This window comes from Myripristis murdjan, chromosome 16 (assembly GCF_902150065.1).
Source record: "Myripristis murdjan chromosome 16, fMyrMur1.1, whole genome shotgun sequence".
Taxonomy (NCBI): Eukaryota; Metazoa; Chordata; class Actinopteri; order Holocentriformes; family Holocentridae; genus Myripristis; species Myripristis murdjan.
The window spans coordinates 23,999,568-24,064,789 of NC_043995.1; the positions used below are offsets into that span (position 1 = coordinate 23,999,568).

General features: G+C 42.4%; 1 protein-coding gene across 6 annotated transcripts; it reads right to left on the reverse strand.

Annotated features, from left to right (window-relative positions):
* Positions 1–10,106: 10,106 nt before the first annotated feature.
* On the reverse strand, positions 10,107–53,715 carry map7d1a (MAP7 domain containing 1a). 6 transcript variants are annotated; one of them, XM_030072496.1, is made up of 19 exons: positions 53,352–53,715; positions 37,585–37,785; positions 33,321–33,389; positions 32,415–32,435; positions 29,229–29,392; positions 28,609–28,720; positions 25,783–25,887; positions 24,040–24,162; positions 23,771–23,916; positions 23,192–23,322; positions 21,502–21,746; positions 19,816–20,098; positions 18,395–18,575; positions 17,149–17,253; positions 15,239–15,289; positions 15,090–15,150; positions 13,707–13,788; positions 13,085–13,320; positions 10,107–11,243 (listed from the first exon to the last, which is right to left on the reverse strand). In XM_030072496.1, exons 1-19 carry the CDS (start codon positions 53,416–53,418, stop codon positions 11,233–11,235), a joined length of 2,394 nt encoding a protein of 797 aa, XP_029928356.1. In that variant the 5' UTR covers positions 53,419–53,715; the 3' UTR covers positions 10,107–11,232. The 6 variants fall into 6 exon arrangements, with proteins under 6 accessions (XP_029928356.1, XP_029928357.1, XP_029928358.1 ...); XM_030072497.1 differs by lacking the exon at positions 32,415–32,435; XM_030072498.1 differs by lacking the exon at positions 25,783–25,887.
* Positions 53,716–65,222: the final 11,507 nt, after the last annotated feature.

Consider the following 65,222-nt stretch of genomic DNA (forward strand, 5'->3'; position numbering starts at 1 on the left):
AGCTGCTGTTTTGGAAGGCGGAAAAATAATTTCTTTTCCATTTTCCTTGGATTTTTTTGATGTTTTCTGTCAATGTAAAAAGGGTGATCTCATTTTATACCCGTTCAGAGCGGTGCCAGGGAAAATGGCTTGGTTTGAATAGAACCACTGTTCTGCTCTGTTCTGTCCTGCTCGACGTCTCAACAGGACTCAGGGATGCTGGATCCAGAGCTACTTTTGTGGTTTTTGGGTCCGGTCCAGGGTTCAGTTAAGCAGTATTCCCCACATTCCCCCGCCCCCTCCTCTTCTGATCTTTGCTTCAGACACATACGCTATTCTTACACACACGATGCAAAGAGCAGCCACATCGTCACTAGATAACATAACACAGGGAAGTGTTTTCGCACTCTCACTCACGCTGACACACACGCTACCAGTTCGCAATTTTTTGACACATTCGAGCCAATAGAGGCATTCACAGTTTCCTCCCTGCCTGTGCTGAGAGCAGCGACTGTTGAGGGGCAGCCGGAGAGGGCAAGCTGTCTGTCAACATCACATCCAAGACTGTGGGGCTCAGAGAGCGTTTGGCTTTCAGGAATAGCATTGGCGACATGCAACACCACTGTAAACTCGCAGGGCACTCTGAAATTGTTCCTCTCATAAACAACCTAAAGCTCTGAATGATGAAATCATATCAGGTTCAATCGAGGGGCACATGCCTTACCTTGGCCTAAAAATTCTCACCCCTGCACGTATTTCTTCCTCTCTTTTTTTTTTTTTAGGACCTCAAAGCAATACCTACAAATGCCAAAATATTTCTCTGTTTTCAGGCTATCCTTATTAAGTGATTCATTGGACCCCATGGAGGCGGAGGTGGTGTAATATGGTCAATATCAAAAGTCAGACAATGTTATTAGTGTTTTTTTTTGGTTTTTTTTATTACATTACTCAACAGTGTTTGGAAATCCCATCCTCTCCTGAAATGACCCTGAAATGCAATGGACATCTGCTTTGTGCATCTTGATCATACTGCTAATACATCGATCTTGAGTATATCTGAGCGATCTGGCTTTATTAAAATGCAAATCCACGTGAGTCAAGCCTTCTTCTGGTTCACAAATGTTTACTCCTATCCCCTGGTCCCAATGAAATACAATATATTGCACAAGTTGGATATCTCCTCTGTGGCCTAACAAACATCTCTTTATTCAGCACCAGTCCTTATGCAGGGGAAACAGGGTTTTATGGTTATTGTGTGCAAAGATGCTTGGCTTAGTGGAGGAAATGCTACAATAAAGAAGTACGCTAGCATTAGGAGTGCAGATTCTCATCCTTATTCCACTGTTCTCATGGTGTTTTTTTTTTTTTTTTTATCATCCCTCAAGAGTCAAAGTCCACAGAGACTGTCCTTTCTTCAGAATGATGATTTAGGGCCTTTTTCACACCAGATGAAGAACACATGTAGAAGACATTCAATTCCGGTTTTCCTCTTTCCATGTCTTTTTTTTTTTTTTTTTTTTTTTTTTTTTTGGTGAATGGAAAGACACAAACAGAACAATTCTCTTTTGTGTAGAGGGTGCACTACCTAGCTCATGGTAATTTTTAACGAGAATAAATAAACATCATTTAGGTTGTTTGGACAGCCTCCTAAGAAATTTAACAGGCTGCCAGACAGAAGACTGGCCTCATGAACTTGAACTTGACCAAGCACTGTTTGGTTTGACGTGCCATGCGAGTTTTCCTCTCAGTAATGGCTGACTTAGCTTGCTTCTTTTGGAAGGAATAACGTCGTTCCTATCTCCTGGACGGAGCTGTTGCTCTTTGCTGACCTTAAGGTGCAATGAACTCTGTAACTGCAAAGTCATTTTCACCAGAGTGCTTTGCCAGTTGTCCTACATAGACATTTATCTGTGTTTTCCAGCAATGCAAAGTGCCCTAATGAAGAAAACGCTACTTGCTCACATAACCTATAATCATCCTCCTCCTGTTGCGCAAGTCATTTCGCATTTGTTGGGTAAGTAGAATCAGATACACATGGGAACACACTGTGCTCCTCCTTGTGAAGTGCTGCTATGCACCTCCTCAACACAAAGCCTGGTATACTGACAAGACGCTTGAATTGATAGATACCCATACCAGCCTGCCCAGTGTTGTGTGTGTGGCTGTGTGTGTGTGAGAGAACATCTTTCTGCATGTGTCCTGGCACTAGCTCTAGGCTGGCTCTTGGCTGCACCATTGTTTTTGGATGTGAGTTATACAAGTTCATGAATTAAATCAAGTCCATGGCTTTTGCAAGTAACCAGGACCAGCTTACCCTCCTCCATGCCAACCACATGGCTTTAATGATGCCAACCGTCGGCTGCTTTTTCCTAGTTTGGCAATATCAGTGGTACGACAAAAGTGTGTGCACAACTCAGCGTTCTACCCCGGAGTCACTTGCAGTAATTATGCAGCCCGACACCGTTTTACCACCGAAAATGGAATCTGAAGCCTCCAATGTGGTTGTGCAGGAGAAGTTACTGTTGGCTCTGGCTCAGCTGCCATGACAGACACCTCCAAAAGAGAATTTGAGAACAAAGTGGGGAAGGGTGCTGACAGAGGCAGAGAGCAAATAGATGCCCCAGGGCTGGATCCCTGCAGCGGGACTTCTTGTGACATTTCTATGAAAACATCGGCTTTTACCAGTATATACTTGCAAATGCAAAGCCAGGCTGCAGGCATTTTGACTCCATGAGGATAGAAACTGATCTTTTGACCCCAGGAGTCACCGGCCCAGTGGTTGTCCTGCAGGCAGCTGCTGTTTATTTTTAATTAACTCTGGCCTGCCAGGATTCAGGAGAAAATTTGCCTAAAATATCGCTCCGAGGGAGTTAGGTGGAGTTAGGGCTGTTCAGTGGACAGCTGATAAATAGCATGGCAAAACGTTTATGTAATGACATGTTTCAGCTGAAATACTGAAAGATTGATGGGAAGCGCCACAGGCACCATGTGTCTTTGTGTTTGCAGGTATGCCATTCCAGTCTGCACCATGTGATTATATCCACATTATATATTCTTTCCATCTCTACTGAATGTTTATGATGTGCAGAAAACTGAGGGACTTTGTTAATGCTGTTTCCTTGTTCAAAGATTTAGGTTTGGCCTCAGAAGCATATCTCATTACATCCCCTCCCCACTTCTGCACTAACTCCTGAAGCAAACCCATGCTGAGACAGTGTGGGGCGCACAGGGCAGGCTGATTACATGCATCTGTTTTGAATTCAAATTTCTTTAATCCCACTTGCAGTCACTGTGTGGGCATAGAGACACACATAAGAGATACAATCATATAACAAACTTCTTCCATTTTTTTTTATCCTTGTAAGAAAGACCTTTGACTGCTAAATGGCAATATGGCAGCCAGTTGTGGACACCTCCAGAAGCCATCAGTCATCTTCAGTCGTGTGGAGAGAGACAAACGCAAACGGCCCAGCCACGTCACACCCAGCAGCCCCAGCACCATACCAAAAGACCCAGACAGCCGACTCCACTGGCGAGCTGGTTTCCTCTCACATGTGAAGAGAAAAGAGCAAGAAACTGAGAAAAGGGATGAGCACAATGATGCAGAGGGGACTTTCCACTTCGCAGAGTGAAAACCATCTGTGCCTGACTCCCCCTTTGGGAAAATGGAGAGAAAATGTAAATCAGGAGAAGGAACGATAATGAGAGACTTCTTCACAGATTGGTGGAGCAAAAGTACAGGCTTAGGGAAGGGTGTAGCCTCACTTTACACCTTCTTTTCTTAACTGTCTTACTGCACTATTGAAAAAGTGTTTTGCCCTATACACTATATGCTTTCATCGTTTTTAATTCCACCCTTTCATAAATTGTAGATTAACAAAATTTAGTTTTGGTACCTTTTATTTATCAGGTTTTGAAATTGGGAGTAGAAGGGAAGAAATGAACAGATTCTTTTAAAAAAGCGAGCTTGTGTTTTCTAGTATTAGAAAACACCATGTTAAATCTCTTGTCTGTGTTTTTTTTTATTATTCAGTGGCTGCAGTAAGGTCATGCACATGCATGCACGCATGCACGCACGCACACACACACACACACACACACACACAAACCTTTTCTTACTTTCATAGCAGCCTCTGGGCAATAAGCTGCAATTGGGAATAATGAAAAATGAGATGAAGTATCTGTAACCTCACCCGTACCTACAAAGCCCCTTAAGCTCCTCAACCTTTACCCCCAACTGAGGCCATGAAACAAATCTCAGAATGATTTAGCAAGTCACTTCAACTGGAGAGCGAAGAGCCATAAAGATCAATAACATAAGAGTGCGGGTCACTGGGTCAATTGCAGGCGTTTAGAAAACATAAAAGCAGAGAAGGAAAAAAAAAAGTAGCACAAGTCTTTCTCTCAAGCTCTTAAAAAGCATACACCTTTTCTTCTATTTGAGTATTTTGTTCATTTAGCATTAACCTCTGGTGAGTTAAACTTCAGCCTCATGGCTGTGCTGTGAGTTAAAATGGAACTATCTTCTGTTCTCGGGCAAATAAACCAGAAACTATTTGCAGGGAGCATGCCAGAACAATTTTGGTCAATCTTGGAAGAGGACGCTTTTGGAACAAGATGCTATCTTAACGTTTTTCTTTTTTCTTTCTTTTTTTAAGTAACAAAATATCTGAGCATTCTTGATGAGCTGCTTTTTTACTCTTACATGAGCGTTTTATGTCGCAGTACTTCCACTTAAAATATTTTAGTTTTCCTGACAAGAAGGGAAACGTCAGGCACACTGTCAGACTCTTCACGACATTCACAGTGCCTCCGCAAAAAAGGCTACAGGCCATTTCACTCTTTTTCTATCCCTGTGTGAACAGACAGAGAACATAAACGAATGCAAAAGCCAACAATCACAGCATGTAGACAGAACACCACAGGGCAAGAAGAATGTTTGGAAAGAATTTTGATGCCGGTTCATTACGCAGCACTTTGTTCAGCAGCCTTCAAGCCTCACTTGCAGGTGCTCCAGTTTGAAGGTTTTTTTTTTTTTTCTTTCTTTCAAGATCAGTCAAAGCTCACCTGGGGTTTTATGGCAACCCATGCAAATGCAATTTGATTTTCAACTTCTTTTTCACTAACACCCCCATCTTTTCCGTTAATAAGGTCAGTTGTTACCGTGGTCTGATGTGAAACTAAAAAAAACATGTTGCACCTTTTTCCCTTTCTCAGTACTCGAATACTTTCATTCTGACGGTATTCAGTGGCCCTGGTAATTCAGGGCCACTGTCTCCGGGTGGACAGTGGTTTCGGCCCCCCTCTTCCACGCTCTCATGCTCTCCAAGGTCTCATGACGGCTGTTCTCATGTGTCATGCAAACACACTTGCATGCTTAGTCTCTCTCGCTTTCTATCTCTCTCACACTCACACATACACACATTCTCCCACTTCAGCAAACACATCCATACACGCACGCATTTATTAATTCGCACACAAACGCGCAAGTGTGAGAATGCACACATAAATGCACTAATGCAAACACACACACGCACACTCTCACAGCACTCCCACCTTATTAACCCCTTGGGACTAAATGAATGCAATCTTAAAATGGTAATCCTTCTATGGAGTTCTTCCTGGTAAGATAAATAAAGAACAACAGGATTTAGTGCCTTAGCAACATGAATTAAACCAACAAAACCTTGGTTAGAGTCGAGCAATCATTGTTAGACTCATTTGCATGCTCTTGTAATTGGGTCATAACTTTTGCAGAGATGAGAACTATAAAAGAAGGGACATTTTAACTCAAAAGAAGGTTTTAAATTTGAGAATATCTCACTGCTATTACATGAGACTGGCAGCAACTCCAAATAAGAGAAGATTTGATTTAGCTGCAGTGACCAAGACACAACATATTAGTGGAGGATTTGCTTTACAGAGAGAGTAGACACTGCATGTGCTGTCCATAAAACAGTGAGCGAAGTCTGTTACTACAACCTACATGAATTACAGCTTCTGTAGCCAAAAATAATAAAACAGGTCTATACCACGGAAGATCCCCTTTCTGCTGTGCATGTATCTTGCAGTTGCCAGGGTCTTTTCTTTTTTAGTATTTCCTTTCCAAATGGAACAAAAAGAAAACTGAGAGCTTCAAAAGCCTCTACTATAGCAGGCAACTGGTGTGCACCAGGGATTAATTATCAGCTATCCCTTGAACTGAAAATAACCAAGGCTGCAAGCTGGCAAAATTGAAGCCGCGGTCCTCTGTGCTGTGACTGGTGGTGATGCTGTAAATTAAACATGTCGACTGTCAGCTCCAGAAACTACAAATCCAGATGAATGAGCCTGTATCACTGTGTGAATGTGACACCTCTGAATCCGAGGTATTATATCGGTTTTCTGAGGACATACTTGGGCGCCTGAACTGCACACAAATCTCCGCTTTGTTTTCATAAATTACTGGACATTCTCACTCCCTGCATATCTCCATAACAGCTTTCAGAAAATTATGTTTTTGTTTTCTTGCTCATTTTTCCCATCACTCTGGCTGGGATTTCAGCAAGCCAAGGCTGTGTTTTTAAGAAATTTATAAGAGGTGATCAACAATTAGCTGAGAATAATAAGCACTCCATTCGTGTTAATAATTAAAACCGATTTTTATGACACTGCTTTCAAATAATTCTACTTTTAAAACAACATTTTTGTTCCATCATATATCTTTCATATGTCCTATACTTGTTTTATACATTTTATACATGTTTTATGATTTTATATCTTAGGACTTTATTACTAATATTATCCTACTTTTTCTTTCTTTCTAATCTTTTTAGATTTTCATTGTCTCATTTTTTATTTTCCTTTATACATTTTGCTCTTTGTGTCTTCTGTTTTTTTTTTTTTTTTTTTTTTTCCAGACCTGTGTCATTATTTCTCTTGTAAAGCATTTGGAGCTGCATTTCATGACATGAAATTATTATCATTAATAATAATTAAATATCATTGTCACTGTCCTGGTGCAAGACCAAAATAATAAAAGCTAGGTTTGTCAGCAACTCGGTTATTGACAAAGGGAAGCCAATAAAGAATCTCAGCACCAGTCAACTGCCAAGCAGATGAACCCATAAAGTAAATGCCCACTTGCCTAATAAATCTGTTCCCACTTTCCCTCAGCATACTTTTATTCACTTGTATGCAAAAGAAACATTGCATGTCCTCAGCGCGCAACAATGTGAATGCAACGGGCCAACTGATGTCAGACTCCTTAAATACTTGTTTTCATGGAACATCGTAGACTCAGGGAGGAGCCCATCAAAGAGCGACCACAATGGTGTCTACATGGAAAGGTTGTGACAATAGTCCAGCAGCTGCCTGTTTAGACTCAGCTGCTCCTTGTCCCTGGCGACCACCCCTGATGGGATGTGAGGCCCTCAGTTCTCTCTACCACTTCACATGGCAGCTCCATGATATAGAGGTCCTGCAGGGGTCCTGTTTGGTGACCGGAGGGCGGCTCTTAAATCTTGCGTCTCGTGTCAGAATATTTGAGAGGTTGGCCCACTCCGACAGCTTCGACAGGGATCAAGAAACAGCCTTACTCTGAGTGCCTGCCATTCTGTGGCCTCTCATTACTGTATTGCCAGCACAGAGCAGCTGTGTTAGGAGACCCTGTTGCTGAGCAGATAGACAGTTCAATAGGGGGGAGGGTCTGTGGCCCAAGCCGAAACACTAAACAGAGGCTGTTCTCACAGGCTTTGATCATTGTGATGTACGCGTAACTGTTGCAGCGGTGTCCCTCTGAAGTCGGACCCCATGCTGTCACCTGTGTCTTGTTAAAAATGGCGGCTGAGGTGGCACACTTGCTATTCCATAACACTTGCCAGATCCCACAGTATCTCCAAACCTGGGGCCTTTGCACGATGTAAGACAAAAGTCACTGTAATGCACAGGTACAGCTACGTGCCCATAAAGTTCTCACACATGGCAGGAGGTGGCAAGTTCTTTTTTAAATATGAACCTCAATAAGAAGAACTTATCTGTCCTCACCCAGGGAGGAAGAGAGTAAGCCAAGAATAGAGTGGGGATGGCAACACTTCCAACACACCTATCAGCACGCTTGCAGGCTGTCCCTGAGGAGATAATACACCCATCAGTCAAAGTGACGCAGGCAGGAGGGCATGCCAGTTACACTGGCCATTCCAATATCTCAGTGCTGTCTGATTGACAGCATGCAACTTTGACTGGCATTACAGTTATTCTCATCCCGGCCTTCTGTTTGTCCTAAAACCTTATCCCAAAACCTAATTATATATCCACTTCTTTGCTTTTTCATGTGAATTAATTCAGAAACTTGGCATTGCTCAGCCTGCCATTGCGCACTGCCCCACTGACACCTTCCTAAAAATAGTGTCCACTAATCCTCAAGTCCCCTCTGGGAAGCACTACACATGACACGGCTTTGACAACAGCAGATCAACTCGGTCAAAAACTACAGATAGATAGTGAATTTAAAACTTCGATGTAGTGAGGGCATGTAGATGTATCTGAAAATTCTGTTTGACAGTCCGTCTCCACCAGGCTTGAGAGCCGGCAAGAGCCCAAGGAAATCTGATATGTGCGGTTGAGCACCTTAATACTGCAGTGCTGCACCCTCTGGTGGGGTACATGAATACAGCTTTTAACAGAAGGTTATTCTAATGTGAGCAACTGATGTAGCCACACACTAAACCTATGAGATCATTACATTTCCATTTTAGGCATCCTGCAGACCATCGTACCTAAAGCAATATACACTTATTGAGGAGAGGTTGGCTTGGCATCTCACTTACAGAGACTTGCAGTGGCAGCTGGTTGTTGACGAGATAGAACCTGTGGGATATGGGCTAAGGGATTGTGTTTGAAACCACAAAGTCATATAGCTACCCCATTATTTCACATGTCAAATATAAACTTTTTAAACGTTGACGGTTGGTTACCCACAAAAGCAAGTGGTATGCAGACTGATGCTGTGCCCACGGGTTAAATTTACCATCATTTGGTTGGTGGTTGGGGGATAATTTCCCACCCTCCATACAGTATAATCACCTAACATCCTAGAGGCAGAGCTGTAGCGCTGATGTAGTTGCCAGTGAAAACTGCCACGCTACAATATATCAGTACTCCAAGGGCTACAATTCTCACTAAGGTCTTGAAGTCACATACATGTTGCAGCTCTCCAATGAAATTAGTCCTAATGGTTTAAGAGATTAAGGATTGAAAATAAGCATTGTGTCTGTTGATTTTCGTCTCAGAGCTCAGTCACACTTTGGAGAAATGGTTTCTGCATCTCTAGTTTTGTTAGTTGAAATTGGCCGCCATAGCATTGTTCAGATGTTTCAACTGCATGGCGATGCGGCGAAATGAAAGCAGTCTATTAAGAGGAAGAGGACATACGTGCATCGTAGGTAATAACTCAATTCAGTCCCTCGTTCAACTATAACTCATATTAGTCACAGTACATATGCAGCAAGAAGTCATCTAAATCAAATGAGTTACACGCGATGATCAGTGCAGCATGCTCTTGCGTTTAAGAGAAGGGGGACATAAATCGTTTGTAATGAAGTACAGCTGCCTAGAGGGATGAATGGCAAGAAACACTTCATACAAGTGCCAGCCACCCCCTTGGCCACCAGAATGTAGTAACAGTAGGGCAGCAGATTGAGTGGTATGCACCCCCTGGAGGGTTTTTGGAAAAGGAGACCCAAACTGAGAAGGGCAGCTGAGCCAGGTTGCATTCCTGCTACATTCAGAAAGTGGGGCCCTCGGGAACCATCTGTAAATCAGTTTTCTTGCGGTTAGCTTCCACTCTGTCCCTCACGACTGTCAGTGGAAGAGTCTAAACACCCCTGAGCTGGGTCTAAACCTGAGAGTAAACATGAAGTTGGTGTTCAAAATGTAGTGCAAAACATTCCCAAACTGTCCCACTTCATTGAATGAGTCACACTTGATGCTCCATGAGTTTGACAAACTGTCTGTTTCAGATAAACGACTGGATCCAGAGGATAAGACAATGGTTCCAACATTAAGATCCCATTCCTAACAGCTGTATCCTCTTCTCCCCTCCCACACCTTATCCCCCAAGTCCATACTTATTCAGAACAAAGACATGATGATGCTGCAGACTGGACAGCTTGTCTTTAATAAGACTTTGACACTCCCACTGACCTTTAAACACACATCAAAATATATTTATAGCATATACACGCACCAGCAATTCAAATATGAGTCTGTGGAATCACAATGCAAATTAGAGAAAACTGAGTCATGCTTGCACGTTTAGAAAAACAAAAAAACAACTGCATGAATCATTAAGTGTGGGGGGTAAACCCCTAGTTTACATTCTATTTCCAACTTGGACGCATGACTTGTTTTTCTATTTTGAACTTGGATTTATGAATACTGGTTCTAAATTTCCTCTGTGATTTCCTGTCAAACTTACACACTTATTATTACATCCAGTACATCCAGTTGCATACAATCAGTCATAATGTAGGAGAGTTAAGTTTAAACTGAAAATGAGTTTACATATCATGTAATAACAATCCATTTGAGATTTTCACAGACCAGGATGTAATCAATGTATATAATACCTGGGTTTGACTGAGAAGGCCTACTAAGAGCAGAGTTGCATAAAAGTCGACTCCCTTACATAAACCCTTTGTTCCACAGACCCCTCCCTCCTTTATCCAACACACAAAATTTCATTTACATTATTCACATAAACTTGTACCCAGTCGTTACATTTCTCTTCAAGTTAAATAACTAAACATAAGACCAAAAAAGCAAACTCACTTCTTTTTTCCAGCTTGTCATAATAACAATTACTCAGCTGTACTGTATTGTACAATGGATGATACAGTCAAGTATTAAGGTGCATGGAATTGGTGCCATGAAGATCATTGGAAATGTTAACACTAATGCACCTGATAGGGTGGCATGTGGCAACATCTTTCATCCTGTTCTGTGTTTTGCTTGTGTCTTGATGCAGACTGCAGAGTTGCTTCTTCTTCATCTTCTTCTCTGGCCCCTTTATCTTGAGAGAGGAGTTTATTTTATTTCTATTTTTATTTTTTTTTTTTGAGAGAGAGAGGGAGCTATAAAGCAGTCAGTGATTGTTTGGCACAGGTCACAGGGCTGTGCTCTGTCAAAGAGGGTTTCTGTCTCCCCATGCGAGTGGTGGCTGGGCTGGAGGAGGTCAGTGGCCTAAGGCGATGAGCACTTCAACACTGGCACATCTCACAGGACCTCTGGGAAGGAGACAGACAGCAGAAGGTTGAGGATCAGAAGTGTCAGCCCCCTGCTGACACCTAAGATTAATAACAAGCGCTGAATAACGTACAAATTGGTCTCCGATGCTTTCGTGCTATAATAATGACCACCCTAGTTAACGTGAGTAATGACAAGGTCTGTAAACGTCTGACTTGGTGACAATACTGGGTGCAAAAGTTGTTGGAACATGGTGTAGGGGCACGAACCCATAAACCTTTTATTGACTTGTTTACGTAGACAAATGTAAAGGCCATAGGATTAAATACCCTGGGTGTAACCCTGATGTCTTAGAGACGTATAGCTGCAGTGAGAAAACGCAGTCAACATGGTGAATCAGTGGGTGATTGATGTAACAGCGATCATTTGACTGACAGCGCCACATGTGAGGCCGAGGAGGGCCACGCTCACGCCTATGAACATTCAAATTAGACCTGGTGGTATGCTTTAAAATAAATTGACCCCATCTATGGAATTACATCGTAACATTTGATCAGTCTCACAAACATTAATCTTCGCAATCATAGCCTTTGTCATAAATACTCTGTCACGTCCAAAGAGTCTGTATCCAGTATCCAAATGTATATGACTGAATGTGAGCAGCTGGAATGTACATGTTTTGAGTGACTGAGACAACAACTACATGTGTTGGAGGTGAGATAAAGGACATGAAATGTTCATTAAAACTGGTCATTTTAGTGAAAATTGTCAAGGAACGGCAAAGCTAATCCTTCTCTGTTTGCTTTGGATATAATTTATGATTAGAGGCCTGTCTTCAGGCTAGCAGGTGAAGGCTAAGGTCTGCTGGCATCAAGTGGGGGAGTCGGGTAGGACCAATAATGCTGACGTTGCCACTGGGAGGGGGGCAAGCGAGAGGCAATTGGATGCATAACTTTAAAAGAGTCTGGTTTCTAATCCCTGGCAGTGCAGCACTTGTGGATAGGGTCTCCTCACCACCTCTGCCACTCAAAGAATTCGACACTGGACACGGGCCCAAGTCAGTGGGGCTGATGAATAAAAGCTGTCATCAGTATAAAGATACCCCACTTCTCTTCACCCTTCTCTGCACTATTTCTTCCATATCCCACATACAGCCCCTTGGGAGTGTTTGGGGATTCTCCTCGCCACACCGTTCCTCTCCCCAGAGGGGAACCTGCTCACACCAGGGTGATGACCTGCGCATTACAAGAGCCAAGAGTCCTACTTAACTGTTCCTTCATGCCAGGGACAGCAGCAATAACCAGTGGCGCCTTGTACTGCAATCTTTATGGTGTGCTGTGAACTCTGACGTTGATATTAAAAGTCAAATGCAATACCAAGTCATTGCTTTCCACAAAGCATGGCTCTATCTGCTCCTAAGGACCGTGGAGCAAATGAGGACATAAGTAAGGTCAAGGGGGTAATGAACTCACAAAGACAACCTGGTCAAGATTGGATTTTTAGGGCAGATACCAATATCAACATCTCAGGATGGGAAAAAAAAAAAGATAATGAAATATTGACTTATATTTTTTAAAGATATCAACACACATTTGTAGTATGGAATCATTAGGTTTGGTAAACAAATAGCTGTAATAAAGATATATACTGCAACTCACTCCTATACAAGTTATGGTACACAATGAAGTCTGGTGGACAAATTAATAATAACATATATTCATACCAACATATCTGCAATGAGCCAATATCGGCCAGTAATATTGGCTTGCCAATATATCAGTCAGGGTGGTACTTGCAAATGATTGGATTAATTTTATTGGGATGTGGATTTAGACATGACGATATTCTTACATTCCTCCTCTCTGACTTAAACTCTACTCACCTGCAACATGCTGAGGCTTTATGGGGCCTGCTTTTTTCATGAACGGCTCCTCGCTTTCAAAAGCAAGGATCGGCTCGATGGGGATGCTGGTCTCAGACTTTTCCCGCCCTTCGTTGGTGCCGTTGCCATGATTGGCCAGCTGGATGATCTCTTCAAAGTGGGCAGCGTCTCCCTTAGTGGACAGACCATTCTCATGTCTGGAGGACTGGACCCCGTTGACAACTTGAACTGAGGGACTAAAGCGGGGAGATGCACAGCAGAATATGGTTATGGTTAAAATGGGTTTGGAAATGACTCAAAACTATGAGTCATCATACCAAGGTCCAATTAGGGGAGACATTTCAAAATCTACCCCAGAAGCATGTTCAATACAGTGGGTAAACATTTCATGGAAACAAAACATTCTCAGAGTATCCCAAGTGTTTATTGTGGCCCTGAATTATGTGGCTTCCTCTGTTCTCCTTTGAGGTTTGAAAGCTTGCAGATCTCCTGCAGCCTTGATTAGCAGTCAACCCCTGGCTTGGGTTTTCTGGCATATAGGTTTTATACTGTTCACGGTGGTCTTGCATCAACTGGGGAACAGGGAAATGTTGAAAACAATAAAGGGGAGCTGTAGTTTTACCTTTCTCTCACATCGGTCTGTCCGTTTTCTGTTTTGTTATTGGACAGGTTGACTTCTGGCCTTGGCTGGTAGTCGGCAGATGCTGCAGGAAACAAAGCAAAACATCCATTAATCCAATGTGAACTATACTCAGGAGCATGCACGTGCATGCACATCCTTCTATCCTACCCTGAACAATCATCCAATATGTGGGATTTAACACCACTGCCTGCGGGGAGACTTTGATGACCGCCCTGAAGCTGAGTCAGCATGACTTCAGTATGAAAGAAAGGCATTCCTAACTCTAAACCTCCCCAGGGTCATCCATACTCTGTGGCTCACATTCTCCTCCTAGACCTTAACAACTGGTGGAGACAGGGCTGTGGTGGAGACGGTTGTCCACACCCTTGACTAGAATCGCAGTAGACCTGCCAGCTGCTCCTGGACCACTGACCACATCAGTGGTTGACTAACATCTTCCTGTGCTGGGGAACTTGGCCACAAACAGCAGCATATCCCCCAACTCTACTTTGGTCCACGTGGAGCCTCCTCATCATTCTCATCTACATGATGTGAAAGCTCAAACAAGGAGGGTGTACATGCCATATGCTTCCGAATCCATTTGGATGAAGAATATAATTTGTCTATAATCAGATAGTCTGGAGAGAGTATGGGTGGAGGGGAGTAGCCCTGATTATATTACTAGTGACACATACTCGCATGGTTTGTAATTGCTTCAGGCTACTGTATTGGTATTGGCATGAGCCTGTTCTTCCTCTCCAGTCCCTAAAGTCCCAGGACTTGGACAACAAGCGAGCACACATGGGTCCTATTGTAATGAAAATAAGAACTAAAACTGCAGCTGTACAGGATATGAGGAAGAGATAAAATCTAATAACCCTTTTTAAAATAAAATGCTCCGATGTGGATCTGACTCAGATGGGAAGTGAAAACAAAAGCACAACAAATATATGTGGTTCCATTTATTGTAACACAGGAAAGATGCAAAGGGGAGAGAGGTGCAGTATTTGTCATGCAGCAGTAAATAATGGTGGAGAGGAGAGTTAAAATAAAGAGATGTTGGTCTAACAACAACATGTGCCTCAACTGATATTGGAACAATTAAGTTAGACATTGTCCAAAATCAATCAGATCCTGTGGATTCGCTATCTGAAACAGCCTGAGAGTTAGAAACTCACTCTTAAGTGGAAAACAACTGATTACAAAGCAGATTCTTTGTTTTAGACTCTTCAGAGCGGATGTCACTTTAATGGGAGATCAAATAAGCCAATTCCTCCAAACGATTCTTTGAGATAAACTGGTTGTAGTGGGTAATGATTTTCCTGTAGCACATGGGGATTCATTATACAACAGAGAAACAGGCAAGGCTGATTATCTGCTTACCTTTGCTGCCTTCTGCCTCTTTGCCATTGACCTGGGTGGTTGGGGAGGATTTGGTCTCTTTCTGTAGAGATGAGAAAGGATTCCAGTTATTCTTAATGGAAAGGTCTTCTTGACATGATGTTTTGGTTAGATCTGAGCAGCAAATGTACCTTGTCCCCTACATCTGTTTTGCGTGTCCGCTTCATGATCTCCTCCAGGCGCTGGGAAAAGAAAAAACAAAAGCATGAGACCAGTAACGAATGTCCCCGAAAAGTGGTCGGCCTTACTTTGAGGTGTCAGCACGCCTGAAAGTTTAAGGCGGAAATGCTTTGATGCATTTTGTCCTATAATGCACCAGACACCGGCACAATGATGGCGCATGGGACACATCCGTAAAGTGAAGAAGGCCTAAATCTAATCATATCACATCAATTAATACAAAATCCAATAAATGTCAACACTTCAAGAGCTGTCATCAATGTTACAAGTTTGGCTGAAGATTTGGTTGGCATTAGGTTTGGTGGGCCTTGTTGTGTGACATGAATTACATTTATTTTGTCTCTTTTGCCTTTTACTATCTTGAAATGATTTTTTACTTGAAACTGAGGTTTTGCATTTCACTGTTGATTGATTCTGTTCAACACTGAACAAAGGATTTCCTGTCTCCTGTGTATCTGCTGGGTTCATGAATCATTTTATTCTTTTAGTGGAAGCAGAGACTCTTGTAAAGGCCCTAGTATCCCCAGGTGGAGAGCCATGTCAGTGCTGAGGAAGCAGGAACTTGTGCTTGCAGCTGGAACAATAGTGTGGGATGGTCAAACACTAAACAGAAGACCAGAGAGACAAAGCACGAGAGAGTGAGACAAACAGGCAGACAGACAGACAAAAAAATGCAGTTCTATGCCTATCCTGAATTGACTCCATTCTGTACAAGCCAGAACTTTCAGTATTTATAATTTGTATGCACGGAATAAAACAAAAAATTAATACAATATGCGACCCTCTTCTGAGGACACAGAGCTAGCACGAGTCAGCAACAAGACAACTGCAGCTGCAGTCAAATGCAGTTGCCACTCATAAAAGTGAAGCATTTTTAAGACCCATGGTCATTCATGGACAAAGCGTAGGCTCATGGCTTTGGCATTTTAGTTTGACTGCACAACGTGTACCTAAGACTACACGTCTGTGATTACGTTGTTTAAACATTCACACATCACTTAGGATTCTTTAAACCATCATCATTTTTATCTTACCTCATTTAAAACACATTCACCCTTGCAAATGAGGAATATATAAAACACTTAGTTGTTGTTGAAGTAATAACAAGAGTGATAAATTCAGGTAGAACACAAAGAGCGACGGTGTGTTGTATGCTGTGACTAAGCAGTGGGTTTTTGGGGTAGAGGACATGCTGTTCTTGTGGGCTAATTCTAACGCTGAGCCAGGCTCTGGCTGGCTGAGCCAGACCTGGCAGGCATAGATAAGAGCCTTTCACACATGGAGAGAAGATGAGGAGAAGGAAAGAAAGGCTTAGCTGGCATACAGCGGCATGGGCTTACTGTGGGTGGTACAATGTGAAAGGATGGTCGTGGTCACATTCGAGCAAATGCACACACACTTTTACACACATCAACACAAATCTACACAAACCCATGCGCAGAGGATTGGCCCCACAAGGCCTCCATTTTTAGGGTTTTAATATAGCTTTTCACTTTTTCTTTCTCTCCCTCAAACACACACACACACACATATACAGCCCTATTAAATCGTGGCATGCAGACAGCCTAGCCAGAATAAGCCAAAAACATTATTCATCTTGGCCTCAGGGATACAACTCTCAAGCATGAGAGCAAGACTTTGACTGATTCATTTGTTACTAATGTCAATTTGATCAGTTATGGGAGGGTATTTTCTTCAAAAACAAATCAAAAACGGAAGCAGTTTGCCATAAATATTGTCTTATTTCTGGTCGACTGAAAAAGATCTGAGTGTGACTTGTGCTTTTACTATGCAAACTGTAATTTTCATTTTGAATTGGATGAATTAGAACAATGATGCAAGGATGGATGGATTGCCCTACCTTTTTCCTCTCCAGTCTCTCCTGCTCCTCCTTTTGGAAGTGTTTCTCTCTCTCCAGACGCTGCTTCTCTGCTTCCTCACGGGCTTTAGCCTCAGCCTCTTCTTTCTGAAACACATGGGCAAGAATCCAATAACAATTTTACTGTCGGCAGAAAGGGGGAAAAAAAAACAACAATCTCAGCCAAAATAAACACGGTCCTTACATAACAAGGGTGTGGCTGTTCTCTAGAATTATTGTTTACAACCACAAAAGGCTTATTTTCCTGTACCTCTGGGCCAAACGTATCTATTTTTGACATTTATAGCCCCATAAGGACAACTCAAAGCGAAATACAATACTTGGGCCTCAGCATAAATATATTGCACTGCATTAAACTGCAAATGCCAGTTCTCTGAAAAGGCCACAAGGGGGTGATAAAGGGTAGGCTGTGCAGGGGAGAGCCATTAAAAAGATAAAAGGAGGGTTCTGCACTGCAGCCCCTCTTGTCATAGGTACCAGGATAAATAAACACTCTAATGAATGGGCGCATTTTGTGGTTCAATGGAAATCTCTCACTGCAAATCGAGGATGATTCCCTTATGGTGCTCCTCAGCAACATCCACCAACAATGGAAGATATCAGCTCTAAGTCAATATTAATCATGCAGGTTATCTCTCAAACTGTAAAAAAGGCCTGTTCGCAATGGCCGAACAGCTTGGATTAATATTTACCATCGAGGACAACAAATCACATTGACGTAGAAGAATGCTGGACTGTTTTTTTGGAGAAGTGTTTTATCAAATGAGGCCAATGCGAGGTGGCCAGCTGAGCTAAGGCAGTAAATATGAGTGGGTGATGTCAAAGCCAGAGAAAATCTGCAGAACGCCCTCTGTGACACGCAAACAGGTTGTGTGCAGAAGATAAGAGTTTGGATGGTTGTGATGGTAAACCGCCTAGGGATGAAATGAGGATGCAGTGTGTGTGTGTGTGTGTGTGTTTGTGTGTCTTGACAGGCAGCAATAATTGTCATACCAGTGCCTCAGTGTCCTTGTCACTGCCATGAGCAAAACAATCTGTGATCCCTTTTCACCCTCTCCCATCTAACCAGGCGTGTCCAGTGCAGCAGCTTCATTAACATCCTTTGTATTCTCCTGATAGCTGGCTGAGAACTTGAGAGTTACTGTAAATCTACTGTGATTTGGCTCGCTTGGACGAACTTCAGAGACCTCCCTCTGTGTGCTGGGAGTCGGCGCGTGCTGGGCGTTACCTGTTTCTGCAGGCGCTGGTTCTCCTCCTGCTCGGCCTTGGCTCTCTCCTCGGCCTCTTTCTCCTCCTGCAGCCGCTGGGCTTCGTCCCTCCTCCGCTGCTCCTCAGCCATGGCGCGGGCCTCCTCCTCCCTGCGCCGCCTCTCCTCTGCCTCCCTCACGATTCGCTCCTCTCTCAGGATCCTAAAGTGGAAGGGCATCAAAAAACGCTGACTATGAGGATTTCCGACAAAATAATGCGCCACTTACAAATGCACCAAACTTACTAAATGCAGTAAATCCATCTATTGACAGGCCATTTCTCCTTCAGTCTGCAGTATCTTTGCTGACTTGACATTTTACCATGTAAGCACAGGCAAGTCTCAGGAAATCAAACTATTTAAGGAAATGGAAACAATTGGCAGGATCAGGCTGGCGGTGACATGGAGAGTGGTGACAAGAGACCACATCAACTGCCAAGCTATAAATAGTGGTTTGCTGTGGTCAGAATGACACAATGGGCCAATACATTCCTACAGCTTACACATAACCCTGCCACCCTGCAGATATGCATGTGCTGTAATACTGTTTGGAGATTAGGCGATTATAATGTACTGATGTCCTCTTTATTTATTACACTGGAAAAAAACTTTTTTTTAACTCACTCATACGGATACCTAATATATGTACATATATGCCCCAAACCAGGGAAATATTGGTATATATTATATGTTAGTCATATTTGAACCAAACATATGTACACTGTGGATATGTGGATATAAGTATAGCAAACATATGTTGACATAATGTATACGTGGAACTTATATATGTGCATATATGAAAGCAACATATTGTGGTCATACCACCATACAGTCCATACATGAAAATGTGCCAAATTTGAACAAATTTGGGTATTCAATATGGATATATATGCCAAATATGGAAATCCCCAGTATTTCTCTATGGGCTATAATGCAATTTGTTGTGCTCCAAAAACAGTTACAGGAGTCTACACTAACAATCTCACAATTACTTCACATAAATTAAGCATCATTTATGATCCAAATCCATGTTGCACTATTAAACATCAGAAGTAATGTCATGTTTTCTCTGAAGAAGACATTACAAACATCTGGATTTTGCAGACTGTTCACATGATCCCAGCTCTGCCACCAGTCTGTTCAGCTGTGTAATGGTTGACAGAATGAATAAGTTCTGCTTAAAAGACAAAAATTTCAGCAAAGCAAGCGTGGGAACACGTCTTGGAAACAACTGTCATCGGCCAGTCATGCTGTCGTATTTCAAATTCCTTCCTCTCCTCTGTTTATGTTGCAGTTTGAGCTTGACAGTTTTTTGACTGGCCAAGGTCAGCACTGCCCTGACCTTTTTTGGGTATGTGTGTGTGTGTGTGTGTGTGTGTGCAGGCATGTTACACTCCTCTGACCTCTCCTTCTCCTCCTGCTCACGTCGCTCCTGCTCCTCTCTCTCCCTCTGCTCACGGGCCTGCCGTCGTTTCTCAGCCAGGATGCGGGCCGCCTCCTCGGGGTCGTTGGTGCCAGCCATGGGCTTGGCTGAGGGAGAGGGTGTGGGTGATGTCACAGGGACGCTGGGAGCTGATTGGACCTGCTGTGTTGTTGAGGCAGTGGAAGCTGTTGTGATCGATGTGGTCACTGAAGGTGACGTGACAGGGGCTGAGGAGACAACGATGGCAGGAACCACAGGCGAGCCTAAAACCAGAAAAAAAGAGTGTAAAGGAGGACACAAAGGAAAAAAAAAAACCCTGACATTTCTGGATCTCTGGGGGTACATTGGGCTTTAACAAAACTGACCTCCACTATATTACAATTATCAATGTGACTAACTAACTAACTAACTAACTAACTAACTAACTAAATAAATAAATAAATAAAAAAAAATAAAGGAATACTTCACCCAAAAGCTATGTATTATTATTTAAGCCACTTTTTGTGCACAGGTGAACCTGCCTCAGACATTTTCCAGAAATGGTTCATTTAGCTTTTTTCCATAATTACTTGGCTTGGGGCATGCTGAACATGCAAATCAAGATTTGCGAATTAAATTAAGCTTCACAATTATACTGAGAATTTGAAGCAAACATTGCCATATCCTTTTTCCTGCTGTTTGTCAAATTCACTGATCAACTCCATCCAACAGTGGCTAGTGGCTACAGTTTCTGGAACCTTGATTTTCTTTAAGTGATATAAAAACTCCTTTTAAAACACCCTTTTCCCAAGGGGATTCGTATAGAGTATTCCTAAATAACAAGGACACATCCACTCTTACCGTGGCATGCACTGAGAAACATTTTGTTCTCAGCAGTTGGAAATTATAAACAATAGCCATAGCTTGAGCCTAAGCCTGGTAATTACGCAATTAAGGCTGATTAGCTTAGCGTCTTTGTGCTGTGTGTGAGAAGACACAGGCCAATGGGCTGCGCGTGCTTCACTCAACGTGTTGCCTTTGTTTGCATGCATAATTAGGTCCAATGGTAATCTTTGCTCGGCTTCACTGCTGCCACTGTTCCTTGAAAGAAATGCAGATTTTCCAGAGACTCATTTTTTCCATCTGGAGGTTTCACATCCATTCTTCCCCAGTTATAGCAAGAGGCTGAGCCAGACATATAAGAACTCCCAGAATTTAAAAAAAAAAATAAAAGAATAAATAAATAAATACAGCACTCACCACAGAGGGAACAACAACGCATAAAAACCAAATGTTTCTTATAAGGGCCAAAGTGTACTCAAAAAAAAAAAAAAAAAAAAAAAATTGAAACAAAAGTATAGACTAGACATAAAGATATAGTGAACTGTTTTATATTCCACTCTTGCCTAGAAATGATAAAAATCCATAAGGCCACTGTTACATGATTGAGTTGGGTTTGTGTGCTGGAGAAAAGGCCAATGATGATTGATAGCCAGTGTGCTGAGAGATAGCTTTCAGAAAACCTTGGCATAGCCATAGATCGTGATTTCTACTGTTCAGCTTCACTATAATGATGAACAGTTTTGAAAAGTTTTTGACGGATTGTCGCAATATATTTCAAGCCAGTGCTCTGCCAATGTGCATGTAAAACCACTATCATGAGTTTTCTCTTTTCTCTTGGACTCACTCTTCCTCGCCTCGGGGGTGGCAGGCCTGCAAGGCTCCTTGGCTCTCTCCAAGGGGATGGGGGAGGAGTTGCGGTGGTCTATTCTGGCAGGGGTCCTGGCTCGCTTGGGCCGGGCCTTGGGGGTGGAGGGGCTGCCACGGGAGGATAGAGGCTTTGGGCTGGGGGAGGCAGCAGGGCTGGGAGAGGCAGTTCTGCCCTTAGGAGTGGCTGGAGATGAGGGCCTTTGTCTTGATAAAGGACTGGGGCTGGAGGGAAAGAAAGGGAAGGGGAAAAAGGGCAAAAAGAAGAGTAAGGTGATCTTGTCTGGATGATTATTTGCTGCTTCATTCAAAGCAATATGAGTGCATTACTCTTATCGTGGGCTAAAGCTGAAATGCTTTATAGTTTAAAGTTGTCCTGAAAAACTCCTGGAGACCACTGCAACATTAATCTAATACATTTCAAATCTCATTCTCAGGGGAGAATGAGAAGAAACTGACAGAACCCTGAAGCAGCATGACTTCATCCAACAGGTTGAAAAAAGACAAAGCACTCAAACATTGCATTATCCCTCAAAGTGCATTACGGGTCAGTTTCCCAGCAGTAGGCAGGCAATGCAACACTTAGAGGGGAAACATCCATTATGCTAGAGAGGAGACTCTTCCTCTATGCCTCTGGCACTGGCAGTTCCGCCGAGCCTTTTTGTTGAGTCAAAGGCATTTGATTTTTCTCCAATTCCCTCCATTCTGTCCTGGACATCATTCATTTCTATGACCTGGAGCTTTTAGAGGGGAAATATCACTCGGCCTGGGATCTTCAATTCCCCGGCTACGCTCAATTAGTGCATGAAATATGCAGCCGGCACCACACAGACGTAAACACGGCCATCATGCCATCCAGCCCAGCTGCTGGCCTTAAACAAGCTGTGGGAACAAGAGGATCTGAGGATAATTTTGTTATTACTCACATTATTTTTGTCATAAGACACGTGTTTGCATGGCTTCTATATGCAAACTGTTGTCTTTTGTCAGACTTTGTTTGAGGGTAGTATCAAAATGCATATACAATAAATGAATGAGTAGTGAAACATCTTCAAGATTATGTAGATTATGAGTCCAGTTTGCCTTCGACTTTCTACTTGTGGATCAAGATAGTGTGGTAACTTCACTGATTGTCACATGGTGCCAAGCTTCTGTAGGGTGTATTTGATGTATTGAGCTGTTAATGCTCAAACCCAGCATCTTTGATTTTATCCATACTCCATGCTCATTTTGAGTCTTGGCTCTGGATGACATGGGAGAGTTGCATGGGATCAGCATGCAATAAAATGGGAGCTAAATGACTACAGTTCATTGCAGGAGGAAAATGACGGACATTACTTGTTGTGGGGGGAAAAGCAATTTACTTTTCCAACAATGTTTGCCAAAATTTCCTTAAATTAGAAATACTACTGGAGCTTGATTTTTGTTATATCTGTAAACAACAAAATCCAACAATTCCCCTAATTAGACTTCTGGCAATAATCTTATTGCTGGTACATGTAATCATATCCAGTATCAGAGTTGGGGTCAATTCACTCAATTACACTGTTAACTAGATAAGTTTTCCAGTTTTTAAATTGTGAATAAAATTCTCCTCTACGATGAACCCAATTTAAAGTGAAGTGACCCCTCCCCTGTCTGAGTTAAAAATAAAAATATGCACATTTTACCTTGGATCATGTCTGTATCTCATACTGGGCAGAGACTGTCTCTTCTTTAGCACCTTCTCTTTAGTGAGGGCACTTCTTTCCTTCTCGTTCTCCCGTTCCTTGTCTTTCTTTTCTTTCTTATTTTTATCCATCTGTACAACACAAATGATGAGAGATGGTAAACATGCAATCTCTAGATACAAAGATAGTTGGTGTAATGTTAGCAAGAGAGAAAAATAGAAAATGTAACATGAAAAATATAAGTGTCATTAAACAGAAATCTGGTGCGGGGACACTTTTTGCCTTCTTAGCAATATTTCCTCAAGTGATCACATCCAACAATCGTACCATTAAATTTTCATTCAAGGTCAGGTGATTGAAAGACCCATAAACGGCAACAGAAACAGCTGCATTATGGATGGTTTTTGCTGGTATTATGGAAAAAGAAGTTACTTTATGTGACTCTTGCTACTGCCAAGTTCTCTTTCCAGCCTTTTGTGCATTCCAGTGTATTTTTATGAGGATTGTGACTTGGCTCCAAGTGACTGGTACGCAACCAACACATTACCGACAGGGCAAAATCTAATGTGGCAGACGTACGGGCGTGGAGCTCCGTCTGTGTTGGCGCTGGGTGATGTCAGGCGTGCTGGACGTCACCCTCCAGCGGTCGGAGCAGCGGTGGTGGGGCCGGTGGGCGCACAGGGTCAGGGGGCTGGCCGAGGCCGAGCGGGGGCAGAGCGCGGATGCTAGGAGGGAGAGAGACGTAGAGCATCTTCATACATGCATCAACTTTTCTATGCACCGCAGCAAATGCTAATCTTTAACAATGACCCAACACTATTTATTATTTCATTCTTGTGTGTACTCACGGGCATCCTTGCCGTTGCTGAGGACACTTGCAGCACTGCGGCTGCGGGCAAGGAAGGACAGGGTGGGCGTCATCAGCCGGTCCACTATACTGCTCTCCCATGGACTCAGTGCAAGGTTGCGGGCTGCAGGCAGGGATAAACACATCAAAACAATGTACAAGTCTTTCTACAATCTTACCAATAACTCTTAAACTGATGTCATCATTTGACTCACAGCTCTGTTGTGCATTTAACAGACCCAAACTGTGATCACCTGCACCCACATTAGAGAAACTCACACACATTACAATCAACAATGGCAGAAGGGTTCACCCTGATTATCCACAGAAAGGAAGACAAAACTCAAGGTGGACCTGTTAAACTTAGCACCACAAGGAAAGAGAAGAAACTCCACAGCTGCTCAGTTTATGGTGCACAAGTGGGAATTTGTCCTCCACCCAGAGAACAAATCATTGTGCCTAAGCCAACTTTGTCTAAAGAAGAACCACACAACCCCAATAAAACACCTTAATGACGCTCAAAAGAGATTATTAGATGTCGGCAAGGTAGAAAATGGGCTTGGTAAAAGTGTCTACCCTAGCCATGGGCTGCGCTTGTGCCGCCCAAGAGAGAGAATTATTTAAAATGCTTGTCTAGACAGTGAGTCAGTTATTTATAACCACAGCCTTGAGCATACAGGCAGAGAAGGAAGGGCTCTGTGGAGCCTCATCAGCATTTATGTGGGGTAGCAACTTTTTTTGTTTGGCATTTGGGTGCAGTGACAAGAAATGCAGCACCAAACACCCCGCTCCGAACTGTTGACAAGGCCATGTATTGGAGATGTAAAGGGTAGGGGGCGAAAAGGAGGATTAGATGAAGAGGAAAGAAGAGGATGTCGAGAAAGGAGGGAGAAAACAAGAGACGGAGGTACAGAGGGAGAGAGAGGCAGAGAGGCATGGGATACTGTGGTTAAAAAGATGAGGACAGGATGAGGAAGGGATGACAGCTACGAGGTGAGCTCTACAATAGTCACCCCTGTATATTTCCCAGCAACAGAGTGGTGCAGTCATTGCTGCAGGGGGTTTTCACAATTCATTATCTCCTAAAAAGTGCTGACTCACCACCTAGTGCCCGACTTTACTCTTACAAACTCAGAAGTTCCTCCTTTTTCTTTTTTGCAAGAGTACACCATGACCTGGTTAGCTTCATATCTCTAAATAAAGACTTTGCAGCTGGTAAAGCATTAAGAAAGATACACTCACACCTCCATACCTTCAAACAATGAGGCAGTTTAAGGCACTATCGAAGACTTCACTTAGCCGGCAAGTCATGATGCAAATGAGCAAAAAAAATAAAAAAAAGAGAAAAGGATCCATTTGACAGCAGAAACGCATCAGGAATGAAATGTCCATCACCACAAAATGAACCAACCCAAAGACAGAGAAGAACAAAATATGAGCACAGCATGTCAACTCATACATCACAATATGAGTATGAGATTGGGGGAAAAAAATAGTGGAAACAAGTCAAAACAAACCCAAATCACATTTCGGAGGGTAAAAAAAGGAACTGGTTGTGGAAGATGGATATGATTCGGGGGTCAACCATCAAGCACAGGACAGTGACTGAACACAGGAAGGGGCAGAATAACTGAAAAAAAAATAGAGGACGATGGAAGAGGTTCGGAGATGTCGGCGGCGGCAGAGGGACGGACACAGTGAAGGAAGTGGAGGTGGTGGGGAGCATTCCCGGACGTTGCCTTACTTCTGCTGGGGGAGTTCCAGAGGGTGGCGGAGGACTTGGAGAGGCGCTTGTTTATAACAGAGTCCACGTGTTTGGGCAGGTTGACCGCCGACACAGAGCATCTGCCTGAGAAGCCAAGAGAGCGCCACACAGATGTTCAAACAGGTCACATGGTTCAGAGGTTGAAGGGATCTGCTGTGGTGCGTTACGGTTAAATGATGCCCCTACAAACATACACCCACATCCTGCACAGCCACATGCAATAACATACTTGTGTAATGTACACCCACCCCCACTAGAACACATACATGTGGGCTGACTGCATACGCTGTATAATCACACCCACTACTGTACACACACACACACACACACACAAACACACACACAGCACACACACAGTATTCCAGCTGTTCACTTCAACTGGCCTTAAGGCATGCAGGCAGACATTCAAAGTGCAAAGCCTGTGCTTCAGATTGCTTTATGTTACCGAATGTCTCAGAAAGCTGCAGACCTTGATGCTCTTATCTATATCCTACATGCAAAACATAATGCAAATAAGGACATCCTTTTTTTTTTCCAAAACAGTACCAACTCAAACAGCACATGAGCAACAAGGATAGCACAGGGATGAATAAATAAGAGAATTTTTATCACAAAAAAAATCAAGTGCAATATCCAAATCGCAGGAGGTGCATCAAGAATGTGTGTCAAAACACCATTTTAAATGAAGTGGTGCTACGCAGATGCTGTGGCCTACATAACGTTTCTCCAGCACCCCGGCAATCATTTTAGGTTTTTTCAGTGAAATTGAAAACAATGCTTCAATGAATATTTCAACCAACTGGTCTTAAGTCAAAATGTTGATTCATTAAATGATGGAATTTGAATGAGTGTACAGCTATTTTACTCTTACTGTTTGAGGATCTTGTCATAGCCATTATTGGTGAGTGAACATTGTGACAATCGCCAATAAAATAATGGATCATATCACAATATCATTATCTGTGAAAGTAACTGCAGTGTGTTCTCTTTAAACCATACTCATACAAACAAACAAATAAATAAATACATAAAATAAAGTAAAATAAAATAAAATCTCCAAAACAAGCTCAAAATATGTAAACTGCTCCAAATAGTTGCACCAATGCAGAATAATAAATATATATTGCCATTTGGAAATGTAGTATTATTATTAGTCTCAAGGCTGACAATGTGAAGTGACACTTCAGATGAAACTCAATGCTGCCATGCACTTTGATTGCATCCATCTGGAATCCCTGCATCTATTCCTGATTCTATAGCCCTTTAACACACACCAGTCAAGTGATCACCCTCCAAATGCCACCAGACATGATTCAGACGACATTGCCGTAATGGAGGTATTAAGGCGAGCCAAGCCTAAATGTCTCCATTTCAATACACGTGGCTGGCGGAGGAGGCAGACCGCTCCTCTGGTTAGTGGGCCAAGATGAGCACTCTGCAGCATTTCCTAAATTACTCTGAGCCATACACTGCAGCCAGTTTACGCTAGTTTACTTTCATCATGTGACAGACAGCAAGCGAGAGTAAGAGAGGAAGGAGAGGAAAGACTGATCCGAGTGCCAATAATTCCCTTGGCATATGGTAGAGGTGATTAAATGACATAAGATGGGACTCTGTACTCTTGAGATTTAGAGATGCGAGTGTGTGGGACGACACATGGGGACACGGGCGAAGCATCCATCAAGCTGCATGCATTCCTCCCATAATTCAAGAGTACCGCCCAGGCACTGAAACCAGTGCGGACTCTGATCTCTGAGACTGTTGACAGGCCAGGACAATGCCAACTAAACATTAATGAACAACTTTTCTGCTGGCTGCAGATCAATAGACACCACTTACTGCAACTGCTGCAGCAAAGCAGCTGAATACATATTCAGTCTGTGTGATCAATAGAGTCTGGTCCTGTCCAAGGGCTAATGACCTTTAAGTAATATTTAATAGGCAAAGAGCCTCGCCTGGAAAGAGCTGGCTAACATGAGAGGAAGTAGTGTGCTAAGACGAGGAGGAGAGGGACTGGTGCAGTGATGCATACCAGAGAAAAATTAAAAATAACCTCTTTAACTTCAAAATCCGTTTACGCAGCATTACTGACAAAACATTTGCCTGCATCACATGTTTACACCAACATTATGCATAATACACATGTAACTAAGCCACTGGATTTGCTGCAGAAAATAATTAGCAGGCATCAGCCACTTTTCTGGTATAATTCACATTAAATCCCATTCCAGGCAAGAATGCTTCAAACAAAAAATAGAACTGTAGATGGACCTACTATAGTGTACAGTACAGAGCTGTGGACAGCCAAGCTACCAAAGCTCTGTAGATACATACAAGCATGAATAATGAGGTAGCCTTATCCTTCTTGAAACAACAAACAAACCTCTAAAAGGAAGTAGGAGTGCTATAGTCTGACTGTTTGCCTCAGAGAGCAAAGAGTGATGCATGTGATCAGTGAGTGTATTTCATCAGAGTGATTTCATCAGAGATAGAGCTGTAACACTAATGAACTTACAAGGAAGTAGAGATCCGTGTGAAGGCTGACTGATGCTGAAACAATCATCTTCTAATGAACTTGACATCATGAGAAATGATTTATAAAAACCTTGACAGACTCCTTTTACAGCCAGTAGAGTGTTCAAATGTTGCACTGATACTCTATTCTGACAAGCTGATTTGCATAAACTGACCATATTTACTATGTGATGCAGTTAACCTATCACTTTTGACAGAGAGTGACTCCTTTTCATATGCTAAAGGTTTTTGGGGATGCGTATGTGCGCTCCTGTTGGTGAGCACACTCACTTTCTTTCTGGCTGGAGTTCTGGCTGAGGCCCCCAGCCCAGGACCACCTCTGTTGGCGGATCTCAGCCCAGGTCTTCTTAGTGGACCTCTGGATGGCTGCCTCATATCGTTCCTGCAACGGCAACAGGAAGAAAAATTGGTCATTTAAACAACCTATGGAATGAAATACTGATTAAAGGCATGCTCACACCACCAAAAGTCAGGATTCCCTTCAAAATCAATGTTATATTGAGCAGGATTTTAATTTAAAGGAACAGTTAGCCAATATATAAGGGGAAAAAAGTAAGTGGGAAGATATATTTTTGCATTTTGCTGTTTCATTAGAATAAAAGAAGAAAAGCAAACAACAAAGAGAAGCGTCTTTGAACCCTGAATCCCAAATGGCTCCAAGCATATGGTTCTGCAGCTGACCTTGTGCAGCTGGCCTCCCTGTGGAAGGGAGGCTGTGAAAATGACAAATTTGTCCCCTAGGAATCAACAGCATTTAAGTGATTTTCAATGTCATGCTCTCCCTCCCACACTCACACACACACACACACACACACTCACACAGAAGTGAGAAAGCACTAAAAGTATTATAAATGCACTATTTCCAAGCCCATGTTTCAGCTCCATCATACTTTGTTCTTCTCCAGCTTTTGTTTCTGTCTCTCTTCCAGGGCGGCCCGGCGTTTCTCTGCCTTGATCCGCTGCTCCTCCAGCTTCCGGCGGCGCTCCTCCAGCTGCTGCTCTCTCAGCTGCCGTGCCTTCTCCTCCTTCTCCAGCCACTGGTTCTTTTTAGCAGCTGGGGAGGGAGAGGAAAAATGATCAAGAGAGTTACATGTTGAGGGCACCAAGAGGGTACCACAAAATGGAGCCCTTTCCTCGCTCCTTCCTGTGCTTTCTAGATGGGTATGGCATCTGTGGGACAAATCCTCTTTCACTGATCCATTCTTTGAAAGGAGGTCGTTATCAGACCTGACTTGAAAGAGTGTGTGATATCAGCTGAAAGAAGCCATTCGACATATAAAAGCTTCTTTTGATAACCTGCCGTTATTCAAATAAAATCTTTTTTTAACCAATGCAACTTTTCTCCAAAGAGCCAAGCCTCTCTGATGTTTACTTAAGATGTAAAGCCCTCTTGAAAGTGTTGCCTTTTACCTCCATCCACAGTTTCTTTGGAAAAATAAATTCAATTACTTGACTTTTCCACATAATACCGCATTATTCCAAGTCAGACAGTTACTTCTGAACTGACACTTCACCAGTCTAATCACACGAAGCCTCCACGTCAGCTTCAATAAATCTCACACTTTGATATGGTAATTGCATCCTCATCCCTACGCCATTCAAAGAGGGCGTAAAAGCGCCTTCTGTGACTGCCTCCCTGTGTGCACAAACCACTATATTTCTTTAAAGCTACAAAATAAAACTTCCATGGAGAATCAGCTTCGGCGAGGAGGCCAGGCTTAGTTCTCCAAAGCACTTGAGGCAACAAAAGCAACTGGTTGTGGTTATCAGATCTTAGCGAGGAGACACTGCAGCAATGTTGGACGCTACAGTGCAAAGATTTATTGGGAGGCACACAGCTGGGCTTTTATCTGAGCGGGGAACAAAAAGCTGAATTATATCGAGTCACAGCGTGCCACCTTGCAGCAAAGAAATATGTCCCCGTATATTATCAGCAGCAATACGTATTTCAGCTTAGCTCTGCGTGATGGCTTTGAATAATGGCACTTTGATTCTCGAGAGGCTACATCATTAACTTCTGGTCAGACAAAGCTTTAGAGGTTAGTACGTCGGGGCCAGCTGTGGGAATGCCATGAAAATGTGCCCTGGTTTCAGGGTTTGTTGTGGTGTGATCTGAGCTGAGGAGGTTTGCTAGCTGACATGTATGCTGTAACTCCCCCACTGCTACCTCCCTGCCGCATCAATGGAGACCCTCATGCCATACACTTACAGTAACAAGACTACAACCACCGTTACCGAACAAATCAACTGACTGAGAGTGTGCGACACTCCCTGATTTCACACTGGAATTTGGCTCACTAACAAGAGCGGTGCAACGGTCATGGCTTGCCAGAGTGTGCAGGCCGTGAAAGAAAATGGCTTGAGAATTGACTGGGGACTTCAAGGTTGTACTGTACAAATAAGGAGTCTACTCTGAATGCTTTCAGCTTATGATTAATGCAGACCATTTTTTCTCTTGTCAGAGTACCGTTCATCATCTAGTAACGGAGCTGAGAGCACACACCTATTCCAGGATTTAAGGGATCAAAAGATGACCACACCTGAATATCCTAAGATATTCCTTAAATAAGTTCCTCAACTCTCCTGACGGTGATCAGCATTGACACCAAACATCTGGGCTTTCTATGGCAAGGCCATTAAATAATCATTAATAGAGTGCTGCTCCTACCCTGGTCACATTAAGTATTCATATCACCCCACCGCAGAGAGACAAGACAGCAGAGTAGCTCCTGTGTGGCAGCGACAACTCTAATGCAGCTCTCTCAAAGATCAGTGAACATCCATAATTTAGGCAGCTTCACTTTGACATCACGGGGGATATTTTTAGTGTAAAGAATCCAATGAGATATCACCTTGAATGTGAAGGAAACTGGAAGGCGGGCATCTTCTAATATAACTAAACTAGTGCTCGAAATGCTAGGAGTGACAGCTCATAAGCCAAGTGTTCCTCGCCAACATCTCAAGTTAATATTGTCAACACAAGCTCTGGCTGTATCGCACTGCTTATCCCACTCTGAATGAGGGTATTAGATCAGGGCCATACCATCTGGCATGCCTTACTGGTCTCTCAATTAGTCTGATCCATGGTATGAAATGTGCCACCCTCATGATACTGCCCTAGAAGACATGGTTAGATTAAATAAAAGGGCAGAGGATGTACAAATAAGCTCGCATCTAGCTCCATAAATACCGGGGGAGGATGTAAAGTACGATTGTGAATATGTTCTGTATTATTTCATGAAGAGGATGTTTCAGCTGTGGCCAATATGATACAGCCTGCAGCTTCTACTAAGGACTAGTATAGCTCTGCCAAAACATGATGCATCTGAAGCATTTTTTTCCCCCCAGAAATACAGATTACCCTTATACCAGGCTGGGTTTAGATAGAATGACTGTTTCTGAAATCTGAAACTATCATTACCATGTGAAACTTCCATAACACAAGGGAGAAAATGTCCACGCAAGCAATGTGATGTAATCACACACCAACAGCAAAATCGTACAAATTCTCTGAAAAGAGAGGCTCACTCAACTTTGCATCGAAACAAGACAATTGTAAACTCACAGCGGTCTCTATTTCTGGATATATTAATTTTCTAGTGTTGGTAATAATCTGATGCTCAAATGGCGATGCAAGCTGTTGAGATGTAAATTCAGAGCCAAGCCAAAGCTGGCTTAGGGCACACAACATCTCCTTGCATGTGAGCTGAGTATCAGTGACCAATGCGCCCTCTTGTTTGTCAGCCAATATTACACAGTTAATGATTTGTTAAGCGGTCAGTCTACGGCTACATGAACTGATTAAAACACACATATAAGAGGTTTACATGTAACCAAGAAAAAGAAAGGGTTAAAAAAATGATAATATCCCACAGGAAATAAGAAAGATGACTGCCATGCTTACAAAAAACAACAATTATGAAATAAAAAGAGTATTATTTGATTGCTAAAATTAAAAAAAATAAAACTACTCCAACTAATTGAACTGACACATCCAACTCAAACAGAATGATTGAAAAGGGTCTTCACCACCACCACCACCACCACCACCACGTGCACACAGGTGAGTGGCTTACCTTGTAACTGGCTGAGCTCTTCTGCAGAGGGGAGGGGTGAGAGAGAAGACAAAGGCAACTGTAAATCATGCAAAGCAGTGCAGCACCAGTGTGTCACTCCAGCCGAGCGACAGCGTGACAGCCTCATGTCAAACAAATAAGCACCCAAGCAGTGAGATGCCATCACAACTGAGAGAAAAAATATAGCCACGGCGATCGTCTCGACCACCCAGTGACATTTTTGAGTCTTTCATCAACTGATCAAGTTGAGTTACACAGTATGCTGTTGTGCCCTGATGACTCAGTGCTGTTGCAGGTGCATGGCACAAACTTCAGATGAAGTAAAATGTAAAATTAAAAAGTCAAAGATACATTCTGCACACTGCCACACAAGTTGAAAAGCTGCATCAACAAATATAGATAGTGACGAACTTGAAAGTGCATCAATAAAAACAATAGAGGAAGAAAACAGGCCTATGCAACTTTGTAACTCATTAATTATTTAGGCTGTATTTTGTCCAGCCGATTTTTGGCAGTGAGCAGAATAATTAAAGCTGGGTTAATATACATTTTGGCACTGAAGAGAGCTTTGTATTGGTGTGCTAAACAACAAACAACAAGCAATTATTGTGAGACTACTCATGTGTTTTCAGCATGCAAGCAGAAAATGGACGCTTCTTAACAGTGGTTGGTAAAATCTTGGCTTGGTTTGTGCTGATTTCAGCCGCTGTTGTGTATGAGCCAATACTAACCTTTAACCTTCTCCAAGTTTCTGTGATACATGTGCATGCCATCTGTAGCAGAGAGCCAACCCATGGGTGACACAACCCCAAACCCAAAACAACATCTCTCTCTCTCTCACCCCGGACACTAGAGGGAGCTCTCTCCCTATGTAAGGGGCTTGATCGCCCACCCCTCTTGACTTACCCAGATATTTGGCCTTCTCCTCCCTCCGCTCCTTGGCAAGCCTCTGCCTGTCCTCTGACTTGACTATATCTGGGAAGAGGATGAGAGAAAAAGGAGAGAAAGAGGGAGAGAGTGTGTGTATGAGAGAAGATGTTGTGAACTCAGATCAGGACAAATTCATGCAGCCTCACGTGCAAAGCTGACAGTGGGAATCAGACAATGTAATACTTCTATGGTTAGACCTGGGTTAAAGGGATTTTAACCTAAACACGTAATTTTTCATTGAAAAAAAATGTCATCACTGGATGCAGAAGCTATCATGAAACACAAAACATGTTCTGTGCACAGAAAAGCCTGTTAGCTGATTTCTCCTGAGCCAGATGAATTGTGTTGCTCAGGAGGGATTAAAAGTTACTTCTACAATGAAGAGCGGGGGCGATCCAATTAGAACACAATTGATGAGCTAATTGACTCTTCAGCTGCACCTGTTATCCCTCATGAGGCTCAGTAAACACTGTTAGCTAGCACAGCACATGCTGTTCCTGAATATAAATCCACAATTTTACCAGATTATTTCACCAATCCAATGTTATACCAGAAGAGGTGAGCGCTAGCAAATAGTAAAGCTCTGCAGTGTTTTTTTTTTTTTTTTTATCAAGTGAGCTCTACAGCAATGTTAACATTTGCGAACATATTGCTGCCGCCCTTGTAAAACCCCTAATTATCTCAGCTCCAACAAGCAGGATATTTTCACTTTGCTGGACAGCTGGTTGTTCTTACCAGAGTTGGGATGATATCATTACACTACAAGGGGAACACACTCCCTGTGCTGCTGACATGTATTACTGTAGATATTCAGGCCGCTAAATTTACTTTTAGGCGCTCTCAACTTTGGTGGATGATGAAGGTAGTATGCAAGAATAATGCAGACCGATATTTTAAACTGGGTTTACCATACCTTTGAATTGTAGTTGCACAACATTCTCACCATTTGTTTCCATTTCCAAGCAGGTATAAACAGATTAGTATTATATGCTAAAACTATCTGACCCACATTTGCAACACCAGCACATCCTGGCTGCAGTTTACAATCTCTGAGAACCTCTGGTCGGGGATTCAAGGTGATTTGACGCAAGCTGCTGATGCAAAGTACATCGTTATTTGGTGTAAATTGAATCACCTGCTAAGCACCAAGATAATTTAACACTTGCTGTAATTTCCAATGAATACACATCAACTTTGGGGGAAAAAAATCTGTTAAAAACACTGTTATTTAAAATATCAATGTCTTTTTGTATCATAATTATTTCTATGCCATTCATCGCTTTATCAGATTAGCAGTCATTCCTGCGTCACTTCAACTGAATTCAGTGGCACAGAGGCAATAATGATACACGTTTCCTCTCTTATGCATGACTGTAAGGGCACATGAATTTAGCCTCTCTTCAGTGTTGCTAAGTCAGACTGGCAAAGGCATTTAACTTTTAAATCTCACCACAAGGAAATGCATGCCACAGGACAATGTGGGGAAACTGGCAACGTCAATATTTCAACACCAGTGCAACACAAATGGCAGATGACAGGGTGTAATGTTTATTCCGGATTGTGCTTCAAGTAAGATAAAAGGGACAATGATCCAGTGCTCGAGCAGAAGTCAGTCATCTTCAGATCAGAGCTGAAGTAATGAAGCAGGCACACCCATCTGGACACGCATGGTTGTATGTGTGAGCATAAAAAAGCATTATGTGGGAGTGCCCGTCACACATCTCCTTTGCTTCTTAGTTCTTCACTTGTGCACATAATAAAATAAAATTACCGTTTGCAGGTGCCATCCACAACTTTTACAACTGAAAATCCAAACAAAACACTGTCAACATCAAGTTGAAAGTTGACGCCAAGCGTACAACTAGTACTGTTCACAGGGTTTAGAACAGAGATTGTGAATCTGAATCAGTCCATCCTTTCTGTGTGACATCTCTGATGTTTGGTCACACATACCATGACCTCCAAATACCTTTGCAGAGGCACTCAGAGTAACCTTAGGGGCAGAGCAGGCCATGCAAACATAGACCCCAGCCATCTCTGGAATTCGAACTACATCCTGTCACGACACCTAGAGCAGCTTCCTGGGAAAATGTCGCCCTTGACTCATATCAGCTTGCTAATAAAGTAAACATGATGCCGTGATTAGAGCCAAATGAATTTATCCTCTGAGAATTTTGCAGTGCAACAGCCTAACACATAAGAGAGAGTCACAGCTGGACGAGATATTCTGAACTTTTGGCCATAATCCCATTGCATAAGGTGTGTTAGTCCTTCATATCAGTACTCGCTTTTTTTTTATATGGAGCTACAGTACGTACATGCTACATTCTTGATCTTGCTTAAGCACCCAGTCTTCATGTCACATCATCCCCCTCAATCCACACAGACCATATGTTCCACATCAAAGATAAAGGAAATCATCCTTCGGCAGAATCTAAAAAGGGTGAGGTGTTAATCATAACACATGAAAACAATCTGCCATGCAGCTTCCATTAGGAGCACCATCTGACCCACTTTGATATTTATAGGCCTATGGAAAGCACATGTGCACAGTGTTGTTGGGTTTGATGCATGCTGTTGTTAGGAGCTGACCAGCATGTTGATCATATGTCACATGCACAGGCTTCCAAGACAAACACAAACTGGGCTGCAAAGTAGTGCCGGGTGCAGGATTTCTAGAGCTGCAGAGTGTGATCACACACACTGGCATCTTTTCATCTTTTCAGTGTCTGTGCTTCTGAACAGAGCAAAAAAAAAGTAGCAGCGGGATGCACACTGCACTGCATGATGTGCCAGGCCAGCCAAACAGGCACCACTGGGCAAGGCCATCAGACATACTATAACAAGACCCCAAGTATTTGTAAATGGATTTTGGGATTTTTTTCCCCTTCTATCCATCTATTCTATTGTTTCATACAAACATTAGACAGAAAATCCCGGGCTTTTACAGCCAATCCACAGTAACAGACAGTGATCAAGTAACAGAGAACTGATGGCCCCTTTTGGTGACAGCATGGAGCAATCCTTGACACCACATCCCAGGGGGCTGGGATGATGGACTGTAGCCAAGTGCCATCTCCACTGTCATAGGGACATGGTTGAAATGTGCCAAAATTTAATTAAGCAGACCATTACAAGAGGCGGTGGTTCCCAACTGAGCTACAAGCCTCACTATTCCATTTCACTAATTAAGAGCCGTGGAGTGCTCCTCATCCTCATCAAACCCCTCTGTGTAGGGCAAAACCTCACAAATAATGAGCTTTACGGAACTAGGGGAGAAGGAACTTGGAGGACAAAAGGGAAGTGAGCGTCATTTTTGGAATCAAGAGACTTATGAATGAACCACTTATTTCTCTAAAATAGACCAGACTTAGCCAGCATGACAGCTGAACTAAGAATCCAGACAAACTCTTGATTTTACAGATGTCGCCGAGGACATAGCAAAGTATCCAAAGAGCCAGTGTCAGTTATGATTTTAGGGAAAAACTTGGGACTTTTGGATTTATCCCTATCACCTCGTGCTGGGGGAATAAAGACCATGACCATGGTGGATTAATGGATAAAGAATAAACGGGAGCCAGAAAAGAGGCTTACACTACAAGAAAAAAAATAAATAAATAAATATTTCTTAGAGTTTGAGTGTGCTGCTTGCCAGAGACTATGAGCAGGACAAGCAGCAGCATTGTGGAAAAAGCTATGGCGCAATTGCCAGGTCAAACTGAATGCCCTCTTGGCAACACTCAATGAAATGGGATGCCTATCCAAGGTTTCTTCTACTCACCTTTCACTGGGAACCGGAGGTGATTAGAAACTTCCACATCAGAGCCTGGCGATGTCTTGCATTTGCTACCCACTTGCCTTCAAGAATCATGTATCCCTATTTTACCGGGAAATTTTCCCAAGAAATTCAATTGTCTTTGAAATCTTTCTCATGGTGGATTGTGTTCTGCAATTAGGACCCGCAAACAAAGATAAACAGCAGCAGTTCAATTGAATTTAGCTTCACTCCTGAAAGGATGTGGTCAATATCACCCTGATACTGAAGCATTATCTCGCCCCTTGAGAGCTGACCTTCTCAACAGTCGACTGGACTGCAGATGCAAGTGGTCCATTACTGGAGAGCACAGCTTTAAGACCTTCTACTCAGGTCAAGTTAAATTGAACACACAGTATGTCTTGCCTTTAAGCCACTGAACTGTAGAGAAGTTAGATGAATGTTTGACAGAAAATGTTGATTTACCTCGTTTCGACCTGGGGACAGGTGATGCCGGCGACGCAGGAGATCGGGGGATGATGTCAGTTTTCGTGGGGGTAGTCAACCTCCGGTCTGTGTCTTTCTTAACAGGGGACTCCATCCTCTGGGTTGGGTCTGTCTTCGGGGGGCTGCTCTCCCCCTCCGGGTCAGGCCGTGCCGGGTTTGTGATCAGTTGTGAATGGGGAGCTGATCAGCGAGAAACACACGGAGAGTAAAAACAAGTGAGAAACTGACAAGGTAAAAGAACACAGGCACAGGGACTGAACTCAACCAGTTTGCCTTCATTCCTTTCGCTGCCTGGCCTATGAAGTTCAGCCTGGTGACGTATACTTCAACCTGACGATCCATCATGCATAAAGGGTGGAGTCTGTGGCTATAAAAAGTATCCCTTCCTTCTTGGAGAGGTGGTCAATTTGATAACTCAGATTCAATGTGGTAACTCAAATTTCAATACTGTGAAACAACTATAAAATAAAAAAAAAAAAAACAAAAGCAAAAAAAAAAACAATAGAGAAATAACCTAACCTGTTATTTGTTCCCTGCTGTTCAGTGATATCATCTACTGTACAAAATGAGATTACACCCTTTGCTCAGTGGCACAGCATAATAAGTTTTCAGCCTGCCCCTCTAACTCTACGCATAAAACCACTTCTCCACAGCAGTGACTGATTTATCGACAGCCAGGCCTGAGCAAATGGCCTGACTCCCTAGCAGAACAAAACACCGTAATTGCCTTTTGGCCTCCTGATGTTTCCATCGAGGTGAAATGATCTGCTTACAAAAAGTGTCAAAGTGATTATCACCCCAGAAGTAGCCTAACTTTTTTTCTGATCAAAAAAACTACACATAGCCAGTTTAATAGCTCACTGACATAGGCACATCAGTCATTGGGACGCCCAGAGATTTTAAAAGCTTCTTAATAAAAGGAGCTGCCGCGCTTGCTTGTTGGGACAGCAGCTTCACTCAGAGCACCATGACTCACATTTGGCAGGCGGCTGAACTTGAATCTCCTGCTCAGACATAGGTTTGCCCAGGCTTTGGCGGTCAAACAAAGACCCTTCCACGGGGATGTTTGGCTTTATCCATTGAGCAGCACTGTACCCCTTCACTCCCTGTGAATCTGTGCTGGGGCACAGTTTCTTCCACATTGTCTCTGAGTGTAAACACTAGGGCAACATGTTCTAAATTATTCACACTTTTCCTAAAACAACAGAGACAGTAGGGGGCTGTAACAGAGAGACAGCATGCGCACTAGATTTACTATACGAGTGCTGCGCTATTCAACAGTTTTATTAGGATTGCACCAAGAGCACCGCTAGAGAGACCAATGCTGTGCAAGTTCAAAGACGGAGCATTGGTTACAGTGTTGAATGGTGAAAGCCACTGTATGATTCTTAAGCCATAAATGTCTCTCTGAAAGCATGCAATGTACTCATTTTTTGAAAGCCAAGGCAAGTGCTTTCATGTGAGTGACACTCAGATGACTAGTAAAACTCAGTCACAGAGGCACAAAGACACTTGCTGGACAAAGGTCCGCATGCATAGCATAGTTAGTCTGCTAAAGTGAAGCCGAGCCAAAATCTCACTGCTGAACCTACTCAGTGAGATATCGGACCTCATGGAAAAGATTGCCTGAGCTCAACCGGGTACATGGAAAAGCCATGTCATCAGTCTGGAAAATAGAGGCAAATTCGGCAATGTCCCTTGGACGGACAACACGCCACAGGCAGAGAGGTAAAAGAGCGGAGAGATGACAAAGAGAGACACGGACAGACAGAGAGAGAGAAACAAACAGACAGACTGGCAGTATGAGCTGAGTGCATAAAAGAGCTCAGCTGAGAGACAAGACATTGTGGTTCCCCTGTCAAAGCACGCCACTATTAAATAAGCATTCCTCTGGCATGGATGTGCTCCGAGAGAGAGGGGCCATTGTTGTGGTCTCTGCATGGCAACGGGACTGCAGCCAAAACACTGCAATGACAGCGAGAGGGGAATCGGGAGGGGGAGTGGACGAGCGCTGGAATCTGCACTTGTTGGATATTTTCAGTACAATTTTAGAAAATCACACACAAGGTAGTAACATACAAGGACAACCAAGAAGCAGTTCATTTTGTGATTAAACATTATCTAAAAGGGGTTCTGTGTTTTGTGCAGAAAAATCTATACCTGTATCTAAACACTGGTGTAACAGAAGCCACAAGTTATCTATAAAGCTGAAACTGACCGATGCTGGCTTTTGTCCTCCACTAGCCCACCTTATTGTTGTGGGAAAATATGTCAGGCACAGGAGGTATCCTGTAATTTAAAATTGTGCAATGATTATCCTGATCCCTTTACTTGCCTGACAAACAAACAAAGCTATGCAACCTCAGGCATCACACCACTGTGACTTGTGTGTGGAGACTATGGATCATACAAGATTCTTGTTGATCTCGATCATATTTCATCATTTGTTCACAACTGCACCAAATCCCTGCAGGTAAATATGACAAGCAGGGGACCCAGTAGTGAGTGTGAGCAAGTAGCTCTGACAAACGGTCATTGAGTCCAAAGCACCTGGGGAACTGAAGCCATAAAGCAGTAGCTGGCTGACAGCACTGTGGGCAGCTGCTCAGACAATCGCTGTGATCTATAGTCAATGATAGGAAGAATGAGAATGCAAGATACGCTGGCATGCAGGTGGCACAGTCACTGAATACTGATGAAACCTGAATCTCCCAGGAGGAAAATGGGATGAGAGACAGGGAGAGGATAGGCAGAACAGTATGGAGAGGAGAGGAGAGCTGGTGCTGAGCAAAAGACTGAAACAAGGCCTGTGATTGATGCAGTGCTGACTTCCTGTGCTTCCCGACCGCAGGAAGAACTTAGGGAACGATGGATGAGAGAGAGAGTTAAAAAGATATGCTACAGATTATTGGAAATAAGGCAAATATGGTGATGTCTACGGTGATGTCTTTGACTATATACCTTGATAATGAGGTAGAGATTTCTGATTAACAGTCATTAGTAATGTCGTTATGATGACCAAGCAGCTAGTGGCAAGCAGCTACAATAGTCTAATAAGTTTGTACTATTGCATCCCTTTCCTGTAATACAATCTTTAAAAAGATACCTATATATAGATAACACTTATCCAATATTGTTATATTGCAATATTCAAAATCCTAAATGATATTTAGTCTTATAAAATAATGATATATCACCCAACCCAACTAAAAAAATAAATAAATAAAAATAGAACCACATTTCTTTGAGTCACTGGGGAGAAAATAAATAAATAAATAAATAAATAAATAAATAACACTTAGAACTTGGTATGCAAGCCCACTCTGCTAAGTTGCATCAGTCTAATTCATGGACTTTGCCCTGGCCTGACCTGTTACTGGCATAGTGATGGGCACAAGTGTAACAGGAAAACTAATCTCTACCCAGTGACCGCTTACAGCAAACAAGATTGGGACACGCTCATGCGGGCTTTAAAAAGTGTGCTAATGTAATATTTGCACAGATGTACTAAATGCAATTTCAAACTCTGCTCAGCATTCGGTGAACACTGTGTTCTGGCTGGCCTCAGCAGCTTCACTTGTCACAGGCAAAAAAAATGTGACACGAATAACGCTAATCGAATTACCTACATTTCATAAACTGGATGTTCTTATGTGTGAGGCGCTCTCAGAAATACGAGTTTCATCATAATTCTGTCACAGCCTCCAAAACAATATTTAAGACAGAGGGCTCTGTCAAGGTTGCTTGCATCTCCTGAGTCACAGCTTGCCTCACATTGCAGCTTCCCAGAGGCACTGCACCACGGGGATAACTACAGTCAAAAGCCATTAGCCCTCCTGTTTGAGACAGGACACTCAGTATTTACCATTTATTCAGACACAATTAAATCCACACCGCTGAGATGCTTTGGTCTCCATCCATCCTAAACATGGAAAAGTCACTTTGGCACAGCCTATTAGGAAGTGAGGCAGAAAGATACACTGGGCAAAAAAATACAGAAGCTGCATGGAGTTGTGTGGACATTGCTCTATTTGTCGTGGTCATTTGGCTGGTAGAGAACAAATTGGCGACTGCAGTTCTTCACGGTGGCAACAAATCAGAAAGGCCATAAAATGTGTCACCCTTGTTTGAGAACTGTGCTGATATGGTGTGCTGTGTAACCTAAAAGCAGAAATTACTAAAATATCTGTGTTCATTTGCATCTGTGTTCCCCTCTGTGTTGCACAAGTGCCTTAGACAACTGTCAAAACTGAATCATAATCTATGATTAGTAAAGTATAAAAATGTTTGTTAACTTTAATAGACACCAGCTGAGATGCAAGATGTCTGTATACTACTTGGATCCTCGCTGCAAAACCTCTCACCTCAGAGAGTCAGTGACTTGCCGAAAGTTAATTTAAACTGAATGGGAAAGCCTGTTTTACTTCATTAATAATCCTAAAAACAACATAACATAATAATATCGTGACAGAACATATTGTGTCTCAATATACATCATGGAGCCAAAATATGTATTGCAATATCATTCATCTCCTTTGGGCAGAATCATATACAGAATCCCAACTGAGTGTAAATGTCCACAAATCAGTGAGACAACTTCATGTAAAGAAAAGCAGGACATTCTGTGCTTTGCTTTTGCTTCATTAAAAGGACACAAAAAGCAGTCCAATGTAAACCAACCCTTTCAGTCACAGAACAATTTTTTTTACAATAATCAATACAAACCAACTCCTAGTCTCAAGGCAGTATGAGTGAGGAGTCAGTCGCTCAATGGAAAGACCTAGGTTTAAGTCTCTATATTGATGAGCTTCAGCCTGGTAAAGCGTCCTTGAACAAGGTAATGAATACACCTTTCCCAGTACTTTCCCTATACTTGGTAATATTAGCAAAAAGAAAATTTCCCTGCAGGGATCAATGGAGGTAATGCAGGGATCATTTTAGTAGTAGCACCGTAACTTGTTCCCAGTCTTTCTCCTTCATACAGAATAGAAAGCCTGGCAGGCGGTCCCTGATTATTGTGGAAAATAGTGGGGCTAATAATACACACCCACCATTCTCTGAGTGGTCTCTTGAGTTGCCCATCGGATTTTTCCACCTTTACACTGGGGACACTGGAGGGCCTAGGCAATGAGGGAGCTTCATCAAGGCTAACTAGCACCAAGTATTGACCATGCAACTATCTGGTGAGGACCCAGAGCTGAAATGTCACAACTTGTGGCAATAAACTGACCATCTGCAGCATTTAAAAAAATGTGTGCTGCATTTGTCTATTTGCATCAGTTTATATACAGCATCCTTTTTGAAAAGGGACATGCATTGTCTCTTTGTTTTGCTCTTCTATTGAGTATCAAGTGGGTATGGCACAGTGATGAGACCCTAGAAAGTGGGTCAGAGGAGGTTGAGGAATCTGTGGCATGCTATGCCAGTTCATTAGGTTGACCATTGCACTGTCAGGCTGCTCTGTGTACTCCACAACCCAGTTGGCCCCACCAAATGTCCCTATGGGGCCTCTGTAACTGCAGGTGTCACACAAAGCCTGAGGCACTCGACCTAACCCTTTTACATGCATAAAAGCTACAAAGAAATTAGGTAGCCTATCTCCAAGAGTCAGCAGAAATACCTTAGCAAAGGAAGCCCTGCAGAAGTGAAGGCATGCATGCATGCACAAGCACAGTATGGTAACAGAGTGGCAGGTTGGGAATCAGCAGGTCATTAGTATACACAGTGCCATTTCCCAGTCAGAAGGACACGACTGAATGTCATGTTGGTCAAAAATATGTGTTCAAGTTTAGAAGTCTGTGACGCCTTAAAATTCAGGGACAGAATATGTAGCAGAGGCTCGGGGCAGCAGAGCTCATTCTAAATTCAATCGCCTCTCTTCTTCCGAAGTGCAGTTTAAAAGGAATTTAATCCACTGCAGTTGTGCTCATAACAATGTGGGAGAAGAGTCAAGTTAAAACTGGGACAAGTGGTAATACTGCCACAGAAAATGTGATTTAGCAGAAATCCAATTTCACAGCATATTAGTTTGTGCGAGTAGCTCATAAATATCCATCCTGGAAATCCTGCTTCTTCATGATATGCTTCACCGGTATTATGACATGAGAAATCATCCCAAATAAACTCAGAAAACAAGAGTGCCTAACATGCTCAATTAATTTTAGTAACAGGCAAAGTGTGGAGTGCTAAGGCCAAGCAGTGAGCAGGCCACAATGAAATATTAAAAAAAAAAAATATATATACAGTTTGTGAAGCACAGAACATGCCTGTGAAAAAGCATCTTCCCACAAGCTCTTCCCTATCTCAATAGTATTCAATATTTATATCAATATTTCCTGTAAAAAAAAAAAAAAAAACAGTTTCTAAGAGATCATTTTTATGTGTTTTGATTATATTTTTTTTTAGTATGGTGATGCTTACGGTGCTTTCTTTGATTTTTTTAATCTTGTATGTCAAATAGCAGACTTTTGCACTGGCAAAACCACGAGAACTTTCTACCTTTTTCATTTAAAAAGCAGAAGATAAAGTTGAATTGAACTTTGAATAGAATACAGACCTGACTGGCAGCTCTGCTAAATAGGGGCCTCATTCACCAGACCACACCTTTGTTTTCTACCTCTTCTTCAACCTCATAAGGGCATGAAGACAGTATGCAAGAAAAGGCTGTGTCCTCCATAACATAACACACACTGTATGATGGAATCAGCAAAGTATGACGAAACATTCTTAAGATAGTACTTGCTCAATAACAGCTGAGGGAAAATGACTCTCAGAACAGTTGTAAAAAGCAACAGGAATGTGAAACTATGCAATGTGACACACAGACATACCCAGTGCAAAGCAAATAGGCTACATGAAGATAAGAGAAGCTGGTCACATGCTAGTGACCAGTCAGTTTGGATACAGCTTACAGCTGGTTGCTCATTTCCACTGTAACATCCAGAGTGCTGCCAAGGAATGAAAATATAGGGCACGGCATGGAATATTTATGAAGCCAAGAACTGCACTCTCAAGCACAATCCTTCCTGTCTCTTGCCAAATGGGATAAAAAAAAGAGTGGCCACACAGTAAGACCACTACCAAGAATAACTATAAAGGCTTGTGATACAAGGACGATGAATAGTTGCAAAACTGGAAAACACCCAACTTTGAAAAAAACTCAAACTATCTTGACAAAAACTGAGTGCTCAGTAAATGGGGTAGAAACGCAGTACATTCTCTTGTAAAATGGAAATGAGGCAAACAAGAGGCTAGGAAATAGTATTGAGTGCAAGCCATGAAATCAAAAGACTGGAAAGGGAAAAGGGCGGCAACCAAAAAAAAGAAAGAGGAACTTGGGAAGCACAAAGAGAATGGATCTGCATCTCATTTGGGATGGGCCACGGGGACTAATGAACTACCTCATCGGTTACCCCCCTAACCAGTCGCCCCTTCACCCTGTGTCCCTCTCACCCCGGATGGGGTGATGTAAGAGGCTGAGGGGGCCCAGACACACTGGAAGCACAGTGTAAACAACACACCAAGCCCCGAGTGTGTGTGTGTGTGTGTGTGTGTGTGTGTGTGTGTGTGTGTGTGTGTGTGTGTATGTCTGTGTGTCAGTAATATTACAAAGTTACAGAGTGCCAAAAGTTTTCATTAACAGTTTTTGCATGTCCTTGAAACTGAGCAATACGATTTTCACTGGGAGGTGAAAGAAGCATCATAATTAAGTCATGCAAGGAAAATGCCCTCATACACCAGCGGGAAACCACAGCTGGTTACTTTTTAACTGCAGCTAATGTAATAACTTGTCCTTGACTATGATACGAATGGGAAAACAAGCAATAAATAACACAAAAAATAAGTGGCCAAAGATATTGATGCATAGTCACACAGTGATGAGCCCACTCATCTGGCTACAGTTATCTATCTGCCTGATGAAGACAAAAGTGGTTTTGCATACCAACCATGAGGCTGAACACATTTCAAAAGATAGCATTCCTACATGGCATATCAATTGGCCACTGAATAGTAATGTCTCTGTTAGTGACTGCCACGCTTTCATCCCATCACCTGGCACAGGCCTGGACAATGCCTGGCATTTAGCTGCTGCTCTCTCCAGCGCTGTTCATCCACCGCAGCGATGAAATGCTTCGCTTATCTGAACCAGCATTAGTTCCCTGGAGTACCTGCATCTGTTGCTGCCACACAACATGCTCTCACATGTACCCAAACATACACAAACACCAGAGTAAGACACTGACCAGTGGCAAGGACCACTACACTCAAGCCATTCTCAATGGCATCAGAGAAGCAGGAATGATATCTAGGCCGTACAGACTGCCATTCATAACTACGAACGCTCTGTCTGCATGCCGACCTGTCGCCCCTGGCAACCTCTTCCACATCCCCTTGAGGGATTGGGGAGCGGCAGTGTGATCTAATTTTCATTGGTCTCAATGAAGAGGTTGTGCAGTCCCTTGCGTGGTCACAGTGTGGGACCATCATTTGTTAGAAAGGGACAGAAATCATTTATGATGCTTTGAGTGAGCCTGTACTTTGGCACTTTCTTTAACTCCTCCCCTATCTACAAGACTCATCAGAAGGCACTTGATTTGAAGAACAGTAGCTAACAGAACCTTCAAAAGATACATTGACAGGATTCATCACTCTAATGGTCTCTACTGACTAACCTTGTTCCCAAGAGGCTCAGTGAGTAGGAAATGTATTTGATATGACTAATAGGAGGCTCACTGCAGTCTTGATATTAGGTTACAATGGGCTTCAGTAATGATCTCTACCTGGCCAAATGCCAGTCACACAGCTGTGTCTGGCTGGTTTGTCATTAAAACCCCTTTGAATATCTTAGATATCTGTAAGGCCCCTCTATGAATAGCCTGCCTGTGTGACAGTCAGTCAACTCATCGTAGGACATGTAGGACCTAACCTGGAGCAAACTGAGCCCCAACAGAGACACATCTGCAGGAATTGTTCTCTGCACCTGAAGCATCAACAATCAACTCAAAACCAGTACCTAACTGGTGATATTTTTCATCAGCATGGCTTTGTGGACATTTTGACGGAACTGAGACTGTGTGTGTCCTTGCTGAGGCAGCTAACAGAGTTGATGTTTGTCATTTTATTCCTACATGGTCATTTTCTTAACTATTACTTCAAGCTAAAATCTGGCCAGAGCGGTAATCTTGTGAACATTCAACATACAATTAAGTCCAACAGTTCTCATTATTTGGATTTTGACTCTCCCACCCAAAAACCCAGAATTTTTCTGCTGGCAAGATATCCAATTATAGCTTTCACAGGCATGCAGTTGAATGTACAAGGCCAATGTTCAATCTCACTACCTCAGTGACCACGTTCAGCAGCATACAACAACATCCAACCACATCCATCAACAATGACAACATGGAAAGAAGTTACACTGCACGGACTTCAGAGGTGCATTGCAGTGTCAATGTTTGGCTGTGTTTAGTTGATGAATAAGTTAGTTTCCTTGAAAGTAGTCACAAGACTAGCTGTCATCCTCAGCCAAGAGAGCCACCAAAATGGACACAGTCAAACAATAGCACTGGATGATGGACAGTCCGTCTGGCAAGAAGACTGCCCAGAGATCAAGGTGTGCTTATAAGAACCATGCCCTTTAGCTGAACAGGGTCTGGTCTAATATTAGCAGATAGGTCTGGTGACCAGGGTTTTCAGAGGACCAGAGAGCAGCCTGTCTGGGTTATTTTCACCCTTGGTGGAGGTGGTAGAAAGCAGTTAGAGAGTCCAGAGAGAGTTCCCTCCCCTTAACGCCGCTCTGGTGTCCCAGTGAGAAGGGCAACACAGCAGCTTGATAATAAAATCAGGCCGCACCACTGCAGCATGGGACTCTCAAGGATACTGAAGTAAAAAGGAAACTAAACTAAAAAGAAAAGAACTAAAAAGAAAGACAGAGGATAAGGAGAAGGGGTTGCTCCCCAAATAGCATATGTGAATGTTTCTCCTTCTTTTAAAATGAGGGGTCAGTTGTGAAACAGCATGTGTCTTTGGCATTTAGCCACTTTCTCACTACCCAGCTGCATGCAAGCAGCTGTGCAGCAGCCAGTCTTGGTCCAAGGACTTGGAAAACCTCCAAACCTCTGCCAAATTGCACCATGCTCTTTGTACTGATGCATGTGATTAGTTTAATTTTTAAACCTTTTACATTGTCTGAGTCTGCCTTTGAAGCAATCTGCCTGTTCGTAACTACTATACTACTGTACACCATTATGCACAGCTCTTAATACATCCAGCAATCATCAAAGCATTTTTAGCTACCAGCTACCAGCTTTTAGTCATAGTCCTTGAGCTCCAGATAATTACAGGTTGTCCTTCTTTGAGAAATCATAGATCTCTCTGCATTATCAACGGTATCATTTATCAAAGGCTCATGTTATTACGAAAAGACCATCTCGACTTCATGTTGAAAGAGTAATTCTTCAAAAGCTATTCACACCGAAACCACATTCACAGGGCAAAATGTAGAGACACAGGCATGCTTTAAATAAGCCTTGTCCCTTTTAGAGACTTATCTACCAGGACTCTGGCATACAGTAGCTCCCAGACTCTTTTATAACTGTGACTAATAACACAACTAATGAGGCTGTGGCAGAGCAGTGAATTACTATGCTCATCAATATTAAGAGCTATAGTAAGTAAGAGCCATATACAGTGTGTGTGTGTGTTTTTTAAGAAATTCAAAAAACTGTCTCATATCAGCATTTGATTTAACTGAGCCAGGGCCAAACCAACAGACACTGACTTTGAAATCTGAACCAGTTACTGGGTTCAAGTATGGTAACGGTCAGACTGCAAAGATGGGCAAGTTTAGATGCATGTTTTGAGACTAAACATTGTATTTGCTAAGGTAGCTTTACCCCCCAAAAATTTAATTGTGATATCCAACATGAAATGGCTTCATACACACAAGTTTAGACGCTCAGTTCAGTTACGTCTGTCTTAGAGGAGTCACAAAGGTTCATAAAAACAAGAATAAACTGGAGTTGCATTCACGCACTGACCGCCCCTTTCAGCCAGATATCCATATCCTGGGAAAATACTGCACAGCTTCCAAGTTTGCACAGTTTGAGTGCGAGTTAATGTGCAGTTTTTCTCCCTTATTTGTCTTTCCAGAGTGCTGGAATAGGGATCTACCTCTGTTCTCCTAGGAGAGGGTCAGTGTCCGTGATGCTGGCTCAGTGTGGGCAGTTAAACTCTGAGCAAGGGATCTCAGTCAACTTTGGATCTTCTCATCTTTACCTGTACTTCTGTCATGAGTCTTCCCTCTTGTTTGGTATTCTTACGTTATGTAAGAATCTATGATTATCTTCCACTGATGGGAATAGAGAGGCTCATTGAAAACAATGCTTGACATCCTGATTCTTAAACACAGACATACACACATGCAACATACAAACTGGCTTGCAAATACATAGATAAGAATATGCAGGCCCCTGAACAACAACAGAGAGAGAAAATACCTCACACTAATTGTTAGCACAGGGAAAACTTTAGCTGTCGCAGCAGCAGGCTTTTTTAAGACTAAACTCCAACATCACAGTGCTGGCATGACTTCTGTCAGTTTTGTGCATGACTCAGATCATTCTCACTTGTCTTTTTTCTCTTCAAGTTTCATTAAATGCAGAGTCTAACTATATAACCTGCAGAATATGGGCTTTGAACATATCTGAACATGTGGGAACCGGGAAGCCCCCATTCTCTCTCTTACAACAACCACACTGCCTGAAGTAACACGTTTAGTGTAGAGCATTAGAGAGCTTTAGATCTGGAGGAATAATCAACTGTGCAAACCAACAGAGAAGTTGTATCTTGTAAAAGAAGGCAGCAATAGTTATCCACAACTTGCTCCTTATTCTTATGATTATATTTTCAAGGGTTTAGGATTTGCCTAATCCTTTTGGCCATGAATGCAGTTTGTCAATTCTTCCAAAAAGATAAAAAAGGATTACGCCAAAAGGAGGCATTTGATTGACAAAGTAATCTTCAGTTGCAGCCACATACACTGAATTAAATGGATTATGCAAGATAGTGCCTACCCATGGGTTGGTCCTCTTTTGTGTACAATATTCAGTAATATACAGGCTAAATGAGATTAAAAACAGTGAGGTAAAATGACAAATGAGATTATGTACTGAAAAGGGATATCTACTGCTGTTTTTGTCTCCCTCCAGCAGAGGAAGGAGAAATTCTGATTTTTAATTTCACTAAGGAAATAATTTGAACCCATGAAGGCTTTAATTTTTCCATTTGCGAGCTCAAGGCATAAGAAGAGTGCATTTCTGGGCCAGCTTTGATCTTGAAACCAGCCAAGGGCACAGCACAGCTACCAGGCCTTCTATATAATGTATATAGTAAGATATATATAGAGAGAGAGAAAGAGTAATTGAAATATAAATGAAGCCCAACAGAATCATGGAAGTAAACTTTCATGCTCGTATTCACAAATGTCATATGCTATTTTTTATAACAGTAATTAATGGAGAATGAAGCTGATACTAGAGGCTTTGAAGTAGCACTATTTCAATCATAATGAGACACATTTTCATCTTTTTAAAAGTCAACAGCTTCACAAGTGGCCAACCTCTCATACTTGGGTCTCCTTCAGACCGTGAAAACATCTCATCCTGACAAAAACACTTCACCACCACATTGCTCATAATTAATCCTGCACAGAAACAATGTTTTCCCTCCGTGATCAGTCACCCATGCTCAGGAGGGCCCGGGGTTGCTGCCCATGGCTAATTTACATAGACACTAATGCAGCTTTCTCTCCAAAAATGGGACGCGGAGCACATTTTCCCAATTACGTAAGAGCTCCTGCAGCTCAAGATGTGTAGTTGACTGATGCTGTTCCCTGTATGTTTGACAGCCAGGGCTGGTGGATTCTCCCCATTTACACAGTAGATAAAGGACTACAGTATGATTTGTTTCCCTGTCAGTCTGCTAAGGCTCTTCATGATCAGTGAAGGAGCATGCATTGGTTGCTTAAAATGCATAATAGATTGATATCAGCATAAAAAATGCTGAACCATGACCTAAGGCTTAATGTGAGATAAGTGCCTCCTTGTTACACTCGATATTGATTTGTGCGTCGGCTCAATTTAGACTAAGAGCTTTTGGCATGAACTAAAGTCTTGGCATGTTGTTCATTTTGCTGCATCAGCTTGTGAGTACAGTTCGATGACTAAGGCATTTGTATGCAGTTAATGTGCTATTATAATGAAGTGGTTAATGAAACGGTGAACATGGAGCTATGCAAATCAATATTTAAAACAAGACAGCGCGCTCTGACCGAAGCACACTTATCCATATTTAAATGCTCTGAGACCTGCGTTCACCTGTCACATTGGCTTCTATTCATTCTGTTCCTGCTAAGCACCCTCCCAAGATCTTCAGTGGGTGATGGCGTCAGTTCAGTTTCATCTCTAGAGGCAGCTAAGCAATCCATGTTTGTCCAATGTTCGCACAGTAACTATTTTGCACAGATGAGCAGCTGCACTCCTCCGAGGTGGCTGTGGGTATGCTAGAAATGGCAAATCTTGTAGGGGGAGAAAAAAGCTTTTATTCATCTCAGTCAGCCAGGCGTAGGTTTTCAGGTGGACAGAGGGGAGATTAAAGAGCAAGACCGTACAGCGCAGACTCCAAGGACATGGAATGAGTGACAGAGCAGGGAGCTCAGAGAGGAGAATGCCTGAATACGAACCTAAAGAAAAGAGGGATTAGAAGATGTTCTTCAAAAGCCTTGACAGGGCAGATTTCCACAAAGCCAGGCCAGACTCACTGCAACTCCACTCCAAGGGCCTTCGGTTCAAAACCAGGACAGAGTCAGTCAACTGTCTTTACTGCCCCTATTTCAGCAAAAGGAAATTTTTACAAGTTGGTTTGGTGCTTCCAGGTGTTTGGATGTGAAATAAAACCAAATATCCCGTGAACCGGATTTTAAGGATTAAGGATATTAATGCCCATATTACCCACACTGTTAACTAAGAATTTGTTTCACTGCACACTCCTCTTATGCACTAATACATGTATGCATTTCAGGAGCGGCCAGGAGCAGTGCACCTACAGGAGGTGGGGGAATTATGTCTTTCACAAGGATACTTCATGCACTTCACTTTCCAGTAAGCTTATTCCTAACTGAACATCATGCTTAGTTAATGTATCAAGAGGTAGAATGACCCTCTGTGGAAACATTATAGCTTTAAATTATATTCAAAACCTCATCACATACAGCTGTTCATGTAAAAATGTATGTAATTACAGAGTAACATCAAGCTTAACAAAAATGCTGTCCTTTGTGCTGGAGTTCTGCACAATTGAATCTCTAACAAGACCAAGATCACTCATTGTGTGGTCTCTGTTTTGGTTTGAGGCTCTGGTGACCACAAGTGATCACATCCAGCTGCAGAAACAGTCTCTGATCATTTTCAGTAAGCGTGGGGGGCAAAATGGGCCAGCCAGCATACTTCACAGGAAACAAGATGCCTTATGCCAGCTCTACTTCCTATCTTGAGTCACAACCTATGTGATGACAGTCCCTCCCGGAGTCCATGCGTGATGTCTATAGCTGCTTCCAGAGGCTGGTCAAGATTCCCACGACTCGGGTGGAGTTCTACTCTCCTCCTACTTGATGCAGAGCCAAAACAAACCGGCCTTCCACCCTCAAGCCCCCTGTCATCAGGAAGGAAGTTCCCTGTTGTCCCCAGGAGGAGCTCACATTGTGTGTCCCCTCTATTTTCAGAGCCAAGCAGAATGTCAATGCACAATTGTTTGGCATGGATAGTCAAAGGTTATTTACCAATGTATAGTGTCTTGGAAGAACTGCTCTTCTCATGTGCAGATGACCACCATGGCCAGATGAGTAGGCTCCTATCCCTGCACTGACACTGCTCCTGAGTTGAGTGATCCTGTGATGGCATATTGCACATAAAGCTTCACCACTTCCACAGTGAATAAGTCGATCTGGCTTAATGCTGAGATTGACTTGGGCCTGGGCTTTTCTGCTTTCAGGAATCACTGGCGCATCTCTGTGCGTCAAATAACGGCACCTGTGCATCAAATAACTATTCCCTGTGCTGGGCAAACACCGATCACCGTGCAGCAGAGCAGCAGCGGAGGGGGAGACAGGATGCCAGACCGCCGGTGACTGCATAGTTACACGTTATAACACAAGGAGGGGGATGGGACCAGTCAGATTACCTCATCTAGCGCAATTTGTGTTATTATTATCCCGATGGCGGAGTGAATGCATACTTCTCTGGGTGTGAAAAGGGATGGCAAACAGTATTCCACAGTCAGTTCATAACCATTTTTATTGCTTTGTTTATGACCATCAATGGGTCTGCAAATAAGTAAGTCCTCCTTTGTTGTCATAGAGATTAAAATTTGGCTTGACGGGTATTAGAGACTGTGAGGTGGCCTTATAATTAACGGACCGTCTCTAAATTCGCACCTCAGTATGGATTATTAATAATTCACAAACCCAATGCTTTAGATTTGTATTTCTGTCTAGCCTACTCAAGTCGTGCGCTGGACATCGGAATTTAAAAAAAAAAAAAAAAGGCGAGAAATCGTTTTAAAACCACACGCTACCAAAGGCATTAACATTAAGGGCCAGCTTTTTTTTTTTTTTTTTTTTTTTTTCAGACAGGACAGTTCCGTGTAAATATCTCTGAAGTGATCGCCAACTCCACGCACTAAAGACTTACATGTTGCTCCGGGCAGAGATTTCCCCCCAAGCTCGGCGTCAATATCCTTGCTGTCCATTTTGTTCATTCAAACATGCGGTTTTCGGCTCTTCCGCTGCGATAGTCCTCTCATTCCTCAGGCAGAACCGTGCGGGGAAACTTGGATGAGTCACTCCGGTTGAACCCAAATTCCCAAAAGGAACCGGGCTGGGAAAAGCTCTGAGAACGGCCGGGGACCTCAAATCGGCCAAACAGGGACAAAAGACACCCTGTACTTGCTGACAGAACCACCGGTGGCTGCGGCTACTCCTGAAAGAAGTTAGGTATGGTGTCAGAGGGAATTTGGGAATAAGATAGTGGGGGAGGAGTGAGCGAAGTTTCTCACTCCGACACACAACAGCTGATGCTCTGCTCGGCGCTCGGCCGGTCCCTCGCTGGCCTCCGGATCGGACTGTACCATTACCAGCACGGGGGTGAACCTGTCACCCTGTCATTCATATCCACTGTCCCATATCAGCAGGGTTTACTGTACTAGCTCATAGTTACAGCAAATTCCTCATGCGACTGCTGCTACATTGTGATCTCTCACAATTAAAATATAGCAAAGTAAATTATGTAAAATGCCAAAATGAACCCCCTCCTTTTTGTTGGTTCATCTGCCTTCAAAAATATAAGATCAGGGAAGTTCACAGTTCACAATCAACATGAAGGTACTAAAAAAATAATAATAAAAATATGAATTTGACCTGCATTCCACCTATACGTGTGTGTGCTTATGTGTATTTATGTTATGTTCCCGGTATTACCTGTCCTTGAACCACTTTCTTTCTTAAGTAATAACAGTGGAAGTAGCAGTAATAGTGATGTTAGTAATACTATTTAAAGTGGAACGGATAGGAAAGTTTATTCCTACTAGTGTTTCATTCATATTTCCTTTAGAAAGCTACTTCTGATATGGCGTCTGCAGAACTTTATTTTGTCATATGGGATGAGCATTGAAATAATGTTTCATGTTAAGACAGAACCATGAGAATCAGACTTGAAATGAAATGAAATGTTCATACAAATGATACCTTGGTAACCACTGATTTCCACAGTAACATTTTCCAACACTCTATAGCAACTATATTGTAAGTAAGTGTATCATTCAGGAGTTATATATGTACGACTGTTCTGTCCTTTAAATTATATGTGAAAAAAACATAGAATGGCATTGCATAAGATAATATTGTATAACATTATTTGGTTTTTTAAGCCAGTATCCACCTCACTATGCTCTTTTCAGGATCCCATACAGAACTCCTTTGATCTTCAACCTGCCGAGATGAAGGCATGCTCACTTTATTGAGAACCCTCTTCAGCATCAGAAAAAGCCTGCAGTGGGCAGTTCTCCAGCCCCTAGGAATTAAAGTAATCTGGGAAAGAAAGGGCATGCATTGTACTGAGAAAAGCGGGTGCAAAACTTACAAAAGGCAGTAATATGGTTGCACATCACGGGCTAGGTCAGCACTAATTCGCATGAAGCTGAGGCACTCTCCTCACTGGCTATAATCATAATAACAATATTAATAGTAAATGATGTGCTGGAATCACCATTTTTCACATGCATATTATTTCAGTGTATTGAGATCACCAGGTTTTGCTGTCAGATGGTTTGATGGAAGTTTGATTGATGTAGTCTTTGCCACATTGTGTTAAACAAGTCACGCCACTCAATAAAAGAGTTAAACAAGCACCAATTGTTGTATTATGCATTTAAATGGGAATTCATGCACAGTTTTTGGGAGAAATACTAACTTTTCAGTTCAGCATAACTTATAAACTTGTTTTGCTCAAAAAAAGAAGAACAGTTGCACAACATTTTAACTTCTCCTGAGTGTCCTCTCCACTCCACGCCATCTACCACCTGTGGATCTCAGAGAGCATCTGCCAAGGTGGGGGCTGGGCCCGGGCTGATCGGCACGCTTGAGAGGGGACATCCTGTCACCCTAAAAAGACCCCAGTGGGGCTCCTTTGTGCAGCTGTTGAGTCGTGTTAGAGCAAACCCCCAAGAGCCACCTGTCACTGCAACTGGAAAAGGGGAGGGGTTTGAGGAGGTGGGGGTTGGGTATGGTGTAGTGCATGAGTGTGTGTGTGTGAGAGAGAAAGGGAGAAAGTGTATGTATACGTGTGTGTGTGTGTGGGTGGGTGGCTGCTTGGTATGATGTTGCAGAATTCAAATCAAAAGATTGCATAGAAGCTTAGAGATTCTATTCCCATCTTGAATCACAAGTTTTTATTGTTTGTATTGCTTTAACTGTCTGTATTACTTTTTATGATGAATAGTGGCTGCAACTTGGATATATTCTGCTGATAAAGGTGTTCTACTCCCTCTAAAGACATTAAGATTCATCCTGTTAAAAACTGCTTGTAAGTGGATCAGAGATAAGCATGCCTTTCAATTTTCTGAGGCTGAAGAAACAATCAAGAATGAATTTCCCATTTCAATCAAGTCGGGCAAAGATAGGGAAAGCAGGAAATGAATGAAAGCACAAATTATAATCAGTGGGATCTGATCTTACGCGTGTATTATTTGTGATTCAAATGTGGTGTATACTCAGATGTGCTTAACGCATTCATCTTGCATTCACCGACGGATATAACAATAATTTCATGCACTTGTTTTGTTTATTTTGAGAAAATGAGAATAAGGCTCCTGATCTAAGGATTTGATGCAATAACTCACCACTTGCTACCATTTTAGACTGTTTAGTGAGATTTTTTTTTTTTTCTTTTCATTAAGATCATCAATTTCTTAGTGCATGATAAGCTTACATGGGAGAATCTGTGGCCAAAAAAGACAGATTTAGAGGAAGAATGTGAATACTTTGACAGAACAATCTTGACAAAGGACAGCAAACAGGGTCAGAATACTGTGATGTTTAGCAGCAGAGAGATGTTTTTGTTCAAGTGCTGGCAATCTGTGAGTGGGGACTGGATCTATTTCTATAAGACATACGCACAGTTCAACAAAACCATAATCATACCAAATAGTACTTCATTATCTTGTGCATTAGTCTAGGGGGCTGTGTTATGCAGAAAGTAATACAAAGAAAGAAATAGGTTTTTATTTGTTGTAGTTTCTAGTTATTCATTTTCTTTGTAAAATGTGGGAAGGCAATGTGGGAAAATAAAGAAAATGCACCTGAACTAAAATAAATATCCATATCAAAACATCGTCTTTCTTAAGACAATGAAGGAGTTTGCAGATGCATCTTTTGTGTCTTTTGTGCACCCCCTCCAATAAGTGTATTGAAATCCCTCCAACCTTTTCATCCATTCATTTCACCTCTACCCTTAGCTGAGTCCCACAGGCAGTTCACCTGGTGCTGCTGCCTGCAATCTGGTAGGAAAAATTAAAGGGTGCAGCAATAAAGGCGCACCTCATAGGCAGGAGGCATGTGTTCATTTACCGTCACTGTACCATGCTGTCCAAATGAGCCATTCAAGGCAAAGTGGAGTCACAGGGGAAAAATAGCCCAGTTGGACCCCATTAACTGTGTCTTAGATATGTTGAAATGTTGCATGTCTTGAAAAAGCTTGGCAGACCAAAGCGTTTCAAACAACTGCATTCTAAACACTGCAAAAGATGCAGAAGATTTAGATCAGCTTTAAAATCTTGTTTTACTTAAAACATGAAAAAAAATCTGCTGATGGGAATCAATAATCCCATTTCTAATGCTAGTCAAGTGAATTTCCTTTAATCAGTTTTCTTGATACTAACGGGCTGATCTGCCTTGTTTCAACACATTTATGCATGTTTCTAGAAAAAAAAAAATAAAATAAAATCCTGAAACAAGTGAAACTGCATTGGAAACAAGTGGTAATATCTCATCCCATAGGCCAGATTTTTTCACTTGTTACAAGAAAAACAAGATTTTAAGACTGAATATGACACTAAATGATGAATTCCTTCAGCTGTCTTTCTACTCTCACGTTCATGGGCAGCTTTTTGAAAGGTTGTGTAGGCAACCTGTGAGCCCGGGTCATCTCCATCAGCCAACCACTTGTGTGACTCCAATGCACATAGGAAGAGACCCCACTACCCCCCAACACACACACACACACACACACACACACACATACACATGCACACTTCCTCACAACTCAAGAGAGGAATTGATTTTGAAGCTGCAGCTGCACTCTTCACCAAAGCCAGACACACAGAGAGACCCTCTCTCTCTCTCCCTCTCTCTCTCCCTCACACACACACACACAAACAGAGCTCATTTAATTGCCACTGATTGCTTTAAGTAGTTCATGCCTAGCAACTTGCTGTTAATGAAGTACATTGGGAATACGAGAGTAAACAGAAGTCATTGCCACTAAAAGGATGTGATTGTATCAGTAAATACACAACAGAAACAGAGGTACCAATTGGAGAGATAGGAAAGCAAAGCAATGCTGGAAGGAAAGGGAGGAAGTTGGAAGAAAAAGAAAGGCAGTCCTATATCAGAGAGTCTATGAGATAACTGAAAAGAGAGCTACAGATGATTGCTTATCTGGGAAAAGATGATTTTCTGAGGCCTGATTCTTTATTTGTGCCTCTGTGAGCCTTGCGCTGCTTGAACAAGAACCACGGGTGCTGCTCGTGCACCCGATAGGGTCAAGATATTTCTTCCAACAATGGCAGAAATTTTTAAAATACCCATCTGAGCGTTCATCAAAAGACATGAACAGCTTGCTTAAAAAAAAGTTGTGTGAAAGGTCCCTTTTTCAGCGGGAAGAGCTCCTGTCTCTTGTGGTTTCTATTCCAAGGAGCATGGTCACCATCACAATGAGTCTAGAGGTCAGCTACTGTGAATGGCCAGGGTTACCCTCGGCTCCGTAATGAAATAACAATAGTAGGAATGTTCAGAATGTCCCTGGAGAACATACACCCAGCTTATGTTATAGACTACTGCATACACTGTGTGTGTTTGGTTTCTTTTTAAACAGCAGGGGTGCAGCGACATAAAGGAAGGGTGGATATGACATTAATTATCTATGATGGATTTGCTGCGGAAATATGTCTGTTTGTGTAAAGCGTTGCAGCTCTTGAGTCACTGGGTAAGCTTATAGTTTCAGAAACAGAGCCTTTGTTTTGATTTTCATATGAGCAGTGAGTCAGAATCTGCACTAGAGCAGATTATATATTTAAAATGCATTGTCAATCGAGTTAGGTTTGCATGTACAAGTTGAGCTTGTAGCTTGGCTTCAGGAAGTGATATGATTTTTCTTACTGTACACTGCCCTATTTTTTCTGTTTGCTAAATCACTGTCTGACTACAGGAGGGTCAAAGGTCATCCTCACCTGTAGGGGGCCTGCAGATTTATCTAATTTACGATCATGTTGTCTTTTGTTGCCTGTCGTGTGATTTAATCAGGCACTACATCACACGTCACACTTGAAAAATGAATGTGTAAGCAAGTCCTGAGAGGTAGAGATAGAGTGTGGGAGAGTTCCCTGCCTCTTTGTGTTTCTCTCTGGGGTGCTGAGGAGGGACCAAAGGACACTGTTTGGGCTAAATTATCTGAATTTAGTCTCCCTCTCATCATGAGTCAGGAATTTGAATCAAGATTTGCTTAGTCTTGAGACGATATGTTTAAGTTTCACATTCTAGAGAGCAACACCTGGTTATTGAGCTACACTTTATTAAAAGTGCACTATGCAAGATGTATGTAAATGTAACAGGAGTTAAATGGTTCATTCCACTTGCAGGTTATTACCTGTCATATTTGCAAATTACTGCCAGTCATATTTGCATTGTAAACATATGGTGGATTCTGATTGGTTAGTGGGCCTTTCCGTGGCACATAGACTCCGGTTCCTGCTTCCGCTCTGTGCCAGTAGTATATGGATTGCGCCCATGGTAGGTTGCTCAGCACACGGCAGCATAAGAAAATTGTAATAAACATGTAAATTTTATGACACAGCTGTATTATATTATTCAGGATTAGATGATAGCTGGGTGTGATCTTATTGCGCTAGCTTAGTGGTGCCGAACTGTTATATCTTGTTAGTATTTGTTATTAGCCGTGGTAGTTTAGTTTATGCTAACCCTTGCTACCGCTTTGCTGTAGCTGCCTGTGAGCTGTGCCGACTGCTGTGTGACACTACCTGACCAATCGGTCTCCATTTATGTTCAACAGGTACCTATTTTTGTAAATATATTTTTGGTTTACTCTGATAATTTATGTAATGGCCAGTAGTATATGGATTGCGCCCATGCTGCCTGTGAGCTGTGCCAACTGCTGTGTGACACTACCTGACCAATCGGTCTCCATTTATATTTCAACAGGTTCAACAAGCCAACAGCAGTAAAGTTACACAAAGCATCCCTGGTTGTCCGCATTGTCCCTGAAACACAACACAACGCAGAGTCACAACAAAAATAACAAAGGTTACATAAAGATGCACCCATATTTTGTGTGCTGCAGGTGTCTCAAATGGCAGCATTGGTAGCAATGAGCAGGATTCTGGATTTAAATCTGGCCTAGGAGCTTTACACTGAAATTTAGGAATGAATAACTGTCTCCCAAGCAGCAGACAGAGCAATCTGTCCAGAGAAAACTAAATTTATTAATGTGAGATCTCTTGCCGCTTTCATCCCTACACTATTCTTTTGTATAATGATATTTGTAATAATTTATTATGGACAGAAATGTCAGGTGGAACCATGTAATTTCAAGGTAAACCAAAAAAACACAATCTCTCATTGTTTATGGAAATGTAGAATCCATTTATTGAAGTTAAACTACTTTAATTAAATCAGTCCATCCATTACTTTATATGCATATGGCAGTAAACACAGCAGAGCACTGCTCATAAACCTCAAGCAGGTTGCACTGCCTTGCCTTAACCAGCTCTTCCTGCTGTCTTAAATAACAGGTGGCAATCCAAGGGGTTCATTTTGCTGTCCTCCACAGGAATGTTGTGCTGCAGCAATGTGTCTCAAACACCACTGAGACTGAGCCTGGCAGACGATGATGTAATGCCCTAAAATGTGCTGTCTGCTGGAAGCGGGACCAAAACACGTGGGGCCTGGCTCCTCTCTGTTCGCCCCCGGGGCCCCTCACTATTCTCCTTCTGCTTGTCTCTCTCCCTCTCTCTCCACCAGCCCCTCCACCTCCCTTCTGCTCCACCGCACTCCCTGCTTGCGAGTGCATGCATCGCTCCATTTCACTATATACCCCCTCCCACTGCACCGCCAACTCCACAACTGCTTCAATAATAGGAGTCTCCCTTAGTGCTTTCATTTCCATAACAACCCATCGTGAGAGGAGAGAGGGAGAGGCAAAAAAAAGGCAGAGGCAGGGAAAACGTGAATGAGCGAGTGGGAGTGTCTTCCCTTGACCTCTGGTTCCCTTTGAAAGGAGGGAAACCATCACCATAAAAGCACGAGTTTCAGTTAGGTTAAACTGGCCAATCAAGAGAGCACCAGCAGCAGCACTAGCTATCATGTAAGGTGTACCTGTGCTTTAGAGTCAGGATTTATCTCATTTATTAGCCAGGAGGGACATTTCATTTCATTTCATTTTCCCGTTATCTGCCTGCAGAGATTCAGAGTGAACAGATGTACTATTTTAAGAGGATGACACAAATGCATCCACTTCCTTTGCCACCTGCAGAAAGATCTGACTAATAGTCGAGGGTCACAAGGGCAGCCCGGCATGATAGAAATCATTGTGATTTAATGTCACATGGTTGGGTGGCTATCAGAGTTAAGCTTGCACAGTAGAGATAAACAAAGGTTAAAAGGTCTATAGGTTAAACCCCAGTGGAGCTGTGTCAATCACATTCACACAAACACACACACACACACACATGCACACTCACACATGCATGTGTCTGCACAAGATTCATTGTTTTAATTCAACTCTGTGGATTACAGCCAGAATTAATGCAATGCAGAACAACAAGAATTTTTTTTGTTTTGTCAGTGCTCCATCGTGTGTCAGTGCTGCAGCTTTCACCAGCTGCTGTATCTCACTCACAGGTTACTCTTTCTCTAATGCTGCAGAGTAGAACAGAGTAGATTTAATCTGACATTTGTATCTCCCAGTTAATTGCATGTCAGATCATTGCCTACACCTCCTGATGTGCGTAAAGATAAATCTTTTCCAGCAAATGGAAAAGATGAATGGTGTAACAGCAAGCACAGTTGCATGATGTGCATGTGGTACAATGTTGGAGCTTGATGATAGCTGCCTTTGTGTATTCAATTAATCTGTGACTGTCAACCACTGTGTGAGAATAGCTATTGACGGCAGGTCTTGTTTCCTGTGTGTCAGTCAGTCAGCCAGTAATCAGCAATCAAACCATTCAGGTACAGGTCAATGTTCCAACTCAGAGGAATCTTATCACCACACATGGGAGTGACAACAATGCAAAGTATGAGTTCACAATGCTGTCATATGATCTTGACGTACCTTTCCAAGGCATGCACAAACAGACACACAGAGTAAGAACATTGGAACTACCAATTGAGAATGAAGTCAGCCTCATTAGGAATGAAATAATAATAATTATAATACTTTTATATATGTAGCGCATTTTTCAACAAATATACAAAATTTAGAACACCTACATATTACAAGGAAACATAAAATGAATAAATAAAAGAAATAGGCAAAAAAGAGACAGAAACAGCTGAAAGACGAATAAAACAATTTGAAAAAAGCAAGTTCAAAAAAGTACATTTTGAGATGAGATTAAAAGCAGTGACAGACTTAGCCCTTCTGATATTCTCAGGCGGGCTGCTCCATACCTTAAGGGCTTTCACCACAAAAAAATAATGAGGAGGACGGCCCTGATGTGGCCTCTGTATGTAGCAAATGAGTATGTCAGTACTCTGTGGGCATGCAGCTGTGAGTGCTTGCCCCAAATAAACCCAAAGACCTCAATAATAGAAGCACCTCAGACAGCTTGTTAGTGACTTTTACCCTCTCTAGCTAAAATATGTCATAAAAATGATGAATTGGTAATTTACAAGCTCTTGAGACCACACACATGCTAATGGTGCTTTAACATTTGCATATGAAAGGTATTTTTCAAAAGAGAAAATGAGAAAACTCAGATTAATAATGCAACCTCTCTGCCCTCTGCATTGTTTATCAAATCCAGAGAGAAATGGTCAAACTCAGTTTGGAGTGATCCACCATGCCTAATCCCCCCCAGCTCCCCACCCCCAGTGGCTGCTGGCAGTGGTTGAGTCCAGGACAGTGGGGTGTCCTGTCCTATGGGTGCTGGCGAGGAAGAGGGTGGACTCAGTAATCCCTGTGGTGCGGGGCCTTCCCATGTGGCGTCCTCAATCCCCCCCAGACTCTGCAAAATCCCCCTGACATCAGTCCTCATTATGCGCCTATCAGTGGCTGAGCTACACCTCCAGACAGGCCAGGGTTAGGGGGATTTAGACTGGAGGAAACAAGGGATGAAGTGAAGAAAGCTGTCAGTAACGACAACAGGAAGCTGTTATTGCCCTTGGTACACCTGACGCACATATTAGTCTTCAGAATATGACATGATAACAATTAATGTTATCATAACAATGAAAGTGAAATGAATGCAGCACTGTAATCAGTAGCCATATCCTTCAGATGATACAGCACAGTGACTCATCCAGTATTCTGTTTACTGCTGTTTACTCACTGCCCATTCTAAACAGATCACAATCCCGCTAGATGAGCCAAACAAGTTACAGTATCTCATCAGATTGCTTTTTCTCTAATGCTGCACAGAAAAATCGAAGACAGATGACACTGAGTCTGCGTGCCTTAATGTCTGATCAAAGCAAACAGTTTGCATCCTATTAGACAAACAATACTAATATCATTGTGGTATAAAGCTCATTAGAGGGAGGCAGACTGGACGATGCATTAACACAACATTTGATTAGCAGTAATATGAAATGACATTGAGGTGACAGCCTGCATTGTAGCTATAAGGCACTGTGACTCTCAGCCAACGTGGCACATTGGCTGGGACTGTGGACGTGTTGAACGTGACAGCAGGAGCCACATATTAATCTGTGTGGAGGAAATCTACACTGATTATCAAGAAGACCAGTCAACCTGAGAAGAGGAGCTAATCACAAATATTCTGCTGTACATTTTGGCTGGAGTGAAATCCAACTCAGTTGCACATGGCTGGAGACCACAGCTTTAATTTGGAAAGAAAACTATTACAGAATCCACCATTCAAAGGGTTTAAATCATAGATGATAAAGTATGTAAAGGCATTACTATTCAGTAAAGTGTTTTTTCGTGTCTTCTTAATTAAGGGGTGCATTTACAAAAATAATTTAAAAGCTGTGGAGCGTAGTGAGAAAACAACAAGAAACAAGACAAATTGAACGTGGTTGGTAGAATCAGATTAATAATTATTTTTTTCTGACACCTTCCAAGAATACAGGAATAAGACACCCACTTTGATTTAGTGTGCAATTACTGCTTGATGCATTCTGAAGTCTGGGTTATTGCCACGGTAAATCAAATCCTACAATCTCTATAGTGAGTATCTTATCAGTTTTTGGACAAAAGGGATGAGTTTTTTTTTGTTTTTTTTTTTTGTTTTTTTTGGAGGGTACGACCATAAAAGATTAAACATTATAAATCTAGAAGCACAGGGAAGTAAAATGCGTAAATGTCACTGCAATATTACGGCAGCGATTGCTGTGGTATTTGGGATGTCATGCAGTACAGCTGATTCTGATTTAGGAGGATGGTACAATATGGCCAGTGTGGCTGGACTGCTTGGAGAGGGGAAGGGTGAGTGAGTTTATGTGTGAGGCAGGAAGGGAGAAGGTGAAAGAGACACAGAGGAAGGAGAGAGAGAGAGAGAAACCTGAGAGGCTTTGGGACAGATCCTTCAGCAAACAGATTGCATGAAAAACAGACCAGTGAGGGAAAACATGCAGAGGACAAAATCTAAGAGTTACTGGTATCATTTGTTTACCATGTAGCTATCGCGTCCAGACTGACCTTGAAAACCATAGGCTTACATCTTACATTTTGCTCCTATTTACAGAGACAGCTCAGGTTAAATTGCAGTGCAAGCCTGTATAATGACAGAGAGGTGAATGGAACTGATTTTGGACAACATTTGATGTATTGTTTCGTGTCACACATTTGAAGCCATATCAATCATGAGACGTGGCATACGGTTTTGTGTCACTAATGTCAAACACTTTTAGTTGGCCAACCTTTGGTGGGTGGGCTTTGTCTCTGCATGAACTCCAACTCCTCTTCAAAGACTAATAAAAATACTGTGATCTTACATTTCAACAAAGGCACATTTATTCCAAAAGGAAAGTCAGTGTTGCATATGTCCACAGCAAAAAGAGACATTTCAAAGAATCTCAAATTATAATGTTTCTCTAATATTTCACATATTCTGTCTCTCTCATCTGGCTGACACATCATCAGATTTAAATAGACAAATGTTTTACAAAGGGCACCGACAATGGACTAGGAACACATCTCTTAACATATCAATCATAAATATTATTTACTGAACACAACTCCAGGTAGGTGTTCAATGAAATTCTATAATAAAAATGACATTACTAATATCCTTAGTGAACATCATGGCTGTCAGGGGCCGAGCCCATTCTCTCAGTGAAGTAATGTCCTTTGTGACGCAGAACTGTGGCTGAGTCATACACACTGTACCTAACAAGCCTCTGCAAACGCCTGTTCAGATTATCAAAATAATTGACTTCATCCACCATTACATCCCACACAGGACCACTGAGAATACCAGGCAATGATGACACAATGGAAGAAATGTAGCAAACACAAATATGAGCGTGCGCACACACACACACACACACACACACACACACACACACACACTTCATTGTACTTGTGAGG

Coding starts and splice junctions, on each gene's coding strand:
- map7d1a (XM_030072496.1), bottom strand. CDS start 53,418: ATGAACAAAATGGACAGCAAGGATATTGACGCCGAGCTTGGGGGGAAA. Junction 29,393..32,414: donor AGAGCTCAGCCAGTTACAAG/GTAAGCCACTCA, acceptor CTCCCTCCCCAG/CTGCTAAAAAGAACCAGTGG. Junction 25,888..28,608: donor GAACTCCAGCCAGAAAGAAA/GTGAGTGTGCTC, acceptor TTGGCTTCTCAG/GCAGATGCTCTGTGTCGGCG.